General features: G+C 46.6%; 1 protein-coding gene and 1 long non-coding RNA gene across 3 annotated transcripts; one reads left to right on the top strand and one right to left on the bottom strand.

Moving 5' to 3' along the window:
* Positions 1 to 13,451: 13,451 nt before the first annotated feature.
* Positions 13,452 to 63,472, bottom strand: LOC135920054 (uncharacterized). 2 transcript variants are annotated; one of them, XR_011509785.1, is made up of 5 exons: positions 63,050 to 63,472; positions 29,351 to 29,415; positions 26,173 to 26,335; positions 15,578 to 15,660; positions 13,487 to 13,566 (listed from the first exon to the last, which is right to left on the bottom strand). It is a non-coding gene; the product is annotated as an uncharacterized lncRNA (long non-coding RNA). The 2 variants fall into 2 exon arrangements; XR_010570147.2 differs by lacking the exon at positions 15,578 to 15,660 and having other exon boundaries at positions 13,452 to 13,566.
* On the top strand, positions 27,693 to 28,217 carry LOC135920049 (uncharacterized). The gene has a single exon (XM_065454105.2). The coding sequence runs from the start codon at positions 27,693 to 27,695 to the stop codon at positions 28,215 to 28,217; it is 525 nt and encodes a 174-aa protein (XP_065310177.1).
* Positions 63,473 to 72,089: the final 8,617 nt, after the last annotated feature.

The raw sequence follows: 72,089 nt of genomic DNA, 5'->3' as shown, positions 1-72,089 counted from the left end.
ATTGCAGCATTTCTAGACTTCCACCCTGCTTATCAAGAATCTCCTCTATGTCTTTATTATTGATGTCAAGACCTGTATTCCACCCATGGGCGCAATTTCTTCAGATACCTTCTCGTCAGATTCCTCACTGTCACATTTAGTGACACATTCCATCCAAAGAGGTTCTCTGAAATTTCGTAGTACTATTAACGAAATATTTTTTCCTGACTTGATGCATTACATACATAACTTATATGTTCAGCTTAAAAATCAATTTTAAGGTCGTGCTACCTTAAAGCTTGTCTTTATTTAACAATAAAGAAATAATAACCTCCAAGCGTGACAACACCAAGACAAAGTGTATGAGGGAGGGAGAGGGTGCATGTTGTATTTTGGGGTTGTTGCACGCTGACACCATACAGCATCACCATGCAAGCCAGCCCTGTTTTTGTTTTCAAGTCTCTTAGTCCGGGAACCTCACTCGCTCATTCTTGAGTTCTACGAAGCATCATACGGATTGATTCTTAGCCGGGAAAATTCCTGTAAGTGAAAGTAATACAGCACGCCTTTGTTGGGGGAGTATACGTAAAATACCGCATTGCTGGTCACACTTCAAACCTTTCAAATGGCGACAGGATAGTCGCACGCCGTGGTGGCACTGGCTTTGATGAGAACTTCGAAGACGACAATTACTTCCCAGTAACCCGCCGTGATTGCTTAGTGTCTATGCTGTTGGGCTGCTAAGCACGAGGTCGCGGGATCGAATCCCGACCACAGCGGCTCCGCTTTGATGGGAGCGAAAACACCGGCGTACTTAGATTTTAGGTGCATATCAAAGAACCCCAGGTGGTGTAAGTTTCCAGAGTCCCCCACTAAGACGTACCTCATAATCAGATCGTGGTTGTGGCAAGTAAAACCACATAACCTAATTTTTTTTTTAGTTACACGAAAAGGGCCTAATAAAGAAACGACAAAGAATGAAAGTGCCCAACTCAGGAGATAAGATAGAATTCTCGGAACTGTCAAAACTGATCAACAAGGCGAAAATAATTTATATTCGAAATTACAATGTGAGAAAGACTCAAGAAACCGTAAAATATGGACGCAACTTGAAATCAGTGAAAAGGAAATTTGGTATAGGACAAACCAAAATGTATGCACTGAAAGATAAGCAGCGTAATATCGTCAGCAATCTCGAAGGTGTAGTAAAAGCAGTGGAAGAATTCTATAATGACCTGTACAGTACCAAGAGGACTCATGAGAACTCCATTCGAAACAACATTGAACAGGTCACAGAAACTCTCCCTATAACTAGACATGACATCAGAAGGCCCTTGCAAGACATGAAACGGGGATAGGCGGCCGGAGAATATGGAATAACAGTCGATTTAATCAAAGATGGAGGAGGCATAATGCTTGAAAAACTGACGGCTCTCTATACAAAGTATCTATCGACTGCCAGGGTCCCAGGAAACTGGAAGAATGAAAACATTATACTAAGCCACAAAAAGGGAGACGTTAAATATTTCAAAAGTTATAGGCCCATTAGCTTACTTCCAGTACTAGATAAAATATTCACCAAGATATTCTCGGCAACACTGGACGTTAGTGAACCAAGGCAACAGGCAGGTATCAGGAAGGGATACTCCACAGTGGATCACATCCATGTCATCAATCAGGTAATCGAGAAATCCGCAGAGTACAATTAGCCTCTCTTCATAGATTACGAAAAGGCATTCAATTCAGTAGAGATACCAGCAGTCATAGAGGCATTGCGCAATCAAGGGGTACTGACCGCTTACGTAAATACCTTGGAAAATATCTACAGACATTCCACAGCCACCTTCATTCTACACAAGATAGGCAGGAAGATACCTATAAAAAAGGGGGTCAGACAAGGAGGCACACTCTCTCCAATGCTATTCACTGCGTGCTTGGAAGAAGTATTAAAGCTATTAAACTGGGAAGGATTACGAGTAAGGATCATCAAGGGGTGTATCGTAGCGCGATTAAAAAACGGGACAAAAGAAGACACAGAGGGACATACACAGTGTCTACATTTGTCCCGTCTTTTAATGGCGCTACCGTACACCCCTTGAACATTCATTACCAACAAGCCCACATTACAACCCTAGTAAGGATCGACGGCGAATACCTCAGCAACCTTCGGTTTGCCGATCACATTGTTCTATTCAGCAACACTGCCGACGAGTTACAAAAAATTATTGAGGACCTTAACAGGGAGAGTGTAAGAGTGGGGTTGAAGATTAATATGCACAAGGCAAAGATAACGATGAATAACCGTGCAAGGCAACAAGAGTTCAGGATCGCAAGTCAGCCTTTAGAGTCGGTTAAAGAGTTAGTTTACCTAGGACAATTAATCACAGGGAACCCTGATCATGAGAAGAAAATTAACAGAAAAATAAAAATGGCTTGGTTCGCATACGGCAGACATCGTGAACTCCTGCCAAGGTACTTACCGTTATCATTGAAAAGGAAGGTATACAATCAGTGCATTTTACCGGTGCTGACATATGGGGCAGAGACTTGGAGACTGACAAAGAAACTTGAGAACAAATTAAGGACTGGGCAAAGAGTGATGGAACGAAGAATGCTAGGCATAACTTCAACAGACAGAAAGAGAGCGGTTCGGATCAGAGAGCAAACTGGTATAAAAGGTACTCTAACATTAAGAGAAAAAAATGGCGCTGGGCGGGTCATGTAATGCACAGATTAGCTAACCGTTGGACCATTAGGGTGACAGAATGGATACCAAGAGAAGGGGAGCGCAGTAGTGGACGGCATAAGACTAGGTGGTGCGACGAAACTAGGAAATTTGCGGGTGCTAGTTAGAATTGATTGTCGCAAGACAGGGGCAATATGAGATCGGAAGGAGAGGCTTTCGTCCTGCAGTGGACATAAAATATGATGATGATGATGTTGTTGTTAAAGAGTACGCATTTGGGCTGGTTGGTTCATGATTACGAGCAATAAAAACAGCGCTAAACGACGGGACGAGTGAAGGGACACAGACAACTGCGTTGTCTGTGGCGCAGTTGTCTGTGTCCCTTCACTCGTCCCGTCGTTTAGCGCTGTTTTTATTGCTTGATGTTGTTGTTGTTGTTGTTGATGATGATGATGATGATGATTTATTGCCAATGGAGTAGGTGTCTTCCACGCTGCCTCTACCTCCGTTATTTGTGCGTCAGCCCCACAAGACCTTCGGAGCAATGTCTTTTTCTGTTTTAGCAGAGTCTGCGTTGCCAATATTTTGTAACTTTTCCGGCTTCAGTTCCCTGGCCCCTGTACAAATTAGCACCTACGCTCTGATCATGAGTAGGTCAGTCCGTGAAAACCTCAAAAATAATGATACCGCGATGCTTCAAAACCTCTGAACAGCCACTCTCGGCCAAACTTCCCCCATTCGCTCACCACTGCCGTATCATTTTTTTTTGCGTTCAATTCGTGCATATTTATTTTATACAGAAGGAATCCTAATAGCAAACTCATGTTTCTTATGCTGCCAGAAAAATCAGGGCTCTGGCTGTGCCAGTACAACGCGGACTCCGACCTTTATTACAAGTCCAAGTGGACGCCTTGCTGAAGAGCTCGGATTTCACGAACCAACTACAGGCCGTCCAGAGGGCCCGCGACGTCGCAGAGAGTCACCCCCTTCCTGTCCCGTCGTGTGCGGAGCCACCAGCTAGCTAGCAGTGGACGAAACAGTGGACCGTTTAAGAGCATTTTGTTGGCCATTGCGAAGTGGCCGGAACACTTGCAAAATTTGATGATGTAAACGATTCGTATCTTCCGAATCAACTACGAAATAGTCACAACGTTAAGCGAAACAAGCGCTTTACTTTTGTTTCCGACATATACGTACTGCATTCAAGATGCTTCATTTTTTTGCACCCAAGGAATAAGAGCTGAATTCCGTTACTTAGAGAAATGATCTCCTTTAACCAGGTGAAATTTATTTCTCTAGCTGGAGCGGAATTTACAACGCTCCTCCTCTTAGAAGTGCATCGAAATGGGGAGTCACTGTTTCTGCTTCTTCGTTAAATTAAGTCATAGGAAAAGGAAGTGTCAGTAAGGTTTTTTAATAGCCGCCAATGCAGATGACGAACGCATATCAGTTGTACACCCTTTAATTAGTATAGCCGCCGTGTCCATGCTATAGTGAAGAAATAAACATAAAAAAAATCATGTTCCAGGAAAGCGCATTGTCTGTCAGCTCCCGGCTGATTAGATTACTCCCAGATTTGTTGGAGCAGGCGGACACTGAGGCGCTGGCGAGGCAATGCATAATTTAATTTCAAATCCTTTTTGAGACTTTCCTGAAAGCCTCGCTTCCTGCTTGCGAGCGAAATAAGCGGCGCGGTCAAATCAGGACGAAGACAGCAATAAGGACGCAAACACAAACGGCTGGATTGTTCCGTCTCCTCACCTCCCTTCCACCCGCCCTCCTCTTCTCGCGACTCGCGTCCCCTCAATTTTAGTCACTTATTTTTTAGCGCTAAAATGTTAAAGCCTTCCAACTATGTCTTGTATGTGCTGCCAGTTTTGCACTTGCTAGCTGAGCTAAAACAAGTCCGTGCACGCAACGAAGTTCAGCCAGCATGCGCAAAACAGCTATTGGAGGCAAAACGTCTCGGTTCCCGACAGAAGTCGCAGTTTCACCAGAAGGTGTATCATTGATGGCGATAACAAATTATTGGACAGCTATACGAAGTAAACGTAGCAGTTTCATCACGTATGTGAACTGCTACAAGCATTCGCTTACTAACTAAATTAACAATCGCAGTGTCACTAGCGTGCAGGCAAACATGAACACGTTTCACTCGATGAGTGCGGACACTCACTGCCATTACACTGGCGGGATGAAAAACGGCAGCAGCGACGAGCGAATTCCATTCGTGCTGACTCTCACTTCAGTGCTAGCTAGGCGCGCAAGAACGCAACGCATACGAAGCTATCAGCTGTCTCGGGCTGACGAACCTTTGAGCCCATCGCAAATCACCTTCAAGAGAGGGAACGCGCGGCTGCGCCGTGCGCGTCCGCGCCAGCTGCGGCCGTACTAGAAGCGGAGACGCACGGTACCATGCGCCGTCCTGTCTCCCCCCTCCTTCTAATGCGCACATCTCCCCTCTCACGCCCTTGAGCACGCGAAAAGTCGGCGCAACCCCTGCCTGCCTTCCTCCTTTGCGCGCACTAGACGACGCCGCCGCACCAAACAACCATGGTTCTCGGTTCAACCACGAACATACAGCATACGTTGCGTGGCCACGATATTATAGCACTTGTATTTTATACGGAACCTCACAGCGATGCCGACGGCAGCAATCGGCCTCAAGTGTCTGTATAAATACTCTCGGATTAAAAGTATTCCTGAGGAAGACCGAGCTGCACGCAACACGTAACAAGTACCGTTCAGCATCGGCTTAGGAAAGTCGCTGCAGGGTGTAGCATTCAGTTTTTTTTTTTTTTCAATGCGATACCAGTTATACGGAACCTTGAGGCAACTTTCGCTGTCACCGTCAATGTCATGTTGCAAATAAACTCTAAATTCGAGGAGAAAAAGCGACCGGCGTGCAGTATGCATGCTGTGGGTGCGAGGGGAACCATGCGATGGCCAGCCGAGTCCTTATACAACCTTGTGCAAGGCCACGTCGACAGCTGGACAGATCGAACCATTGTAACTTGGCTCGAGGGCGGTACTGTCCACATAGGAAATGTACATATAGCATTGTCGCGCTGGTGCGTAGCATAAAAATCCCAGACAAGATGACGGGCAGTTGGTCTGATGACTTCATAGCACTCGGGACAGCGCGAAGCGAAAAGTAGACTGCTGTGTGTACGTCTTTCTCGAATTTCTGGAGGAGCGACTCAGCAACGGCAGTAATGAAAGCGCGGGGAAACCATGCGGAACACAGTCAAACCGATTGATTCTTAAAGCTTGGCTGCATTGCATAAGGGCCCGACCGTACAAGAGCGGATTCAATGCAATGTTTGGCAATGGCTGTTTTAACTGTCTTTGAATTTGCCAACTGATATGGCAGTACTTCCTTTTGTGTCCGAGACAAATAAAGCCAGCAGGTGTGACCCGTCTACAAGGTGATATCAATATCTAACTATCGCGAAGAATTGCAAGAAGGTACCTCATGAGGCAAGGGAACGGTTTTTACTCGCGAGGTTGGCGCTGGCGTGTCTCTCGCCGGGCTAAAGCGAGTTTCATCCGCCGTTTCTTAGTTGGTTTCTTAGCTTTCTTAGTTGGTGCTACCGCAAGCGAAGCAGTAGGCAGCGTGTAAGCACTGCTGTTGCATGCTGAAGGTGCACTCAGTATAGGCGACGATGCGTCACAGGCTAATCCAACGCGAGAGACCAACAATTTGCGGAAACTGCGCCATCACCTCAACAGAAGGCCTACACCGCTTACACCAGGCTACACCGCATTAAAGCCTCCGCTGCGCTGAGGGAGCGCTCACTATTTGTGCTCGTTAGCGTCATGATACAGTACTTCTCTTTACCGCTCCTAGATAGCGGCGCCGTCCCTCTCAAGACAGGTTATTTTACTGGTTCGCACCGATGTCACATCCTTTACAGGAAGTTCATCGTGGGCCATAGCATAATATACTTTCGTGTTAAGGAGAGTTCCAAAACATGTAATAAGTTTTGAATCTCGTTTCTATCTTGTTTCCTACGAATAATGTGTAAACGTAGGTAAAATATATCGAATGATGATTTCCAACCCCTTCATAACGCCCCCCCCCCCCCCTGCACCGCTTTGGCGTCGGAGGAATCTCGTCACATTATCATGACCACCTGATTGACTGTTTCACTTGTAGTGGCATTGTAATAAGCCAGCGTGCTGTCTCGTCGTTCGAGCAACGGCGATGCGTCTGTATACACGCACCATGCGTACGGATCCCGGAGTCGCAGCAAGTTCGAATGTTGTTGCGCCTTTGCTGACGGGCGGTACAAGTAACGCCCTGCGCAAAATGCATAAATAATTAAAGAACACTTCAAGAAAATACATACCCGGTTTTCATTGGAGATGTAAAATTAAGGAAGAAAGGAATTTGCATCATGCTGGGAAACGCAATATACTCGATTCAAAATCATGCTCCATTTCAAGTCATGAGGAAAGATGTGACGTGTACATTTGTATGACATAATGAGCGTGCTTCGCACCAGCGTCTTGGATGCTTCATTTGCCGAAGGTACAACCTTCTTGTTCCAGGCATCTTTCGGTCCATAAATTTGGCCAAGGAAGTGGTGATGCTATCGACCTTGCTGGTAAGAACTGAAACGGACGTATGCGTGCATCCGTATGTACATATATGTACGTCCTTTCAGACTATGTTTCAGAACACGCGATAAGTACCAAAATGGGAAATTCCCATGAGAGAGCGCCGGCTAGCTGGTCACGGTCGTCCTGCGCTCTGCACGTTCGATCTTAATGCCATTGCGCCTGTTCGGCGTATGACCGGAGAGGGTACAAATTCTCATATTGCGTTCCCCCCGCACACACACACATACATGCGCACATATAGTCACGTGCACACGCACACTACGTACTCGTTCGCGTGAAGAAATACATCTAGCTTCGTATATACAGAGACATACAAATCGTCGTGTCATCGGTACTATTGGTGCGATATATTTATTCAGAATAGTTTTCTGTTATTTTACATGATGTCCCTCAGTAATAAAAAATTCTGTGTGCGTCACTTCTCAACATAACTTCTCAACAACATGAACTTCTCAACAACACGAACATTTGGTTGGCTGCTAACGTTAATTGTTTTACAGTAGTGCACCGCTTGCGGAGAACCAAATCACATCGCAGTTTTTTCATTGTTTGTAACGTAAGGTTTGTCATTGTTGTGTGTTCAAGGAGCAAGACAAATACTGAAAACAAACATGCTTGGAAAGGTAGAGTGCAGTGCAATTGTTTTCTACACCCATAAACAAATAGCTTTCCATACTTATAGTCCATACCTAGAGAGAGAGAGGAGAGAGATGTAAAGGACCTAAAAGAAGGACAACGGTTCTCATTGTTTATTTCTTTAGAGCGCAGCTCTTAGGCGCCCGTTCCTGCGGCTATCGTCAGCGTCGGCGGCATCGGCCGCGTAGCCGAATGAACGAGCACAGCGAAAGATGAAAGATTGAACACGGAGCGGTAGATGAAAGACGCGAGCCGCGAATGGCGCACATCACACAGAGAGCGGCCCTTTCAGTGATGTGCGTGCGGGAAACTGGTATCATGCGGACCTGCCCGACCACTCAGCGTACTTGTATGGGGTCTCAGCCTGACCGCTCATTTCGTACCATCGTCTGCTCGCGTCAGCTCTCGTTCGCGCTTGTTTTGTTAGCTTGGGCTGGTCTCGTTGGCGCTTGTTTCGATTGCCATCGTTTGTGATTGTTTTGTAATCTGATTGTGTGCTCGACGCGAATTGTGTAATACTTTCTGGAAGCCACGCCGCACCAGTGATTACACTGGAGCCTTCACCAAGTCATGCATAAAAGCCGACGAGCTTGACCCGCAGATCAGATTTTCGATGATCGCCGACTCTGCTACTCTCAAATTCTTTGCCTTAATAAATCACGAAAAGAAAACACGTATAGCGCTGCACTAAACTAAAATTTCCGATTAGGGAGCATCGTAATCGTCGGTGAATTTTTTTTTTTACTTTCTCATTGATAAAGCTTTTGACATCACTATTACCCTGTCTATAGGCTAGACTTGCTCTAAAGAATGAGCGTGATATTACAATCGGTACCTTATTTCCATATAATGAGAAAGAGAAGGAGGGTTCCCCTTGTGAACTCTGAAAATTCGATACCCACTAAGAAGCAGGCCTGTTTTCTGGCTAGTATTTAATGTAAGCTTATGGAACACGTGATATAATTTTTCCTGGCATCAATTATAGGCAGCAACTCTTTTGTAGAGTCATACCATAGCTTCCGGAAGAGTCATTTATGAGATTAAAAACTGCTGTCTTTCCATCATTCCACATCATCCGTCATAGACAAGGGTTAAATTCTTGGTCGTAGCTTCCATTAATTCGCAAAAGCGTTTGACAAGGTTATAAATTACTTCTCCACTAGATTAATGTGTTAAAAATTGGCCATAATATTTCAAAATTTATTCAGTGCTTTCCGACTAACACTGTGCAATCTGTAACACTAACGATTATGGCGACTCAGATGTTTTCGCGCAGATTCCCGTGTTCCCAGGGTTCCGTTTGGTCTCTTGTTCTTCCTAATACACAGGATGTCCAAGCTACCGTCACGCAAGCTGGCTAACAAAAACTGGAAATATGTGCGCTTATGCGACCTATAGTCTTCGGACGTCCGTCCTCTTCTGCAACTATATCATTAGTTTTAGACATGAAAATCCGGCAAACTTAAATATATTATGTAAACAAGTTTTTATATTTGAATTCAGTACGTGACCTCCGATGGGAAAACTGTTACTGCGTTCTAAAACAACGAATTCAAACGTTTTCATCACCCTCTGTGTTCTGCGTAATTATTTTCCCATGCTTTACCAGCAGCGCACGGAATGCGAAAAGGGGCGCTTGATAGCCCGCCGACGCGCCGCTATACTAGCGGTGCCAAAAATGGTCTGAAGGAACTAAATCGGCTCTTTGCCTGACCTCCGCAACCCGTCTAGAGGTGGAAGTGTATGTGTGGATGATTGAGTATCTGTGGTGTTCCGCCTGCGTCCGCCAAGCAATGATCAGACAGTTGCCGCGATTAACCAATGAGTGGAGCCTGTCCTAAAAGCAAAGCTTATTTTTCGAACCCTCCCGGAATTCCCTGGCCATCAATTCTGAGTGCTCGTGTTGTCTTGCCGAACAGCTCGCACTTAAAACGAACAGACTTACACGCGCGATGATCTCGGACCCCCAGCAGATCAGTGCGATGCTCTAACCATTTGACCACATTAGCACGTTCACTTGTATTGTGCGAACATGAACTATCTATTTGAGATGATGGCTGTCTGGGCCACGTTACGCAGCACGGGCGCTCGAGAGCACATGCTTACTTCCTTTGCGCCAAAGACCCGGGAATATACAGGGTGCCACTCGTAACTTCAGCCAAGATTCTAAAAATGAAAAGCGTGTCGCAAGTGAATTGAACCGAGTGCATACTATTCGCTCTGGCCCATAGTAACTCTGTTTTTTCTCCGCATAACTCACTGATTAAGTTCAATTGCCCAACTCTTTAATTATTGGCTGTTGACCCCAAGTATGGTACGCAGATTTGTAGAGCACCTTCAGAAAACACGGGTCGATTTTTTCCTGTACGATTTATCTCACGTAGTCCCTTTTTCAGGGTTGCAAAGAAAGCCAGCGAAATACGAAAAAAAAAAACGCGTGATGGAGCTCTTGCGCAGTGGTATCGTGCTGCTCTCAAGCGCACGTTCGGTGAACAAAGAGCGCTATTCTAGACACGCATGACGGCTGCAAGGCCGCCATTATCCGCCATGTTGACTCCCTTATTGGCGGTGGAGAGCTCACGTGCCTTGAAATTTGTGCCGGGAAACGGAAGTTTTGCAAAATGCAAATTTGCGTTTTCATCAAGATGACGAAACGTGACGTGGAGCAACAAATTTTATCGGCTAATGCATCTGTTGGGTCCTTGGCAGCTATATTGCGACGTTCGCGCATCAAAAAGAAAGTGAGTGGTAGCGTATAAGAAGCCAGTGCAAAGCATCTGCAATTTCGCGAATATGTGGTGGGGATTCAAGTTATGCGCCATGCCAGCTTGCTGATTGGCTGAAGGAATATGCTGTGAGGAGCGTTACAGGAAGGACCGTTTCGTAAACGTCCCTTTGACGTTGCGTGACGTTGGGCTGGGCCGCCATTAGAGAGATTTTCCGCCATAATTTGTGGTGCGACGAGCCGTGCGAATTATGCTAATTAGCATTCATATGAATTGGTGGCCGAGAAGAATGCGTATCGCCAGGTTTTCCCCGTCGTTTGGAGCCATGAAAATTTTTTGTTCATAACGCGTGCTCATAGTATTTGCAACGCTCTCGGGTGTTGTTGGCATTTGTGTTTTGGCCCATCATGTATTAAAAGAACGCGTTTATACGATATAATACTGGTGGAACATAGCAAACTTTCTGCAACATTGTCCGCTTTCCACTGCTGCGTTTGTATTGTAATCAAAATTGATGCCTTTTTGCACAATCGAAAATTATGAAAAAGAATGTACGCAAGGCGGCGCCTTGAAGTTTCCTTCGCGGTGCGATTAACCATTGAAATGAACAAGAGATGGCAGCGCCGGCGCTTGCGTCGCACTAGCGAATATCTCTGGCGCGCGCAACGCAACCGGTGATATTCGGCTGTTTCTCAGCCAGCCGAGTCAGGCTAAGGCCCTTGCGCATACCTTGCGTTTCGCGAGATAGCAATAATGCGGCCTAGGATGTGTGCTCATCAGCACTGTTCAGTCGGGTACGTTGGCCTCGAGGTACAAAACAAGCGCGTTGGCACCAACGTACGATGACCCGTTCAGTTTTCCGGGAACGCATCCTAGCTAATGAAGCAGACGACGGAAGCGAGAAGCGTTTTCGACGGAATAATTGTGCGCTTTGAGCTAGCTGCTTTATTTTTACTGGGGAGGAAAACAGCTTTGCGTTATCAAGAACGTTAGATTAGGTGCCTTTATTTCAGTTTCTTAGGCAAAACGTCAAGTTTGTGTCACATTCCGAAAGCAAGACGGGGCTATCAGCGCATTTTGAACGCGTCGCGTCTGCGTCACGCTTCGAAGAAAAGGGCGGAATGTCCAGAATAGTGCCCAAGGTCGGCTGCATGTGACGGGCGACGGAGAAGCGGCAGCTCCTTGGCAGCGCGCTCTTTAGAGAGCTTTAGATTAGTGGACGCAAGCGGCTTGCGTACGCAAGAGCTGGGGCGACGGTACTGCGCATGCACAGATTGCTACGCCTACATGCGTCCTTGGGTTGTTGGGGCGGCCGAAAACATCGCTGCCTCTAAGAGGTAACGTTACCCATGGGACCCTCGTGGTGTACAAGAGCTTACGAGAAGCGAGAACCACCAATAGAAGCCGCCCATCCCGACACAAAGACGGAGAACATGGCTGCGCCAGCGAGGGCGCGTGCACATGTGCATTTCACAGCCGACATAGTGAATAAGCTGGTCGGAGAGCACACCAACACGCTGTCGCCGCAACGGCGGCATGTCAAAATTTGCAGGAGACTTTAAATGTACAAAACAGACCACAATGGAATATGCTGCACGAGACGCCTAATTACAGTTTACCAAACGTATGTTTGGATTGCTTCGGCTCGGCTTCAGTCGTAACGTAGGGGCGTAGATAATCTTATCAATCTTGTGCCTAGTGTCGACAGACAGCGTTTGTATATATATTACCTGTTTTTAATAAAGATAGCCTATTGTACATTACTTCATATGCTTGATTTCATAATTTAAAATATGATACCGCAGCAAAGATCGGACACTCATAGCGCTAGGAGCGCATGCGACCTCAGCGCGGCTTGCGTTTGGGGCCGCTAGCATATAACGTCTCTCTGCTTGCATACACAAACGCCAACGCACCCAAGCGCTTGGGGCCCCAACGCCTTGCGTCCACTGAACTAAAACTCTCTTTTATCTCCTAGGCAGTGCTCTTCACGCGATGGTCATTTGACGGATCGCCAGCCGATTGTGTGCAGGCACGAGTAATAGCGGATGCGAAAGAGAAAACGTAAGGGCTTTTGCTCCTTGAATATAAAACTCTGCCTATAGGCACTATGGAGGGGGTTTCTTAGCGCGTGTTATAGGCGCTTGACCATAGGCGTGCCCCATTCGCCCCCATCATTCATATCATTGGCAATAAATGTTTCTACCGCCACCACCATTGCGGAGCGGGGTCGAGTTTGTTTACGCTCGGACGCTGGCTGCCGGCGCGGTAAAATAGGTGGAGTGGCGGGCAATGACAGTCGTGCCGGATCATAGCTTTCTCGCGCCTCACGACGAAGTACCTCGTAAATAACATCACAAATGTTTCTGCGGGAGCAGTAGCGACAGTAGCAGAGCCCGGGCCACACATATTGAAAATCTAGAAGGCAGCACGGTCTGAGCAACCGCGGTTGAACGCAAATGGCTGAAAGGCCACCGGTGACAACGACTGACTCAGCACCAGCACCGCAGGTGCGAGAAAGATTGTCCGACGTACCTTCAGAGGCAAAGTTCTGACTGGTGTTGCGTAAGTTTGCGTACGTTTACTGTTTGTCTCATTGCCATATCGTACATGGTGGTCACCCGACAGCTTCGCTGTCCAACCCCATTCACTGGATGGAATACATCCTGAATTTCTTTTTTCTACTCTCTTTCGGTCGCGTTGGCGTAGCGCAGTGCGCGGACGCGCAGTCAAGATCTAGCCAGTTTCTTTTTTTTAAAACGTCTTTATTTCTGCATTTAATAGGCAAAATCTTGCATCAGAAAAGGGGTGCTCTGTGGGGGAGCGAGAGAGGGATCGGTGCTCTCTTCTTCCTCGAGGTGGAATGGTCCCGAAGTCGGCTCTGCAATGAGGCAGCCAGGGCCTTCCTTTTCCCTGAAAAAGTCCAGAAAACCACGCCAACACTGGATTACTTTATATTTCGCGCGTTATGAATAAACCACGAGAAAATAATTACACAGGACATAGCGTGATGAACAAGAATAAATGGAATGTTTTCAGGAAGCAGTAACAGTTTCTCACAGGAAGTCACGCCCTCAATCCATAGATTTACACTTGTCTAGTTATGGTTCTTTTATTAGCCTGATAATAAATCGCACAAAAGTATTTTCGTTGCGGAAAAGGTGTGAGCGAGCACCGTGTATCACATAATTGCATGATGTACCAGTTTTTTAACGGCTTGGCAAAAGTTATCAGGGACGTTTTGTATACTAGTGATCTGGACGATACCATGAAATCTAATATAAAATTATTTGCTGACGGAACCAAAACTTCCGGACAATTGTTTTTAATCATGTTTACTTTCTTCTTGCTGACTATAGCGCTGTTTCATTTTATATAATTAACGAGTTGGATAACTTTGGCGTATAGTAAGGCAGGACATAGTGACTGGTGCAATGAGCAAGTAATGACATTAAAGACGAATAAATGTGGGATCACGCAGTTAACCCCACTGTAGTAAATCTTCCACATTATACGATTACAAGATTGCCGGAACAACACTAGAGCATGTCACTTTCTATAGGTACCTAACGTGCACATTATGAACGGTCTGCCTTGTGATACGTACGTTAGCTCCATTCCTCCAAATACTTAGGTCCAAATTTTGATGAAGCACCAACGCATCTCAACCTCCCGCTTTGTCAAACGGGAAGTCGGCTGAACTCGAGTACTTGCCAGCGATTTGGAACTCAGGTTAACGCTATCTAGTCCATGCAATAAAATCAGTCCAAAATTTATCAGTTTCCTTTATATCTTTTGAGAATTTCCGCACTACCAGTGTTTCAACTATGACAAACAACCTTGGGCTTCGGAGCTTACAGTTTCCATTGCTCAGTGGGTCTTGAAGGCTTAACGGTCAGATTATATTTTCAAAGAAAAGCCTCATCTTCTAGAAATTCGAAAAATTTTCTTCCGTAACAAGCTTCTTTCTCAGCTATCATGCCTTTCACCTTGCACTGATTACCTATCGTACAGCACAGCATCCTAGTTTGAGTAGCAGCACTAAAGCTTTATTGTCCAGCTGCGTTAAAAAGCATTTCTCGAAAGCGTCGAGCTAATCCACATTATGAGCTAATGCACTTACAGTACTATTTTCCTTTATTAAGGAACAACTATGAAAAGGTGAGCAAACTAAAGTACTTTTTGTCCCAAAAATCAGCCTTCAGGTATAGAAAAGGCACTTTTTTTTGTTCATGTGTTGTATTTCAGATTGTGGTCCCTTTTTTTACGCTCTCTTTTTCCCTTTTCCATTGTAAGTTGGCAACAGCGGATGTGTAGGCGGCCTCCCCCCTTCCTGCTCACACGTACAGCCATCGCTTATACCGCGCAGTAGAGGGCGTGACCTTTTTTCCACATGCGGAGAAGAGGAGAGATGCATTTTCATCGTGCGAGATTGTTTTCCTCGCTCCACGCGGCACCGTCGGCGCTTTCCATTTACTCATCCAAGCCCATCCACGTCCTCCGTGCTGTACTGGGTGCTTAGTCTCGTGTTCTCGCAAGTGATTTTCTACCATTGCCACATAATACTAGCCACGAATTTTGCGCATAAAGCTGTGCCGTTAAGACCACCGATCATGATGGATTTTGTAGAATGCCAAATGATATTCTATGGTCATTGTGTTCCCTGATGTTTGCTTTCGTTATTTCTCCTGTATGTAGTTATTTCCTTCTGTGGGGCTCATCGCTGGCGTGCGACATGGTATCCAGGATTTTTTTTCGGGGAGGGGGGGGGGGAAGCAACCCCAGCTAACTTTTCTGTGCAAATGAGGGGGGGGGGGGGGGAGGTGCCTTTACTAGCAAAAATCTGAATAATGCCCACCATTCGCCCTAAAGACGCGTAAACCCGCAAAAGAGAATTAAAATCAGGTGTATCTCACAGGCTTACCTGTGAGATGTACCACTCCTTAACTTGGCAAACAAGGCACCACATCAAATGAACTCGCTCATGAAAGAAGCGTAGGTAGAACACTGCCAGGAACAAGTAAACAAGGGAAAGTGTAAAATAAACAATGCTGATAGCATTTTTTGAATTAGCTCTGGAGGAATTATACAGAAATGTATATTTGCGGAACAATCACAGTTCTTTTGGACCCCTCGTTTACTGCTCTACTAATTTAAGTGCCAAAGCCTACTCTTGTTATTTGGGAAGTTGAGTAGCGATGCGTGGCAACCAGTACCGTACAACCACGTAGAGCGCTGGATGCTCCGGTTCTAGACGTACTGCGCCCACTGCAGAAGGTTAGAAAAACGTCCACTGTAGCACAGCAGAGAAGTGGCTACGTCAGGTGGCTCGACTGATAACTGTAGAAGCGCCATTCAAAACACGCGGAATTATTCTTCCCTTCCGGGGGCGTTTTCAATACTTCCGCTTTAGATAAAAAAGATGTTGATCGATAAATAGTTTCACAAACAACGGTTAAATTTGTTAATTTGCGCTTTTCCTTCCTGTTTGACTGTTAACTTTGCTCTCTCCCTTAGTAGATCGCTTAATTTCTCAACTCCTTGCAACTCCTGTTTCCAGTTGCCAATATTGCACGAAAAGTGCGGTACAATTAAGGAAAAGCCAGAGGAACTAGCAGGGGACACTCATATTCCTTATGGGTTTAATGGTTATTGGAGGGCTTGCATTATTTTGCATAATTTTATTTTGCACCTTATCTTATCCATATCTCGGATATATGGTTCCGAGGATCCGCCACCGTCTCGGCGAGCCGTCACTCGGGGAATTAATGAAGCAAAAGGAAAAGTTTAACGCAAATGGCGTTTCCTCCGGCCGCACCTCGTTCCACGAGCACACAGACCAGCTGACTATGAATCGAATCCTTTCCTGGTCACTGGATCAGTCTAAACAACGAAGATTGAACTAACGAAGCAACAGCGATGCGCGTTGGTTACATACAGGTTGTGTTGGGCAATAAAAATTAATAAAAGTAAAATAATTAAAATAGGACACTAAGCCCTGCCTGCTGCACCGAAGTATTGCAGGCTGCCAAATTAGAAAAATAAATGAAAATGACGTGGTCAAATAATTTTCTTTAAAATAATGGGGGGGAGTCTACCACCAGGGAAACCAAAGCCAAGGGAACAAGATGGTTGCGGGATTTATTATTCATAAATACAATACATAGTACCAATAGTGTATGTCTTGACTTACACCGGTCTTCTGTTTCGTAATATTGCATGCGTACTTATACAATGTTTATTTCTGTCTTGTCTTTTCTTGACTTGCAATGTTTTCTTTTTTTTCCGTCTTCACTTGCTGGTGTCCTCTTGTCTTGCCGGTTATCTTCTGTCTGGCTTGTCTTGTCGATGTCGTCTTTCTTCCTGGCGTCTTCTTTCCAGGCTGGAATTCAATTTTTTTCCCTTTTCTCTACCGGTTTCCACAGCCTGCAGAAGCCCAGATTGCTTTATCTGCCTTAGGTAAATGACACCGATTGTAAAGCCTACTAGCAGAACTAATTCCTTCTCCGCCTCTTTTCCTTCATTCGAGTCTCTAAATGTCTGATTTTATGTTAGCTCGTCTTCTTTTCTTTTTTAACAAAGTGTTTAGTTTGTTTCGTTTGTATTTTTTTATTTATTTAAATGATATACTTACGTACATGCATATATACATCCACATACACATACACACGCACATATATATATATATATATGTATATATATATATATATATCTATATATATATATATATATATATATATATATATATATATATACATACATACATAAACACATGCACACACACATACATACACGCGCGTTCGTTACAACTGAACTCATCTCGATTTTATTGTGCGGGCACCGAATCAATCAGAAAACTGGCCTTCACACCCCAGGAGGTGCCGATAACCACCACCAGTTTAGGTTGGAACTCGACATGTCGATGGCGGAGATTGCAACGGTGCGCATCGATGCTCTGCTGTTGCTTTATGTGCACTCGGGCAAGCTGACGGGCTTCTTCCGCTCGTTGCACGAAACGTTTGGCATCTTGGGCGAGGTCGAGATGATCGATGTTGTCGCACGGCAGCTTCACGGCCATAAACGAGGTAAAACGGCGTGAAGCGTGTTGTTTCTTGCGTAGCAGTATTATAGGCAAACGTTACGTAAGGGAGTATCTCGTCCCACGTCTTGTGCTGTACGTCTACGTACATAGACAGCATGTCAGTCATTGTTTTGTTCAGTCGTTTGGTCAAGCCCTTTGTCTGTGGATGATAGGCAGTTGTCCTTCGATGGGTTGTGCAGCTGAGTTTAAAAACGTCTTCAATGCGCTGTGCTGTGAAGGCTTTGCCTCGGTCTGCGATGGCGTGGGATGGGGCGCCATGCCGTAGGACGATGATCTGTATAAAAAACTGGGCAACCTCGGAAGCTGTGCCTCGAGGCAGCGCCTTTGTCTCAGCATATCGCGGTAAATATTCCGTGGTGACGATTATCCACCTGTTGCCAGAACATGACAATGGAAAAGGGCCCAGAAGATCCATGCCGACCTGGTCGAATGGTTTGCCGGGTGGGTCAATCGGATTCAGCAATCCCGCAGGCTTCACAGCTGGCGACTTTCGGCGCTGGCATTCACGGCAGGCTTGGACGTACCGCTTAACACACTCGGCAAGTCGCGGCCAGTAGTAGGATTTGCGCACTCTATCAAGCTTTCGCGTAAAACCCAAATGGCCAGACGGAGGCTCGTCATGACAGGCGAACAAAACTTCGGCACGGAGGTCTGCTGGAACGACTAAAAGGTAGGTCTTGTTGGTGGAAGCGGAGTTCTTCTTGTATAAGACGCCATGTCGTAAGCAAAAAGGCGACAATCCTCGAGCGATATGCCGGGGTATTGTTGGGTTTCGTCCTTCCATATGTTCGAATATAGGCTGTAGTGCGTCGTCTGCGCGCTGCTGTGTGGACAAATCAGTAACGCTTACGGCCCCAAGGAAAGCGCCATCGTCCTCAATGTCGTGGTCGGTAGTGTCGATAGGGGCGCGCGAGAGTGCGTCAGCGTCTTCGTGTATGCGGCCCGACTTCTACACGATGGTCACGTCATACTCCTGCAAACGTAGACTCCACCGTGCCAATAGTCCAGAAGGGTCCCGGAGATTTGCAAGCCAGCATAACGAATGGTGATCAGTTGCAACTTTGAATGGGCGGCCGTAAAGGTAAGGTCGACATTTGGCCAGCGCCCATACGACGGCAAGACACTCTTTCTCTGTGGTGGTGTAGTTGGTCTCTGCACGCGATAGTGTTCGACTTGCATAGGCGATTACTCTTTCAATGCCTTCCTGCCGTTGTACAAGGACCGCACCAAGACCAACGTTACTGGCGTCTGTATGAACTTCCGTGTCCGCCTCCTCGTCAAAGTGGGCCAAAACTGGTGCTGGCACCAGACGCTGTCGAAGCTCGGTGAAAGCAGCCTCTTGCTCTGAGGACCAGACGAACGATGCATCGTCCCTCGTGAGGCGAGTCAGTGGCTCCGCCATCTTCGCAAATTTTCGATGAAACGCCGGTAGTATGCGCAAAGGCCCAGGAGGCGTCGGACACCTTTCTTGTCGGTCGGTGTTGGAAACGAGGCTACAGCGGCAGTTTTCGCGGGATCGGGCTAACGCCTTCCGCACTGACGACGTGTCCGAGAAACGTCAGCTTTTTGTAGCCGAAATGACACTACTGAGGCTTAAGGGTGAGGTTAGCCGATCGGATTGCTTCGAGAACTTGCCACAGTCCTTTCAGGTGGTCGTCAAATGTCGCCGAAAAAACAACCGCGTCGTCAAGGTAGACGAGGCAGCTTTGCCACTTCAGACCAGCGAGAACGGCGTCCATCATTCGCTGGAAAGTCTGGTGCCGAACAGAGACCGAAAGGAAGCACTCTGAATTCGCAAAGACCATCTGGAGGGACGAAAGCAGTTTTTTCGCGGTCTCGTTCATCGACCTCAATTTGCCAGTAACCGTTCTTTAGATCGAGAGACGAAAAATACTTAGCTCGCCGCAACCTGTCTAAAGAGTCATCGATACGTGGTAGTGGGTGCACGTCGTTCTTGGTAACATCGTTGAGGCGTCGATAATCAACACAGAAACGAAGCGTTCCATCTTTTTTCTTGACTAGAACGACCGGGGAGGACCACGGACTGTGCGAAGGCTGAATGACACCATCATCTAGCGTCTCCTTGACTTGGGCTTGAATTGCCTCACGTTCTTTCGGCGAGACACGATAAGGCTGTTGTTTGGTGGGACGTGCGTCGGCGGATGTCGTTATTCGGTGCATCGTGATTGGCATTTGGCCTACCTTAGTAGCCCGAGCGAAGCACGCGCTGAATTCGTTCAAGAGTTCCTACAGTGCGCTCTTTTGGTCGTCCGTAAGCTCGGAGTTTACATCGATGTCTCGGAGCGAACCGTCGTCTGTGTCCACCTCAGAAGCGAAGCACTCGACGATGTCCGTTGATGGTTCGGCGTAGGAGATGGCAGTGCCACGAAAAATGTGCCGATGCTCAAAGGTAAAGTTGGTAAGGAGGACCGTTGTCTGGCTTTCACGAAGTTACACAAGGCTTCGCGCTACACAAATACCTTGTGCCAGCAACATAGAAATGTTGCCTTCGACAATGGCTTCGACACCATGTGGCAATATCATCAGGAGGAGAGTGTACAGAATTTTCCTACTGTTGTAACAGTCCCGGTTTGGAAAAAGCCCTCTACAATCGGTTACGTTACACGTATGTGCTGCAGCTCCAATTCCACAAATAAAGATAACTGGAAACATGTCCGTTTTCATGAAAAAGCGCTAAAGACGCAGACGAACTCGAAGGAACACATACGACAGGACTGGCACTACTTCCAGTTGGCCTTTATAACAAACGGAAATCTATTTATGCTCTGCGCATCACCTACATCATGCACTCATTATCATACACACAAAGATTGAAATGAATCGTATCATACATACGATCGTATGGTCAATCATTTCAAGTGTCTAGATATCTCGACAGAAACGTCACTTCTTTTTCTTGCAAAATCAAAGATGTACAGCTGACGCACTTGTCGCCTGCTTTACTTATTTCAATATTCTATAATGTAATTGCATACCTCAGTAAAGTTTCACATAATTTGAAAATAGGTGGCAAACTGACACAATGTCAATCTAGTTTTTCAGCCCCTTGCAAATAGTCAGAAGCATGTAACCTCCAATACAACAAGCTCCAGAAACGCACGCAATGTCACCCTGATTACCGGACTAATTACACCGAATGCACTTCAGATGTTCCGTATCAAATACCCTTAGATTGTGGGCGCGTGTATATCGGACAAACCGGCCAGTGCTTCAATAACAGGGCTAGAGAGCACAACAATGATACCAGATAAGGATATGGTAGTCACTTGGCTGAGCACTGCAAAAAGTGCGCATCCACACCCATGTTGGTGACACAGCCTTCCTGAGGAAAGGAAACACAAAAACAGAAAGAGAAATAGTTGAGGCATATTTTATAAGGAAAGCAGGCGACAAGTGCGTCAGCTGTACATCTTTGATTCTGCAAGAAAAAGAAGTGACGTTCTTGTCCATATATCTAGACACTTGAACTGATTGACCATACAATCACAGGTATGATACTCTTCATTTCAATCTTTGAGTGTATGCTAAGGAGTGGGGTGAAGTGTATGATGTACGTGATGCGCAGAGCATAAATGGATGATCGTTTGCAATAAACGCCAGTTGGAAGTAGCGCCAGTCCTGTCGTATGTGTTCCTTCGACTTCGTCTTCGTCTTTAGCACTTTTTTTTATGAAAATTGTCAAGATGAACGAACTCACCCAAAGCAGGGTATTGTTGCAACAAATTTCTTCTACAATGGGCTCTATCCTCTCTTCGGCGGCTACAATCGACCCTGCCATCACATGCATCAACCTTATTGCCATATGCACCTGTCAGTAAAAAATGTTCTCGTACTACCTCAGTAAAAAACTCATGCATCCAAAAGTTCAGGCCATTTTCGGGCTTGTCAAGCCATTCTGAGCTCACGTCCGCAGAATGTGCAAGATCTTAAAATCGGAAAAGTGGCGCCAAATCCAAATCTACAATGACTGGCTGAAGGTGTTAGTTTATGAGGGTAATGACCCGACCTGAAAAAGCTGAGATACTACAAAAATCTAGCAGGGCAGACTACGGAATTCATTTGGGAACGTACAAGGCTCACGTTACCTAAACAGCCGGCAAGAAGTTCGAAAGCAAACACGGTCATCATCATTGGAGACGCTAGTCTACTTGGCACCATAAGCAAGATCCTCGAGAAAGGCCCGAAATACAGTTTCGAGCCGCACCTCAGCGGGCAGCAGCTCTTGGCTATAGCAAGAAACGTAGGCGTTAGAGGAGAAGAAAGTGAACGTGATCGAGTCATCAGCGAAGCCGTGGATGGCGTCCTGAAGAAAGCTGATTGTGGAACGGCGTCCAGACCACCGCTCAAGCGGATAGTGACTTGCCTGAAGGACAAAAAATTGACCATTCTCCAGGCAGATAAAGAAGGAGGATTCGTGGACTTGCCAGAAAACCTGATGAAAGAGAAGGCTAACGAAGCTATAAACAACAACATCAAGGTGACCGACTTTAACCAGGAGAAACAAAAGAAAGCAGCACTAAAGCTGTTGAAAGATATGCAATTGGACTTTGTAAAAAAGTGCGCGAAATCTGCGGGAAATAATTACCTGGAAGCCTTCTTGGCATGCAAGACCCATAAGGCCGGATATCCTTTGCGCGTAATCGTCTCAGAGAAGGCGTCGTGGCAGCCCCAAATAGGACGGTTCCTTCAAGCGCACCTGAAACGACTACTAATCGAAGCCCTTCATGCTGAGGTGTTCCGATGACGTTATCTTAGAACTGCAAGATGGTCTGGGATCTGTGGCCACAGCTTTCTCACTAGACGTTGAAGACTTATAATATTCTGTGACGCGAGAAGGCATTCTGTGTGCTGTTCGCGAAAAAATTGATGAAATGGGTGAACTGAAATTCCAGAACTTAGTATGCATGAACTGCGACAATTCTTAAACCTTGTTAGAATTTTACTTGGATTCGACTGCCATTAGTCACAATGGCTGTTATTACATTCCACGCACAGGAATCTGTATTGGCTCATTAATAGCCCCATTATTATGTGATGTTTTAGCGTCCTTTGACAACCGCGTTAATGCGGAGCGAACTCGAAAATCAGTCATTCGTGTATTTAGCTATGTCGACGACTATCTAATAGTCCTTAACAATTCACCAGTCCGGTGTTTTGATGGTGCTGTAGCAGATTGTTCAAAATTTTCGACAAATTTTCCCAGGGGCTCAAGTTTACTTTTGAGCTGCCCAATGACAACTGTATTCAGTTTCTATATCTTCAAATTTTATTTTCCTCAGACGGCCACGTAAGCTGGAGATACAATCCAAGATCAAAAATAAGTGTCTTGCCTTTCTAAAGCCCACATTCGAAATTGATAAAAAAGGGCATAGCCACCACGTGCATTCAGTCTGCTTTGCAAAAGTCATGTGTTCACCAAATTGAGCATAGTATGTCTAGCCAAGTAGACAGATTGAAACTTGCTGGATTTCCAGTGTCTGTCATTTCATCTGTCTGCGAAACATCGCTTCAAAAACTCAAACGGGGAAGGAAGTGCCCAGCTAAAGATCGCGACAACAGACCTGTACATCTAATTCCATACCTCCATAAAGTCCATGATATAATTGATGCGCAGAGCATAAATAGATCACCGTTTGTAATAAACCCCAGTTGGAAGAAGCGCCCATACTTGTCTTGTCTTGTATCCTAAACAATGGCGCGTACCCACTATGGAGGATTGGCCAAGAAGCAGGCGGTTTTCCGTATGCTTAGACGTTAAACGCAACTAGATTTGAAGAATGGTCTGGGGTGCGTTTGGCAGGCATTCTCAGATCATGAAAAGCAGGTTGCCATTATCCCTCAAGAGAAAAGTATATAACAGCTGTGTCTTACCAGTACTCACTTACGGGGCAGAAACCTGGAGGCTTACGAAAAGGGTTCTACTGAAATTGAGAACGACGCAACGAGCTATGCAAAGAAGAATGATAGGTGTAACGTTAAGGGATAAAAAAAAAGAGCAGATTGGGTGAGGGAACAAACTCGAGTTAGATATCTTAGTTGACATCAAGAAAAAGAAATGGGCATAGGCCGGACATGCAATGAGGAGGGAAGATAACCGATGGTCATTAAGGGTTACGGCCTGGATTCCAAGGGAAGGGAAGCGTAGCAGAGGGCGGCAGAAAGTTAGGTGGGCGGATGAGATTAAGAAGTTTGCAAGGACAACATGGCCACAATTAGTACATGACAGGGGCAGTTGGAGAAGTATGGGAGAGGCCTTTGCCCTGTAGTGGGCGTAACCAGGCTGATGATGATGATGAGAGTTGAATAGTGGAGCGTAGACGATAGAACTGTAATTTAGAAGTGTAATGAAAATATTGTTAAGAATTTTGATAAAATAAGTTAATGTAAAGAAATCAAATAATAGATATTATGGATAATTTTAGAAATTCAGCAAAGTACTCTTACGGTCTCTCTAATAAAATTGTAAACTGCAAGAAAAGCATCCCTGTGGCTGGATCCCAGTGAAGTCGCCCCAAAAGAAAGAATGGTTGCCAAAGTTAGTGATAGCCCAAGTTTGGTAAATGGGTATTCTAAAAGCTTTCTTTATCTTATAAAGCGCCGGCACGAGATAAAATTATGTTTGATAGTTTCAGGTGCACTGCAAAAAGAACATTGAGGGGACATAGCGAGACTAGACCAGTGTAACTAAAAATTTAGAGGAGGCATACGACATCTCTATTTTGTTAAAGAAACTTCTAATTCCCTTGAAGGATACCCCTTACTATTCCATGGGAAGCAGAGGTGGCGGAATTCAGAAGACGTTGTTAGCATGGATATTGCAGAGTTTTCAGATATATCGAAACTTCTGTACCTAGCCGCGATGACATCTGTTGATGTCCGCAAAACAGATTGGATAGGGCCATTGAGGGATGCTCGTGCGTGTGAATCAGCCATTTGATTCAAGAGCAACCCATCATGTCCCGGTACCCAAAGCAGTCCTGTCGTATGTGTTCCTTCGACTCCGTCTTCGTCTTTAGCGCTTTTTTATGAAAACTTTCAAGATTAACCAACTCGCCCAAATCAAGGTATTGTTGGAAACTTGTCTTTCATTTTCTCTCGACAGCAATGAGCATTTTTACCACGAATGTATTAAAATAGAGATAAGAAAGGATATTTCAAAATATAAATTGTTGGAGTTCAGTCATGAAAGACAATTGAAAGCTTGACCATTTTCTTTCTACACTAAACAGCCACTTTGGGCCAAATGACTGAAAATAGAGAAAGAAGAGATATAACAGCATATCTTGCCATTCTCAAAAGCTTTTTTTCCGAAGGAAGCAATAAACGTACGCTTGAGCGCACCACAGGGAGTGAAACTATGAGCTGCAATGAGAACTGTTGGAATTTGCTGTCTTCACACACCTTTTGTAGCCCTTTGAAACAAATTTTTTGGGTAACATGTTCATCATCATTCCATGCGACTTTATGACTGATTGGACGTTACGTCTACTTCTTTCTACTACTACTTTCACATCATCATCACAAATCTACTTTCAATCTACTTTCACAAATCATCATCATAATCATCATCATCAACGTCAGCCTGGCTACGCCCACTGCAGGGCACAGGCATCTCCCATGCTTCTCAAACTACCCCAGTCCTGTACTAATTGCGTCCATGTTGTCCCTGCAAACGTCTTAATGTCATCCACGTACCTAACTTTCTGCCACCCCCTGCTACGCTTCCCTTCTCTTGGAATCCAGTCCGTAACCGTTAATAACCATCCGTTATCTTCATTCCTCATTACATGCCGTGCCCATGCCCATTTCTTTTTCTTTATTTCAACTAAGATGTCATTAACTTGCGTTTATTCCCTCACCTAATCTGCTCTCCTCTTATACCCCTCAACGTTACACCCATCATTCTTTCCATAGCTCGTTGGTTCGTCCTCAATTTAAGTAGACCCCATTTCGTAAGCCTCCAGGTTTACTCGCAAGCCTCCAGACCTTTAGTCTAGGCGATGCCTCGTTTTGAAGTATCTATACCCTTATAGTGAACTCAAATTCGTTTAGAAACTAGACGCGTTATTCTTAGTGGCACAACGCCTCCACATGCCGTCATGTGGAGGCGTACTCTAATGCCGTCATGGTGGAAAGTGTGGACTACTTTATCAGTTCCATAACTGCCCAAATATACAGGAAGAACTCCATAATGTGTGACATTGCACTGATTTATTACTCCCGGAGCTCAGCCATGAAAGATGATTGAAACCCTGCCGGTCATTCTCTGTCGACAGTAAACTGCATAATTCATGCCGGATGAATTTGAAATTGAAATAGAGCTCCTTTTTCTAAGTATAAGTTTCCCTCCTCTATCGAGTATACTTAGAAAGAAAGAAAATTCCGTTTAAACTTACCACAGGGCTAGACACCGTGAACTCCAAGGACAGCTTCTGTACCTCATCGCAGAATTTTATGACGTTTTCAGTCAGTCTCTGTCTTTGGCCCCCTCATGTAACTTTGACACATAGCCTCTCAAAATTCATGTCTGCAGGGATAATGCAGGACGTAGGCTGTTAACTGCAAAATAATCAAGCCGGTTCATGCGCTGTATTTTCCGCTGCCATAGATATTATATGACAGAAAATCTGTCTTGAAACTAGGTGCTCTCAACAACAACCAACTCCGTAGAAGCCGAACGCTATCGTCATTACATGGACGGCTTTTGCTTTTTCCAACATTTCAGGTGGTAAAGTGGTAGTTTCCGTTAAATCTATCATCCATTTCCATACATCTCATTTGCCATCAACAGATGAATAGCCTAAATTTATTTATTTATCACATACTGCTTACCGAATACAGTCCAAGCAGGAGAGGCAGAATACAAAAAGGACAAAAATATTCGACCTTGACAAAAAGCCCGCGTATTGCCCGATAGACATTAAACATGGTCTATGCGTGCTCATAGAAAATTGAACGAGATATTACGCGTATAAAAAAAGCCATGAAAGAAAAGAAGCAACGAGCAACGTTAACAACAGATCACAGACAGTGCATTCTGACGGTCCAAATCACTCATTAGGGGAAAGGAGGACATAATCACGCGGTAATACATTCCTATTTGTGAATGTATTGGGAAAAAATGAATACTTTTAAACGTTCGTACGCGCAAAAATAGCTTGAATAAGTGTTTCACGTTGAACTCTTCATTTCTCAGGAGTCATCGCAGTCATTTTGTATTTTTTGTTTTACTCGAAGTCTGCCCATCAGTGTCATCTGTCACCGTCTCATTGCGGACCTAAGAAACAGCTAATTGCAGATATCCGACTGTGAATGAAATTAACTTTGAATCAAAGCAATTTCATTCAGAAACTAGGCTCTCTTATCTACAAGCAAATGCTTAGCGACCTAATGACTTCACGTATGTGCTATACTATCATCAGATGGAAATTGTTGACTATTTTGTTTGCGCCTAACAGCCCATATTTATAGAAAGCACTGCAAAATCTATGACGCTACGCATATATATTGTTATTCTTTGAGTTATGGCATCAGATATAATTGAAAACTTCCCCTTTATTTTCTCTCGACAGTAATCAGCATTCTTATGGCAACATAATGCATATACAGTCCAGCCCACTTATAACAGCCGCAGATATAACGAACGCTCGCTTAGTACGAACGAGGGCGGTGCTACCGTCAAAATATATATTGGGGCAATGGCACAGTGTCTCACATAGAACGAACTGTTGTGGCCTCAACACTCGGTTAGAGCGAACGCGAAGCTGTCAGGCCCCTGTAGTTGACCGAGCCGGCGGTCAACTACAGGGGCCCATATCCAGCGACCGAGCCGCTGGATATGGGCATAATTCATGCGTTCAAGGTGTGCTACCGGCGGCGCGTCATCCAACGCTTGTTGATCGCGATTGATGCTGCCATGCCAGTTCGCATCAGCTTGCTTGCCGCCGTGGACACGTTGAAAGCGGCGTGGATGGAACTCACCGCGGAGTGCATAGAAAATTGCTTCCGCAAGGCGGGTTTTATGGGCCCAGGCACCGAGGACGCCATAGATCACCCACCGGAAGGCCGGTCGTACCAGGACTTGTGGCAACGCGTCGTTGACACGCAGCTGGCCGGACCTGACGTTGCCTGGGACGATTTCGTTTCTGCTCATGACGACGCCGACATTGCGGAGCCATGCACTGACGAAGCTATTGTGCGTGAAATGCGAGCCCTTCCTGACTGCCCAGAGATCGACGAGGACGGTGACGAGGATGCTGCTCTACCACCGCTTGCTGTGAACGCTTCAAGCGCGATCGGTTACATCGCGTCGCTTAAGGAACTCGTGTGCTGCAGAGGCCTTGGCGATGAACATATCACCGCGCTGGAAAAATTAGAAATGGCAGTGATGCGATCAGCTTTGAAGAAGCAGACGTGCATCACGGGCTTTTTTCAAAAATAAATTGAACTTTCGTCTCGCTTGCTCTTTTTTCCCGTATTATAGGTGGTCCACTTAGTACGAACTTTGGATACAACGAACAAATGCCACGTGACGATCAAGTTCGTTATATGTGGGCTGGACTGTAGAGGTGTGAAGTAACAGATGCAAGTCTAAATGGTCGGAGTTTCTGAATCAAATATAACTGATAGCTTACACTTCATTTTCTCTCCACGGTGTTCAGCCTGTTATAAATCAAATGAATTAGAACAAACAAAGGAGTGTATATATCACCATATACTGCCATTCTCGATGATGCTTTACAAGGAAAGCGAGCTTATCACGAGCTTGCAAACGAAGAGCTCTAATGAGAGCTCTAGCAGTTGAGTGCCTTGATAACATTGTTTTAAAGCCCACTGCGGTAAAATTTTTTAAGTGACACATTGATCATCAGACTTCACGGCAGCTTGAATGCTACAGGATGCACTATCACTAACTAAAAGAATTTTCAGCGGGCTTCTTGCATCATTTCGAAGTCTCCTTGTGCTAAATGTGAAAGCCAATTTGTTGAAAAAGTAGGCACTGTTTTCAGCCAGGAAATAATTTGGCATAGCGCCTTCACATTGGGCACATAACGCCGTCACGATGCAAATTGAGGACTACCCTATCTGTGCCATAAAAGCGCATGTTTAGTGAAAGCCCTCCAATATCTGTGACGTTGCGCTTACGTAATATTTGCGGAGTTCAGGCATGAAAGATGATCGAAAGCTTGCCTACATTCTCTGTCGACAATATTCTCCATTTCTGTAGCCGAATGAATGAAAATGGAAATAGCAAAGGTTTTTCGGAAATATAAATTCCCCTCCTCTATTGTGTGTGTTTGGAAAGCACGAAAATTCTGTTTAAACTTATCACAAGGCTGGGAAACGGGAACTCCAACGGCAGCTGCTGTACTTCACCGCATGAATTTGAAGGGTTTTCGGTAAGTCGCTTCACTGTCGCTAAAAATTAAGTGCCGTAGGTTGTATATGGTTATCCTACATGCATAAAATGCCATGTCATGAAATCAAAACGGCCCCTTTACAAAAAGAGCAAAACTCACACTCCATGGGAAACCTCTTAAGAAGCCACGGTAGTGGGAAATGCTCAACACTCACCTCTTGGTCAGCTTCATCCTCGGAGTCGTCCTGTGCGTGGATGACTTGTGTCACCTCTAGGTCACCTGCGCATAATATGAGAAGGCGCATATATAAAGAACATCGAATGTATATATAACAAATCTTTTGATGTGAACATTGGATAGAACATTGATCTTACTATGATCTTACTATTTCTCAAGCTGGTTCTTACTACAAACTGCTACTTTCCCACTTTTAAAACAACGCTTTTATTTAGCCTTGACAGTTAGTAGCTTACTGGTATCCTGTCTAACGGAGTTACCACCGAATTCTATTGCACACTCCTTAATGATGCCCGCAAGATTGTCGTTCATTGCTTCAACACTAAGGTCATCTTCCTGAGTTAAAGCCGAATACCTGTTCTGCAGCTTGATCTGGAATTCCTCAATTTTCCCTCTTCCTGCTAACTCAGTGATCGGCTTCTTATGTACCAGTTTCGTCCGTTCCCTCCTCAGGTCTAGGCTAATTCGAGTTCTTACCATCCTATGGTCACTGCAGCGTACCTTGCCGAGCACGTCTACATCTTGTATGATACCCGGGTTAGCGCAGAGTATGAAGTCTATTTCATTTCTAGTCTCGCCGTTCGGGCTCCTCCATGTCCACTTTCAGTTATCCCGTTTGCAGGAGGAGGTATTCATTATCCGCATATTATTCTGTTCTGCAAAGTCTACTAATAACTCCCCCTGCTATTCCTAGTGCCTATGCCATATTCCCCCACTGCATTGTCTCCAGCCTGCTTCTTGCCCACCTTGGCATTGAAGTCGCCCATCAGTATAGCCTATTTTGTTTTCACTCTACCCATCGCCGATTCCACGTCTTCATAGAAGCTTTCGACTTCCTGGTCATCATGACTGGATGTAGGGGCGTAAACCTGTACAACCTTAATTTTGTACCTCTTATTAAGTTTCACAACACGACCTGCCACCCTCTCGTTAATGCTGTAGAATTCCTGTATGTTACCAGCTATATTCTTATTAATCAGGTATCCGACTCCTAGTTCTCGTCTCTCCGCTAAGCACCGGTGGCACAGGACGTGCCCGCGTTTTAGCACTCTATATGCTTCTTTTGGCCTCCTAACTTCACAGAGCCCTATTATATCCCATTTACTGCCCTCTAATTCCTCCAATAGCACTGCTAGACTCGCCTCACTAGATAACGTTCTAGCGTTAAACATGGCCAGGTTCATATTCCAATGGTGGCCTGTCCGGAGACGAAATATCTGATCAAGAAACGCCAATGCATGAAAGCCTCTAACCCTACAGCTAGAATAGAACCGGCAGAACTTTCGAAGTTAATCAACAAGCGTAAGACAGCTGACCTAAGGAAGTATAATACAGATAGAATTGAACATGCCCTCAGGAACGGAAGAAGCCTAAAAGCAGTTAAGAAGAAACTAGGAATTGGCAAGAATCAGATGCATGTCTTAAGAGACAAAGCCGGCACTATCATTACTAATATGGATGAGATAGTTCAAGTGGCTGAGGAGTTCTATAGAGATTTATACAGTACCAGTGGCACCCACGACGATAATGGAAGAAAGAATAGTCTAGAGGAATTCGAAATCCACAGGTAACGCCAAAAGAAGTAAAGAAAGCCTTGGGAGCTATGCAAAGGGGGAAGTCAGCTGGGGAGGATCAGGTAATAGCAGATTTGTTAAAGGATAATGGACAGATTGTTCTAGGGCAACTGGCCACCCTGTATACGCAATGCCTCATGACCTCGAGTGTACCGGAATCTTGGAAGAACGCTAGCATAATCCTAATCCATAAGAAAGGGGACGCCAAAGACTTGAAAAATTATAGACCAATCAGATTACTGTCAGTTCCCTACAAGCTATTTACTAAGGTAATCGCAAATAGAATCAGGAACACCTTAGATTTCTCTCAAGCAAAAGACCAGGCAGGATTCCGTAAAGGCTACTCAACAATAGACCATATTCACACTATCAAACAGGGGATAGAGAAATGTGCGGAATATAACCAACCGTTATATATAGCTTTCATTGATGACGAGAAAGTGTTTGATTCAGTCGGAACCTCAGCAGTCATGGAGGCATTACAGAATCAGGCGTAAACGAGCCATATGTAAAAATAGTGAAAGATATCTATAGCGGCTCCACAGCCACCGTAGTCCTCCATAAAGAAAGCAACATAATCTCAATAAAGAAAGGCGTCTGGCAGGGAGATACGATCTCTCCAATGCTATTCACAGCGTGTTTACAGGAGTTATCCAGAGACTTGGATTGGGAAGAATTGGAGATAAGTGTTAATGGAGAATACCTAAGCAACTTGCGATTCGCTGATGATATTGCCTTGCTTCGTAACTTTGGGGACCACTTGCAATGCATGCCCACTGATCTGGAGAGGCAAAGCAGAAGGGTCGGCCTCCAAATTATTCTGCAGAAAACTAAAGTAATGTTTAACAGTCTCTAGAACAGCAGTTTACGATAGGTATGCGAAGCACTGGAAGTGGTAAGGGAATACATATTGTCACGAGGTCGTGACATCAAAGAACACAGTAGCAATACTGTGAAACACAAAACTAACTTTTATTGAGCGAACCTGTGCCCACAAAAGAGGCTACACTTATACCACAACGATAGCGACGAACACGGTCGGCGATCGTCGAAAATCTGATCAGTGGTTCAAGCGCGTCGGCTTTTATACAGCAGTCATCGAATGTTCCAGGTTAATCGTTGGGACCAGCATGCCTTCTACAAAGTTCTATACCATTCGTGTCAAGCGATGAAGTCAGATAACACAAGGTTCGGCGACGACACACAGCGAATAAAAGCATCGATAACTTTCCAGAAACTTTGGATACATGCAGGCGCGTCCCGCGCTGTGCGATAACATTTGTTAGGCGGCAAAACGTGTCGCCCGATAAAGACAAGTACACGTGTCAATACCCCCCTCTTAAAAAGCATCGACCCGATGCTGCAAACAACGAAAGTAATAAATAAGCACTTGTAGCAAAGCAAAAAAAAAACAAAATAAGGAATGTTCGTTAGCGTGCGTAAAACGGTTTACGACGCACCACGTGGACCACTTCAGGTCGTGCGCGACGTCGCTGTGAATGCGAAATGCCGTCTGGCACGACCTCATACTCCAGTGCGCCAATACGTTGGATGACCTTGTAGGGTCCGAAATAGCGTCGCAATAGTTTCTCACTCAGTCCTCGTCGGCGTATCGGGGTCCATACCCAACCACGGTCGCCGGGCTGGTACTCGACGAAGCGTCGTCGGAGGTTGTAGTGCCGGCTGTCGGTCCTCTGCTGCTTCTTGATTCGCAGGCGGGCGAGCTGTAGGGCTTCTTCGGCGCGCTCGAGATAGGTAGCGACGTCAAGACTCTCTTCGTCAGTTACGTGCGGCAGCATGGTGTCGAGCGTTGTCGACGGGTTCCTACTGTAAACCAACTTGAACGGGGTGATCTGTGTTGTTTCTTGCACCGCCATGTTGTAAGCGAATGTTACGTACGGCATGACGGCATCCCAGGTCTTGTGTTCGACGTCGACGTACATTGCTAGCATGTCGGCGAGAGTCTTATTCAGCCGCTCCGTAAGACCATTCGTCTGTGGGTGGTAGGCAGTTGTCTTCCTGTGCCTTGTCTGACTGTATTGCAGAATGGCCTGGGTGAGCTCCGCTGTAAAGGCCGTTCCTCTGTCGGTGATGAGGATTTCTGGGGCACCATGTCGCAGCAGGACGTTTCCGACAAAGAATCTCGCTACTTCGGCGGCGCTACCTTTCGGCAGTGCTTTAGTTTCAGCGAAGCGGGTGAGGTAGTCCGTCGCCATGACGATCCACTTATTTCCGATTGTTGACGTCGGAAAGGGTCCCAACAAGTCCATCCCGATCTGCTGGAATGGTCGGCAAGGAAGCTCGATTGGCTGTAGTAATCGGGCTGGTCTTGTCGGTGGTGTCTTGGGTCGCTGACAGTCTCGCTATGTTCTGACATAACGGGTGACGTCGGCGGTCAGGCGCGGCCAATAATACCTTTCCTGTATCCTCGACAGCGTCCGGGAGAATCCAAGGTGCGAAGCGGTTGGATCGTCGTGTAGGGCGTGCAATACTTCTGGACGCAGTCCTGACGGGACAACAAGAAGATAGTTGGCGCGCACTGGTGAGAAGTTCTTCTTTACGAGTAGGTTGTTTTCAAGCGAGAACGAAGATAATCCTCGCTTAAGTGCCCTAGGGTCAACGTCGGTGTGCCCTTCCAAATACTCGATGAGGTTTTTCAACTCTGGGTCTGCTCGCTGCTGTTCAGCGAAGTCTTCCGCGCTTTATATGCCAAGGAAGGCGTCTTCATCCTCGTCATCTTGCGGCGGCGAGTTAATGGGGGCGCGTGAAAGGCAAGCGGCATCAGAGTGTTTTCGTCTGGACTTATACGTTACAGTGATATCATATTCTTGCAGTCTTAGGCTCCACCGCGCCAGCCATCCTGAAGGATCCTTTACATTCGCTAGCCAACACAAAGTGTGATGGTCACTGACGACTTTGAATGGCCTGCCATATACGTACGGGCAAAATTTCGCTGTAGCCCAAACGATGGCGAGGCATTCCTTTTCGGTTGTAGAATAATTGCCTTCCGCTTTTGACAACGACCGGCTAGCGTAAGCTATCACGTGTTCATGACGATCTTTTCTCTGGGCTAGCACGGCACCGAGGCCTAGACTACTGGCGTCAGTATGAACTTCTGTATCGGCGTACTCGCCGAAGTGCGCAAGTACCGGCGGTGACTGCATGCGACGTTTTTCTTGAAATGTGTCGGCCTGCGGCGTTTCCCACTTGAACTCGACGTCACATTTAGTTAGCTGTGTCAGCGGCTCAGCGATACGTGAAAAATGCTTGACAAATCGCCTGTAGTAGGCACACATGCCAAGAAATTTACGCACTGCCTTCTTGTCGGTGGGCTGCGGGAACTTTGCAATGGCAGCTGTCTTCTGCAGGTCGGGGCGAACTCCAGACTTGCTGATGACGTGGCCTAGGAACAGAAGCTCATCGTAAGCGAAGCGGTACTTTTCTGGCTTCAGAGTGAGCCCTGATGACTTGATGGCCTCTAGTACTGTCGCAAGCCGCCTAAGGTGATCGTCGAAATTTTCGGCGAAGACGACGACGTCATCCAACTAACCAAGGCAGGTCCGCCACTTCAATCCTGCTAACACCATGTCCATGACGCGCTGGAAAGTTGCAGGCGCCGAGCAGAGTCCGAATGGCATGACCTTGAACTCATAGAGGCCGTCTGGCATGATAAAGGCGGTCTTTTCGCGATCTCTCTCGTCGGCTTCTATTTGCCAGTAGCCAGACTTGAGATCCATCGACGAGAAGTATTTTGCGTTGCAGAGCCGATCTAATGCGTCGTCTATCCGTGGTAGGGGGTATACATCCTTTTTGTGATTTTGTTCAGTCGACGATAATCGACGCAGAAACGTAAGGTGCCGTCCTTTTTCTTCACCATGACAACAGGGGATGCCCACGGGCTTTTCGACGGCTGGATGATGTCGTCGCGCAGCATTTGCTCGACTTGTTGTCTTACAGCTTCACGTTCTCGCGGCGAAACTCGGTAAGGGCTCTGCCGGAGTGGTCGAGTGCTCTCCTCGGTTATTATGCGATGCTTGGCGACTGGTGTTTGTCGAATCCTCGATGACGTCGAAAAGCAGCCTTTGTATCGTTGGAGCAGACTTCTGAGCTGCTGTTGCTTAATCACGGGAAGACTTGGATTATTGTCGTAGTCTGGTTCGGGAACCATGGTCGTCGGGCTAGATGCGGCGGAATCCAAGAGCACAAATGCATTACTGGTTTGGTTTCCATAATTTCCTTGATGTACGCGATCGTCGTGCCCTTGTTGATGTGCTTGAACTCCTGGCTGAAGTTTGTCAGCAACACTTCAGTTTTCCCTCCATGCAGTCGAGCGATCCCTCTTGCGACGCACATTTCAAAGTCTAGCAGTAGACATTGGTCACCCTCGATGACGCCTTCTACGTGGGCAGGCATTTTGGTGCCTACGGATATGACAATGCTGGAGTGAGGCGGGGTGCTGATTTGACTTTCGAGCACACTTAAGGCATGGTGACTACTAGAGCTCTCCGGTGGTGTCACTCGATCATCCGACAGCGTTATGGACTTCGACTTCAGGTCAATGATTGCGCCGTGTTGGTTCAGGAAGTCCATGCCGAGAATGACGTCTCCCGAACACTGTTGGAGGATAACGAAGGTGGCAGGGTAAGTCCGGTCACGAACGGTAATTCTTGCCGTGCAGATTCCAGTTGGCGTAATGAGGTGTCCTCCAGCGGTCCGAATTTGGGGACGCTCCCATGCAGTCTTAACCTTCTTCAACTGGGCGGCGATATGTCCACTCATTACAGAGTAATCGGCCCCTGTGTCGACTAAGGCAGTGACTGCGTGGCCGTCGAGAAGCACGTCGATGTCGGTGGTTCTTTGTCTGGCGTTGCAGTTGGGTCTTGGCGTCGGATCACGGCTGCGTCGTGTTGAACTGAAGCTGGAACGTTGCGTCATCAAGTCGTTTTTCGTCGGTGTAAGTTTATTTTCGACCATCACGTTATACATGATGATGCAGGGGGACCGAAGTAAAAGCTGTCTTTCAACAGCTTGACAGAGCAACGGCCCCCCTTATTTGGCAGTAGCATACAAAGTCATAAAAAAGAAGATACACAAAAACAAACACTGCCCACGGCGGTCACATTACACCACATAGCGATATATAAACATATTACATAAAGGCTGCATCTGGTACATAACTTTAAAAAAAGAATTAAGTCATGCTCACATGGCAAATAAAGAAATGAAGGCTTTTAATGGTTTACACAATGCAATGACATGGCAAAGGCACTTTAACAGGAAAAAAAAACAGGAATAACACCGATTAACACCATACCTCTGTAAAGCGATTTGGCTTTAGTTGCATAAAGAAATAACAAGAAAAAGTTTAGGAAAGAAAGTAAGCCAAGAGTGTCGGAAATGTGGCATTTTGAAGTATTATATCCTGTCTCAATAGGTCATTAAGAAGTTGTGGAAGCCGGTGTTCTAACGTTTGTAGCCCATATGTTGTTCGAAATGTTTTAATTTCCCACATATCCTCATTTCTTGTGTTGTAGCTTTGTTCACGCCTTCTCAGGCCTGAAAGAGCTTGAATAAAAGATGTTTTGCTTAAATGTTCTTGTTTAAGTGTTCGGCTGAGGTGATAGTCGTAGATTTTTGTTACTGGAACTATTTTGTGTTCTAAAAATATTTCTCTTGTATGATGCAACGTCGGTAATTTCTTAACAATCCGCATTGCTTTTTTTTGTAATACAAGTAATTTGTTCAGGTTTGCCTGTGTTGTAGTTGCCCAGATAAGGCTACAATAGTTAAGGTGAGAATTAAATAAAGAGTAATAAACTAACATCATAACACAAGAGGGTAATATTTCGCGGTTGCGATAGAGCAGAGCAATTATTTGTGATAATTTGGAAGTAATGTGGGCCACATGATCGTCCCAGGACATCTGCTGGTCAAACACAACGCCCAGAGTTTTAAACTGGGGTACTATTTCTAGCGGACAAGATCTGAAGTATATTTCTTTTGTCAGAGTAACTTGTTTATTCTTGGCCCTAAAAACAACTGCTTTTGTTTTGCTCACATTAATTTGCAATGCATTATTTTGTGTCCATTTGTCTAGGTGTTTGAGCATGCAGTTTGCTGAATCTATTAGATTATTGACATTTTTGCCGGATAAGAATATGCTCGTATCATCTGCGTATATGATAAATTTTGCGAGGGGAAATACGTTGACGATGTCATTGATATAAAGATTGAAGAGAAATGGACCGAGTATACTTCCTTGCGGAACACCGCAGCGGACAGGGAGAGTTTGTGAGATGAAGCCATTGACAGTTACAGCTTGTCGGCGATATTCCAGATACAATTTGACTATGGATGCTGCGTGCCCGCGATAACCGTATCGTTCAAGCTTCCGGAGAATTAATTCATGATTTGTAAGGTCAAACGCTTTTGTAAAATCAATGAAAATACCCAAGACTATACTGTTATGTTCAAATTGTTTTAGTATATATTCCTTCTGTTCTAAGAGTGCGAATTCTGTTGAAAGGTGCTTTCTAAACCCATATTGTGATTTGGTGAGTATATGATGGTTGGATTCAAATTCTGTAAACTGTTTGTGAAGAGCTTTTTCTAATACCTTTGAGAATATTGGAAGTATGGATATTGGGCGGTAATTGCCTAACTGGTTCCTATCTCCCTTCTGGAAAAGTACAGAACAGCGCGCAACTTGCATTCCATGAGGAAATACAGCATTTGCAATACAGAGATTGATGATGTCAGTGATGTAGGGCAAAGTAATATCCAGAATTGATTTTATGGGCCGTTTTTGTAGTCCATCTATATCACGTGAGGTACTATTTTTGAGCTCTGTGAAAGTTGTCATTACTTCAACTTCAGTCAAAGGTTTAAGATATATCGTTTTGTCCAACAGTGGGATGTCATTTAAGTCGTTATCCACGTCTCTGTCACAAGAAAGACCAAGGAAATATATATTAAACAGTCTTGGCTTCCCGACTTCTTCGGGACGGCGGCGTGTCGTCATTAGGTCGTCGAGATGGTTTCTTCATCGTCTTCGTCAGCGGCGGAGGATCTTCGTCAGTTCGACGAACAGCAACCGCACCTCCATCGGTTGCTGCTTTTAGTTTTCCGGATATGGGCTCGCAGAGCGGCCCCGGGCTGGGCCGGTGTATGGTCGGCGCTGCGGCGACAGGTAGCGGCCTGGTGACGGCGAACGGGACGGTCGTCGAGGGCTCCCTGAGTAGCGCCGAGGTGGTCGGCGATATCACGAGGGCGCTCTCCAAGCTGTGGACGCGGCGCGTTGACGGCGAACCCTCTCAGTCCCATGTCGCGGTATGGGCATCGGCGATACACATGGCCGGCTTCTCCGCAGTGATAGCAGAGCGGGCGGTGGTCGGGGGCTCGCCAAATGTCTGTCTTTCTCGGGTAGCTACGCTGGGCGATGGGTGGGTGTGATGGCGGCGGCGGCGGTGGTCGACGGAATTGCGGCGTTGGAGGGCCTGGTGCGGTCGTGGAGGGGAACCTTGACGGCGGGCGACAGCGGCGTAGGTCATCGCTTCTGGCTGGGGCTGCGATGATTGTGGTTCTAACTCGGGAACTCCGAGCGATCGCTGAACTTCTTTGACAATTTCGGCGACTGTGGCCACTTGAGGTTGCGATGAAGGGAAGATCCTTTGAAGCTCCTCTCATACGACTGCCCTGATGGTCTCGCGCAGGTCGTCGGTGGCCAGTGCCGGAACTCTGGCGTAGTTTGTCGACCTCGTGCGGCGGTTGAATTCCCGGTTCTGCATTTCGAGTGTCTTCCCAATGTTCGTGGCCTCGCGAAGGAAATCTTCTACGGTCGTCGTTGGGCTTCGTATCATTGCGCCGAAAAGTTCCTCCTTTACACCACGCATCAGCAGGCGGACTTTCTTCTCCTCGGACATTTCCGGGTCGGCGTGGCGGAACAGACGGCTCATTTCCTCAGTGAAGATCGCAATCGTCTCATCCGGCAGCTGCGCTCTGGTCTCCAGTAGAGCTTGGGCTCGCTCTTTTCGCACGACGCTTGTAAATATTTGCAGGAAGCCGCTACGGAAAAGTTCCCAGGTCGTTAAGGTGGCTTCTCGGTTCTCGAACCACGTCCTGGCCGCGTCTTCCAATGCGAAGAAGACATATCGCAGTTTCTCGTCGCTGTTCCAGTTGTTAAACGTAGCGACCCTGCCGTACGTCTCAAGCCAGCTTTTTGGGTCCTCGAAAGTTGAACGGCGGAACGTCGGAGGCTCCCTGGGCTGCTGCAGCACGACGGGGGACGTCGGGGCTGCCATTGGGGTGGATTTGGTGGCAATCTTCCGGCTCGTCTCAGGTAGAAGGCCGTGCTCTGGGGGCAGTCCTTGCAGTCGGCTGCTAGCACGCTGGTCTTGGGCGACGTTGGTTTTGTCGTCGGGCTTCGGGCTTGGATCGCGGCTTTGCGGGGGCGTTCGGTACATGAACGCACAAGCACCTCCACCAGATGTCACGAGATCGTGACGTCAAAGAACACAGTAGCAATACTGTGAAACACAAAACTAACTTTTATTGGGTGAACCTGTGCACACAAATGAGGCTATACTTATAGCACAACGATAGCGGCGAACGCGGTCGTCGATCGTCGAAAATCTGATCAGCTGGTCAAACGCGTCGGCTTTTATACAGCAGTCATCGAATGTTCCAGATTACTCGTTGGGACCCGCACGCCTTCCACAAAGTTCTACACCATTCGTGTCAAGCGTTGAAGTCAGATAACACAAAGTTCGGCGACAACAGACAGCGGCTAGAAGCATCGATAACTTTCCAGAAACTTCAGATACATGCAGGCGCGTCCCGCGCTGTGCGATAACAATTGTTAGGCGGCAAAACGTGTCGCCCGATAAAGACAAGTCATCATGATCATCATCATCAGCCTGGTTACGCCCACTACAGGGCAAAGGCCTCTCCCATACTTCTCCAACTGCCCCTGTCATGTACTAATTGTGGCCATGTTGTCCTTGCAAACTTCTTAATCTCATCCGCCCACCTAACTTTCTGCCGCCCCCTGCTACGCTTCCCTACCCTTGGGATCCAGTCCGTAACAATTAATGACCATCGGTTATCTTCCCTCCTCATTACATGTCCTGCCCATGCCCATTTCTTTTTCTTGATTTCAACTAAGATGTCATTAACTCGCGTTTGTTCCCTGACCCAATCTGCTCTTTTCTTATCCCTTAACGTTACACCTATCATTCTTCTTTCCATAGCTCGTTGCGTGGTCCTCAATTTGAGTAGAACTCTTTTCGTAAGCCTCCAGGTTTCTGCCCCATAGGCGAGTACTGGTAAGACACAGCTATTATATACTTTTCTCTTGAGGGATAATGGCAACCTGCTGTTCATGATCTGAGAATGCCTGCCAAACGCACCCCAGCCCATTCTTATTCTCCTGATTATTTCCGTCTCATGATCCGGATCCGCCATCACTACCTGCCCCAAGTAGGTGTATTCCCTTACGACTTCCAGTGCCTCGCTGCCTATTGTAAATTGCTGTTCTCTTCCGAGACTGTTAAACATTACTTTAGTTTTCTGCAGATTCATTTTTAGACCCACTTCTGCTTTGCCTCTCCAGGTCAGTGAGCATGCATTGCAATTGGTCCCCTGAGTTACTAAGCAAGGCAATATCATCAGCGAATCGCAAGTTACTAAGGTACTCTCCATTCACTTTTATCCCCAATTCTTCCCAATCCAGGTCTCTGAATACCTCCTGTAAACATGGTGTGAATAACATTGGAGAGATCGTATCTCCCTGCCTGACGCCTTTCTTTATTGGGATTTTGTTGCTTGCTTTATGGAGGACTACGGTGGCTGTGGAGCCGCTGTAGATATGTTTCAGTGTTTTTACATACGGCTCGTCTACACCCTGATTCCGTAATGCCTCCATGACTGCTGAGGTTTCGACAGAATCAAACGCTTTCTCGTAATCAATGAAAGCTATATATAAGGGTTGGTTATATTCCGCACATTTCTCTATCACCTGATTGATAGTGTGAATATGATCTATTGTTGAGCAGCCTTTACGGAATCCTGCCTGGTCCTTTGCTTGACAGAAGTCTAAGGTGTTCCTGATTCTATTTGCGATTACCTTAGTAAATAGTTTGTAGGCAACGGACAGTAAGCTGGTCGGTCTATAATTTTTCAAGTCTTTGGCGTCTCCTTTCTTATGAATTAGGATTATGTTAGCGTTCTTCCAAGATTCCGGTACGCTCGAGGTCATGAGCCATTGCGTATACAGGGTGGCCAGTTTCTCTAGAACAATCTGTCCACCATCCTTCAACAAATCTGCTGTTACCTGATCCTCCCCAGCTGCCTTCCCCCTTTGCATATCTCCCAAGGCTTTCTTTACTTCTTCCGGCGTTACCTTTGGGATTTCGAATTCCTCTAGACTATTTTGCCTTCAATTATCGTCGTGGGTGCCACTGGTACTGTATAAATCTCTATAGAACTCCTCAGCCACTTGAACTATCCCATCCATATTAGTAATGATATTGCCGGCTTTGTCTCTTAACGCATACATCTGATTCTTGCCGATTCCTAGTTTCTTCTTCACTGTTTTTAGGCTTCCTCCGTTCCTGAGAGCATGTTCAATTCTATCCATATTATAATTCCTTATGTCAGCTGTCTTACGCTTGTTGATTAACTTCGAAAGTTCTGCCAGTTCTATTTTGGCTGTAGGGTTAGAGGCTTTCATACATTGGCGTTTCTTGATCAGATCTTTCGTCTCCTGCGATAGTTTGCTGGTATCCTGCCTAATGGAGTTACCACCGACTTCCATTGCACACTCCTTAATGATGCCCACAAGATTGTCGTTCATTGTTTCAACACTAAGGTCCTCTTCCTGAGTTAAAGCTGAATACCTGTTCTGTAGCTTGATCTGGAATTCTTCTATTTTCCCTCTTAGCGCTAACTCATTAATCGGCTTCTTATGTACTAGTTTCTTCCGTTCCCTCCTCAGGTCTAGGCTAATTCGAGTTCTTACCATCCTGTGGTCACTGCAGCGCACTTTGCCGAGCACGTCCACATCTTGTATGATGCCAGGGTTAGCTCAGAGTATGAGGTCTATTTCATTTCTAGTCTCACCGTTCGGGCTCCTCCACGTCCACTTTCGGCTATCCCGCTTGCGGAAGAAGGTATTCAGTATCCTCATATTATTCTGTTCCGCAAACTCTACTAATAACTCTCCCCTGCCATTCCTAGCGCCTATGCCATATTCCCCCACTGCCTTGTCTCCAGCCTGCTTCTTGCCTACCTTGGCATTAAAGTCGCCCATTAGTATAGTGTATTTAGTTTTCACTCTACCCATCGCCGCTTCCACGTCTTCATAGAAACTTTCGACTTCCTGGTCATCATGACTGGATGTAGGGGCGTAGACTTGTACAATCTTCATTTTGTACCTCTTATTAAGTTTCACCACAAGACCTGCCACCCTCTCGTTAATGCTATAGAATTCCTGTATGTTACCAGCTATATTCTTATTAATCAGGAATCCGACTCCTAGTTCTCTTCTCTCCGCTAAGCCCCTGTAGCACAGGACGTGCCCGCTTTTTCGCACTGTATATGCTTCTTTTGGCCTCCTAACTTCACTGAGCCCTATTATATCCCATTTAGTGCCCTCTAATTCCTCCAATAGCACTGCTAGACTCGCCTCACTAGATAACGTTCTAGCGTTAAACGTTGCCAGGTTCATATTCCATTGGCGGCCTGTCCGTAGCCAGTGATTCTTGGCACCCTCTGCTGCGTTGCAGGTCTGACCGCCGCCGTGGTCAGTTGCTTCGCAGCTGCTGGGGACTGAGGGGCCGGGGTTTGATTGTTGTGTTCATATAGGAGGTTGTGGCCAAGTACTGCACCAGGGTGGCCAATCCTGCTCTGGTGAGGGAGTGCGTTACCGGTTCTGGTCACCGGGATCAGGCCACACTCCAGGCCTGTTTGTGCAATTTTATCAACACGCGGATTTTTTTTTTATTCCGGTGGAAAATTGCCGGCACCGGGATTCGAACCACGGACCTCTTGCACGCGAGGCGGGTGTTCTACCTCTACGCCACCGCTGCACCCACAGACAAGTACACGTGTCAATATACTCAGGGCACGTAGTGACCGCGGATCCGGATCATGACGCTGAAGTAATCAGAAGAATGAGGATGGGCTGGAGTGCGTTTGGCAGGCAATCTCAGATCATGAACAGCAGTCTGCCATTATCCCTCAAGAGACAAGTGTATAACAGGTGTGTCTTACCAGTACTCACCTACGGGGTAGAAACCTGGAGGCTTACGAAATGGGGTCTACTTAAATTGAGGACGACGCAACGAGCTATGGAAAGAATGGTGGGTGTAACGTTAAGGGGGATAAGAAGAGAGCAGATTAGGTAAGGGAATAAACGCAAGTTAATGACATCTTAGCTGAAATCAAGAAAAAGAAATGGGCTTGGGCAGGACATGTAATGAGGAGGGAAGATAACCGATGGTCATTAAGGGGTACGGACTGGATTCCAAGGGAAGGGAAGCGTAGCAGGGGGCGGCAGAAAGTTAGGTGGGCGGATGAGATTAAGAAGTTTGCAGGGACGACATGGCCACAATTAGTACAAGACCTGGGTTGTTGGAGAAGTATGGGAGAGGCCTTTGCCCTGCAGTGGGTGTAACCAAGCTGATGATGATGATCATGATCATGATCATGATGATTATGCTGATGACGGTTAGTAGATAAAGACAGCATCTCCAGGTACGTCGACAAACGAACCATCTCCTCATGCTTCTTATGGCAGAAACCTATTGTCTTTGCCAAAGTGCAAAGTTCAAGAGGAAACATTGTGTAGTTGGTTGCCATATTGACGCGGCCTTCTCAATTTTCAGAATAATTCCCGATATTCAGAAATGGCTTCGGTCATGCTTTTAGCTACCTATGATACTCTTCCGCAGGCATATGACTGCAGATGTTGGTACGCCACTCAATTTTGACCAAGCACCAATATTAGGAATGTGATCAATGATGGTCTAAGGAGGAGTTATATCTTCAAGGCGATCTTAAGCAAAAACAAAGCAACAAATAGCGCAAATATTTTTTAACGTTATAAGGCAACAAAACACACAGGACAGCGTGTGAAGTTTATCACATATTTAAGCCGCTTTAGTTGGACAGTTTAGCTTAGGAGCTATTATTTTCCCTGTAGATTATATTGCTTTACTTCCTCCTAAATTCAGAGAAAAAGAGAAAAGTGTATAACAGTGTTTTCAGAGAAAATTGTATAACAGCTGTGTCTTACCAGTACTCACATACGGGGCAGGAACCTGGAGGCTTACGAAAAGGGTTCTACTTAAATTGAGGACGACGCAACGAGCTATGGAAAGAAGAATGATAGGTGTAACGTTAAGGGATAAGAAAAGAGCAGACTGGGTGAGGGAACAAACGCGAGGTAATGACATCTTAGTTGAAATCAAGAAAAAGAAATGGGCATGGGCAGGGCATGTAATGAGGAGGGAAGATAACCGATGGTGAATAAAGGGAAAATCAGACATCCACCCACTCGTAGCAATTGCTACAAAGGAAACCCATACACGGATGCCTCGAAAGAAAAGCCTCATAGTTGAAGAAAAATTCGTCCTGGTCCGGGACTCGAACCCGGGAACACCGCCTTTCCGGTGCAGCCGCTCTACCATCTGAGCAGGCAGGACCTTGCGCAGTTCTTCACGCACAATGGCCCTGATGGTCTCTTGCAGGTCGTCGGAGCCCAGTCCTTGGATGGCGTACAGCGGTGTGAGCCCCTCGCGGTTATATTGCCGGGTGCGCATCTCCAGAGTTTTCTCGATCGTCGATGCCTCTGCAGAAAACTCAGCTACGGTCTTTGGCGGGTTGCGAATAAGTCCGGCGAAAAGTTCTTGCTTGACGCCCCGCATTAGGAAGCGGACTTTTTCTCCTCCGACATTTCCGTGTCGGCGTGCCGGAAAAGACGGGCCATCTCCTCCGTGAAGATCGCGATCGTCTCGTTTGGCAGCTGCACTCTGGTTTCTAGTAGTGCTTGGGCTCGCTCTTTTCGCACGACGCTTGTAAACGTTTGCAAGATGCCGCTTCGGAACAGATCCCACGCCGTTAAGGTGACTTCTCGATTTTTGAACCAGGTCCTGGCGGCGTCTTCCAATGTGAAATAGACTTGCCGCAGCTTGTCGTCGCTGTCCCAACTGTTAAACCTAGCGACCCTCTCGTACGTCTCCCGCCAGCTTTCCGGGTCCTCAAATGTGGAACCGCGGAACGTCGGTGGCTCCCTGGGCTACTGCAGAGCTATTGGGGCTGCTCCGGCTGCCATTGGGGCTGTCTTCTTGGTCGTCTCTGGACGAACTTCTCTGACGATCTTCTTGGTCGTCTCTGGTAGAATTCCGTGTTCCGGGGGCAGCTGCTGTAGCCGGTGGCTTGCTCGATGTTCCGGGACGGCGCTGGTGTTGTCTTTGCGGTCCGGGCTTGAATTACGGCTTGTCGGGGGCGTCCGGTACATGATCGTAAAGCGCCTCCACCAGACATCACGTGGTGGTGACGTTGAATAACACAGGGGCAATACTGTAAACGACAAAACTAACTTTTATTGGGCGAACCTGTGCCCACAAAACAGGCTACACTTATAGCACAACGATAGCGGCGAACACGGTCGGCGATCGTCGAAAGTCTGATCAGTGGGTCAAGTGCGTCGGTTTTTATAGATCAGTCGTCGAATGTTCCAGATGAACCGCTGGGACCCACGTGTCTTCCACAAAGGTCTACACTATTCGCGTCGCGCATATATGCAATAAGATTACACAAGTTGCAGTGAAAGACAGTGGACGGAACCATCAATAACATTCCAGAAACTTCTTTGACACGCAGACGCGCCCGCCGTGGTTGCTTAGTGGCTATGGTGTTAGGCTGCTGAGCACGAGGTCGCGGGATCGAATCCCGGCCACGGCGGCCGCATTTCGATGGGGGCGAAATGCGAAAACACCCGTGTACTTAGACTTAGGTGCACGTTAAAGTACCCCAGGTGGTCTAAATTTCCGGAGTCCTCCACTAAGGCGTGCCTCATAATCAGAAAGTGGTTTTGGCAAGTAAAACCCCATAATTTAATTATTTTTTTTACATGCAGGCACGTCCTGCGCTGTGCGATAACATTTGTTAGGCGGCGAAACGTGGTCGCCCGATAAAGATAAGTACACGTGTCAATATACTATTGTACTGTTTCAACGGCTGCAAGGTAATGCAGGGCTGACAAACGACCTTTTAGTGGAACCCGCATTTGGTAAAATTTTGTACTCTGCCTGTACGTCATTCCCTTAATCATTCCTAACCTCGACGTGGGAAAGAAAAACGATACCAGGCACATCGAAGAAATTGATATCAACGTACATCCACTTCTATTGGCTGCACTTCTAGAGCCGCACATTGACATCTGTCTTGGCAGCTGCTCTTCTCGCTTTGTGTGCAGAGAAGCATGGAGTGCCGGTGTGCGGCCGCGGTCGTAGTCTGGAAGCTCACAAATACTGGCAGTTGTGGTATCATGTGCGCCAGGTTTGCCGATCTGTGTTGCCCAGTCCTCCTCTTCGGTCCACACACACATATATATATATATATATATATATATATATATATATATATATATATATATATATATATATATATATATATATATATATGAATGCAGGAGAACACAGTCAACGCCTTTTCAGCTGTTGCGCAAGAGTGCAGACATGTCCAGGTGACACATACGGTCTCAGGTGAATCCATCTGGTTCGGAGGACGTTGTTGGCCAGGTCTATCGGGTCTCGGTGTTAGACGACTGCGCCATAGCAACAAAGGTAAGCGGAGCGTTGAGTTTACTTCCTCTTCACACTCCCACTGTATTTCTACCCAGTCCGCTCAATCAGTGTCTTTATTTACAACATCACAATGAACATATAATCGTAATTGCGTAAAATGTAATCCATATCGTAATGAAGTTAATAATGAAAAATTAAATTATGGGGTTTTACGTGCCAAAACCACTTTATGAGGCACGCCGTAGTGGGGGACTCCAGAAATTTCAACCACCTGGGGTTCTTTAGCGTGCACCTAAATCTAAGTACATGGGTGTTTTCGCATTTCGCCCCCGTCGAAATGTGGCCGCCGTGGCCGGGATTCGATCCCGCGACCTCGTGCTCAGCAGCCTAACACCATAGTCACTGAGCAACAATGGCGGGTAAGTTAATAATGATTGTCGCTGGAAAACATTACATCTATTTACATGATGTGACAGATCGAGAGTTTCCTTTCATAAAGTAAGCTTTGACGACCATGTCTGTTATGCAAATACAAAACACCATTAGCTTTTTGACAGCTGTGGTTTCCGTATTTTGATGTATAAATATACTTTCAAATCCTTCAACACCTTGTAAATCCTTCAGTACCTTCCTACAAATCTCCACGGTCTTTTTCGTTTCCAATTCGTTGTCTGTTGCTCCCACTTTCTTTTTGATGACTCTTGGTCGTATATTTCCACTTTCAATTGCCCTGTACTTGAAAGACAAAGACTAGAAAGTGCAAGCGCTTGTAAGCTTGTCCATCAGCTTGACAAGCGCTTGTCCTGTCTAGTCTTTCTCGTTCGTCCTTTTCGCGCTATGCTTGTAGTGTAACTATGTGTTGCCAACCAGCCCAAGCCTATTCCCTTCTGAATACCAAAACGAACCAGGACTCAGTTTAGACTCTCTATACAGCATATACCATAGCTTGCACGTCTTCGTAGAACATTTTTTTTTTCTGTCACATTGCATTGCTTTTTTCTGTCACATTGTCACATGCTTTTTTTTCGCTCAGAGCCCCCAATAACGCCTCAGTAAACACAGTTTTCTGCATAATATCGGCGTACTACGAGATAAAGCTGAGGAATACAAAGACAATATCAAGTAATATCGCGGTGATTTCGGGGAGGACTGATACAACTTATTGACCATTCAGGGTGTAGCCCACAGGGTTGTGTGCTTTGGATTGTGTGCTTTGTATCAATGGTGGCCGCACAGTTCGGAAGGCTCTTGGAGCATGTTCATGCCTTGAGTTAGGCGGGAGGTCGGATATTCTACCATGATTAAGAGGAAGCTTTAGCTCGAGTGCTCCTATCTAAATACATGTAAAAGGAGAATTCGTTTTTCTCGGCAACCAGGGCACCACATTTGACGAGGTTTGTTGCATTTAAAGGACAAACTTAAAATCTAGTGACTGATGGTTTCGAATTTTTTAGTTATGTTGTCAATTTTTTAATAAAAATTGGCAAAAATCCAAAATTTTCAAAAAACGAAACTATCAAGTTTACAACTCTGTAACTCAACCACTAAATAGGATAATACAATTCTGTGAATCGCATCTGATAGTACATCTAAAGCGGACAAAATTGATATGTTACACATGAATATAAAAAAAATTCATCATAGGGAAATACAACTTTTGCAAAACCGTTGTAACCAACGTAACCAATTCAGGTAATATGTAAAATGACATTGAATTTGTCCGCTTTGAATGATCTAATGGATGCCGTTTACAGAACCGCGATATCGGTTCTTGATGGAGAGCTATGAATTTGTAAACTTCGTGCTTCTATTTTTTTCAAACGGTCAAATATTTAAAATCGTTTTAGGAACATTCATGCCCTAAATCGAAATTCCGCTTCCAACAGTCACTAGAATTTAACTTTCTCTTTCAAATGCAACAAATTTCATCAAAAGCTGTCCAGGAGTTATCTCATAAAAACGTTTTTGCGTTTTACATGTATTTGAATAGGCCGCGTCGGAGTTAGGCCCGAGCTAAAGCTTCCTCTTAAGAAAGCTCTGGCTCGTGTTTCGAAGATCGCTAAACTTGAGGCTTTCTTGTGCGCCGGGCGATTCCTTCAGGCAGATCGATAGTGGTTCGGACAAAACATGGTTTGGGCAATTATGTCATATATATCCAACTCTGACACCACAAGAACAGAAGTGCGACTTTATGTGAAGAGACGCGTCAGGGAAATATTGTTCGACAGTTTCCTGATGAGAGGACATTTCAGGTCACATACACGCATAAAAAATTAATAACAGAAATATTACCTACAGCCTCTTCATTATACAACATATCTACGTGTCTAAAGAAATCGCAGTTTTCGTCCGAAAGGCGAAGCATTGATTTCGATACCAAATTAATGAACAGCTATACTAAAGAGGGACGGTAGTCTTATCGGCCTTAATAAGTTGTAAACGTAGGCATACTAACTAAATTAACATCACGCGTGAACAAGCAAACATGAATCCATCTCACTTGGTGACCGCGGAAACTCGCTGTGAAAATGCTGGAGTGAGTAAGCGCGGTGGCAGTAGCGAGCGAATTGACTTTCGTGCTGCCGCTCGCATCAACGCTAACTAACCGAAAACAAAGCGCTCGGCGGATTCTTCACAAGTCGCAGGTACCTTTCAAACACAGCGGCCGGGGAGCGCGCGGCTGACCACGCCACCCTGAGTAAAACAACCTCTACCCTCCTCCTGTTGCCTACCAATGGCGGATTTTGCTCCCGTCGCAGATGGCTTTCAAGATACCGCGGTCCGGGTGGCCACGCGCCGACGTTCGGGCTGCCCAGAAAATAACACCATCCCTCCCTCCCCTCCCCCCTCAGCATTGCGCGTCATGGAAGACGGCGCGCATGCTTCCTTCCGTGCGCAAGACTGAGCCGCGATCACCGGCTCACCCTCGCAAGCTCTCACTCACACATATAGCATACGCCGTGCAGCGACGGTTTTATCGTCCTTGGACTTCATGCGGAACCTCACAGCGACGGCTACGCCGATGGCAGAAATGTGCTTTGAGTGTCCATATAATTGCTATCGCAATAAAAGGAGAATATGCAGAGATCTCGAAGCCACAAGCGCTGATGTTTTGATAACCAGTAAGATTACAAAGAAGGCGCCAAATAAAGCAACAGACGAAGGAAGGCGACACGAGACAACCACGTAGGCTCCTTCCTTTGGCCGTTGTTTTATTTGATGCCTTCGTTGTAATCATGCATAACCAACTCGCCCACCAGCACGTGCTCAGGTAACCAGTAAGAGCTTTTCACGCCTTTTTATTGCGGCCTTTCTACGATCAAGTTCATCTTGATCGTCAAAAAAATACAAAAAAACGGAAAAGAATATATTGTGCTTCGACGCAAAAAAATAATAGTACGGCATGAAAAAAACTGAAATGTTTGCATCCGGGCACTTCGAGCACTAGGAAGCAATTTGGTGCCCAAAAGACAGGAACTTGCGACTGCATTAACGTAAAAGGAGCAAACAAAAAAAAGTTATAGAATTTTTCGTGCAGCTACATGTCAACGTTGGAGCTGCGCGGCACGGTGGCAACAAAAACCGCCTTGGTTCCGGCATTTCTTTATTTTTTCCTTATCATTGGGCAACAGTCCGTAAGCTCCTCTGGATGTGTATACAGTAGATCGAATGAAATGAGAGGTGATCGAGGAGAAGGCACTGCGGGAGAGTGATTGGAGTCGCATTGCGAGGAAAGCGACGACGAGTGAGTGGACTGAAAAGAGACGGTTACAAAGCAATCTGCGGAGCCTCTTATTGCGAAACGGTTCTCCAAGCAGTCGTTTCCTCCTTTTACTTTCTTCAAGTTTACGTCCTTTCCATGCTCCTTTGTGGCGAGCGTGGGCCCGCGCGCTTACACGAGAAAGAGGGCCCATAATTCAGCATTGACATCGCGTGGTAAGCTCTGTCGAAGCAATTCGAATGCCTCAGCATTTCGCTGTAAAGCGTGCACGCACAAACATGCACACACTGGTTCGCGAAAGCGCACAACTTTTTCCTTCTGGGTATAGCGCAGCGGTTCGGTTTGCTTTGAGGACTGCTTTAAGAACAAATAATGAGTAATATACACAAATAAATAAACGTAAGAGTTACAGGAGGCCCCAGGAAATTGCTCCATTCAGTACAAGCAGAGGAAGTTCATTTGAAAGTTGGGTTTTCGCTGTAGCCTCCTTTCCGTTTCGCCACAACGCATTCTATTGTTGTTGTTTTTTCGTTTGTTTTTTGCACTTGTCTAGATAGGTCTCCGTGTAAACACCGGAAGACCCTTTGTATCGGGAATGCCATTGGTCACTTTTTGTGCGCTTACTGCATCCTGCGATTCTTGTTCGTTTTCGAGCACACTGTTGCTTTCACTTAGGTTGCCCCTTTTGAGCGCCAGCTTTTATTTCGTCGACGAAGGCACCCTTGGAACTGAACAAAAGAAGATATACGACGAACAGTTGCCCTAACTCGAAAAGAAAACGGGCGCTTGCAGCACACTTTGGTCCGCGCTTGCGCCACGCATTTCCAAACCAATATATACAAGTTCCAAGAGGCTGGCCGTTATTTTACTTCATCCCTACTCATTTCATTCTTTTTTTTGCTTGCCTGTTTCCTTCTTTCTCTGGGAAAGTGATTCGCAACACTTGAACTGAGCGAGTCCGTGCGATACATGAGGACGTGAGCGAACACTGTTAAAAGCGTCCCACCTTCAACGCCACCGACGTGATTTATTTCAGCATCAGACGGTGTTGAGGCAAGTTTACAGCAGAGGAAACAAACATCACTAGAGTTTTCATTTCAATTGAGAAGCTCTCGTGCGTCATTCTACATTTGCCACTTTAATATGTATGCGTGCTTGCGCCATCTGTTCAACTTTTTTTTCACAATACGTTGCCAGCTGTTCAAGCAACGCCAGGTATCAAAGCTCTCCGCCCGTCAACATTGCATAACCGCGTGCTTGCAACAACAAAGGATAATGTTATTCATCGTGACGACGAAGAAGTCGCTATTGCCACATTTCGCGTCGAAGCTGTCCATGCATTTATGGCGTTCATAATAAGAAATTGTCATTATCCCCTCGACATTAGAAAACATCCGTTCTTTAAAACAGACACTCCAGATGACCGTGCAGGAGGCTATGAAGACACGCAGAGCCGGCAAGTCAGTGGCACATAGCCACTCGGGGGTATTGGCGGCTATGAGCCCACATGTCCCACGCGGATCTTTTTCACAATCTATTTTTATGTTGACTATAAAAATACGTTTAAAGGGACACTAAAGGCTAATATTAAGTCAACGTGGACTGTTGCAAATACCGTCCCAGAAACCTCGAAACGCTTGTTTCGTGCCAAGAAGATACTTATTTTAAGAGAATATGCGTTCTAAAGCGTCCGCGTGCCTCTATAGCGCAGTTCAAATTGCCCGCCCTCAGATCGAGGAGTGCTGACGTCATGGTCTCATAGTGACGTTGCGCCATCGGTGAGTAGAACGGCGTCCGCAGACGGCGCTACGGCTTTTCTGCGCAAAACACAAACGTGCGGCCAGAAACAGAGCCAAGACAGAGCCGACAGCAGTGCAAAAGCGGAAGTGTGGTGGCTAGCGGAAGGAGAAGCGCGCGACGATAAGCTGGTTCATCATTCTATGACGCAAACTTCGACGTTCGTCGCAATGGACTCTGACAACACATTGGCTCGCGATGTTGGGCTCGACTTCAGCGATTTAAGCACTGATGAGCACGACCTGCTGCTGAGGGCTCGCGCTGCAGGCATCGTTGCGTACTACTACGACGGCGGCCTCGACACCGGCTCTCCGGAGCGCGAAAGCAACGAGGAACTCCAGCGATGCGACTTCGGGCGACGAAAACCATCTGGACATGCCGTCGCGACTCTCAAGCACGGACTGGTACGTACAGATGCTTCTTATTACGTGCTGCATCGGGCGCTTAGAAACTTTACCTGGCATTCGCAATGCGTAGTTGAATCTAATCGAAACCTGCTCGCTTCCACTTTCCCGGCCAGCTATGACGCGGCATATCATTTTGTGTTTTAACGATCGAAAGCAGTTCAGGGCCAAGCCCTAAATAAGCAGGGTGCTTGTGAGTCCTATGACCTATGAGTCGAGCTGTCAACAGTGCGAGAAGCAACATTGCGAATTACGTGTGTAATCTGTACCGGCTTCTTAGACTGAACAACTTTATCGTTATCTTATGGTGCGTGCATTTCTGTTACTTTCACATTACACATTACAGATGTGAATGTGGGCACTGGCAGGTGCTCGCAAACTTCCTTGAGTGGGAGTGTCTGTGCTGTCACGAGATGGGTGCACCCGTAACTGTTGCCCAACCGCAGGGTTGCATCACGGAGCATCCGGACTTCAACGTTCTCTGTCTGAACATTGCCGCACTCCGTGTGGCGTACCTGGAACTTCGTTTATAGGGGCACACCATGGATGATGAAATGCACAAGTAAGTTCTTCGTTTGCACAACTTTCTTTGGACCAATGAAATAAACGTGCGTCCCTAGAACACATAGCTTATTCAACAAGCAAACACGTCAAATTTTTAAATGCTGTTCGCCTATTCTGGTTGTTTTGGAAGGGACAAACCGAGAACATGAAGAAAGATTTCTTTCAATATATTAACAGAATTAGCTTGAAAACACAGCAAGGTGAAGACTTCCAGTCGACAATTCTTTGCATCAGAAATGAAAATTTTGTGCATATCAACTCTCTAGCTGTGTATAGGGCAGGAGAGCATACATCAGGCACGTACCCAGGGAGGGGCTCGGGAGGGGGGCGGGTGCCCACCCCCCGGAATGAAGCGGCTTACTCCCCCCCTCCCCCCCCCCCTGCGCCTCCCGGCCACGCCACCACTCCTAAAGCGCCGCCAAATCAATCTCTAGACGTAACAGCTATTCGGTGATCAACACTGCGCTGCTGTTACACTATTATTATGGCCGAGGCATAGAAGCGATCGCTGATCGGGTCAAGGTAAAGGACACTAACTAAGAGTGTGAAACAGATTGATATTCTCCCAGCTAAAGAATGGCGGAATGTTTTCGCCGTTCTCATTATTTCGATGTTTGTTTCGAAATCTGAAAGTGCTGCCGCTAGAAAGGCCTCAATGATATATTTTCAAAGATCTACGTTTCCTAGTAATCCCTAAAAATTTCAAAATTGTAATCAAACCCTGCAATAACTGCTGAACCTAAAAGCAATATAAATGTCACCCATTACCTCGTCTGGTTTTTCACCGAAATGTAGAGTATTTTTCGTGGAAAAGTGGCAAGGGGAAACAAAAGTTGCAGAAATTGAGAAATTAAGCCGTTGTTTATGAAAATATTTATCGATGACAATCTTTTTTTATTTAAAAAGAAAGTAGAGAAAACGCCGCCGGAAGTGGAGAATGATTCCGTGTGTTTTGAATGGCACTTCTACAGTTACCAGTCGAGCCGCCCGACGTAGGCACTTATTTGCTGTGCCTATGTGGGCGCTTTTCTAACCTTCCACGGTGGGCGCAGTACGTCTAGAACCGCAGCGTCCTGTGCTCTACACGGTTGTACGGGACTAGCGGCCACGCATCATTACACAACTTCCCAAATAACAATACGGTCGGTATTGGCATAGAGTTTCCAACAATGCACTAAAGGGAACTCTGGCACTTCAATTGTTGAGCCACCATGGGAATGATGGGAAGTACATGGATTTGTCTTATCTTTGTGCTTGTGGATTTATTTATTACGCTTTGCGTGTATTCATTGTCATACATTTCAGCGCAATCTGTACTTTTTCAAGTGCAGGAGACGCTACGAATACAAACAATTGCTACTAATTACAACGGTTCAGCTTGTCGAGGTGGCCAAATTGAAACGCGCCTAGCGTCTCAAGGTACTGGCGTGCTCGAAATAAATTCATAAGGGCGTTGTCACGTGTCGGTGCATGCGACCACGGCATAATGGTTTCAATATCGGTTGTCTGTTCTTAGAGGTCCTGTGTTCGAATAGTACGGTCAGACAATTTTAATAATCTTCGTTTAATTACTAATTGTGCAGTAAATTGTTGAAAATGACGAGTTTGCAAAGCTGTATGAAGCCGCAGGAACGAAGTTTACTCAAATCTATGTACTTCCCATAATTCCCATGCCAGCTCAACCGCTCCATTCCGTCTCCCTTAGACACTACCGCCAGAGTTCCCTCTAGTAATTATTGCATGAAACTCTAGGGGCCTTAGTACTTCACTTGGTAGAACAGTAAACGAGGGACCCGGAAGAACTGTGATCGTTCTGCAAACATATCTTTCACTATAATTCACCCAGCGCTCCATAGAAAAACACTACAAGAAATCTTCATTTTAGATGTTCTTGGCTGTGTCCCTTTTGTGCCTCTTTCCTGCGCGAGTCAATGTGATGTGGTTCCTTGTTTGCCAATTAAATCAGAGGTGTATACCACAGGCGTACTTGTCAGATACACTTTGTTTCATTTTCGTTTTGTGGGTTGCGACGCCCCTTTATAGCAGGCGATGGGGAATTTTAGTGCTTGTACCAGTAAAAATAGGCCCGCCCCTGATTTTGCATAGAAAAGGTATCTCGCGGGTTGCCCCCCTCCCGAAAAAAAATTCTGGGTACGTGCCTGGCATAAATATAGTTTGATTAAGCTGATGCTCATCCAGGAGGCCGCAGGTACCATCGGGGACACAAGTTTATAATTTCTTGTTGTAAAGTTGATCTTCCAAGTGAATCCAGATGTTTCTTATGCTTTTAGTGCAATTCATATTGCATACAATTGTTACACCCAGGTAGTTACTTCTCTGGTGCACCTAATTTCAGCATTGGTTAACAAACAGCTGTGCATCAAAGCTATTGTCTCATTTATAATGGTCATGCACACTGTTTTATTAAAATTGGCATAGCGGCCTATCACACCCTTTCGAATTTTCAGGGTTTCGCTCAGCCATACTTAGTCGGTTTGTTTGTAGGCATCATTTTTCTATTCTTATGAGCCAGCGTTCCCATTGCAACATTCTGCCGCTAAACGTCTTGATGTGCACATACTGCATGACATATCCCAATAATAGCAAAGCTAATAGATGTTGAAACAGCTGTTTGCCAAACGATTTTATTCATTCATGCAGTGATAGAAGCAGTTCAGGATGGTTGAGAACTAAGAAGGAATCCCATACAGCAGATAAGTCTCTATGTATCTACAAGGACTATTGATCTAGAATGACTGCTACTTCTTAAAAATGGCAATTAGAAGGAATGCTAGATATACAAAACAAAAATAAAAATAAACAGTTGAGTATGCTCATTCATAAAGTAACGTAGCAAAACAGGTCAAGGTTCTTGCCTAAAAAATATCTTTGGGTTGAAAGTGTGGCAAAATAAGTGGCAACAAGATGTAGCGGATGGGTAGAAGAATAGGCAGCTCATGTTTTTTAAAAAAAATATTTATACACATCGTTAACATGGTGGATTCACTGACACCAATAGGAACCTCCTAATAGACCTGTGAGCAGAACAGTCATGTTATAGTAAACATACAAGCAATGAAAAACTGATATCACATTGGATTTGTACACTGGCTGTCGACTGCTACCTAATGTTAAAGTTGTGGCACATTATGTAAAGTAATATATGAGCAAGGAACTAGCCGCTTAAAAAGACATTTTAAATGTATTGCATTGAACATGGGACAGTTTGATGAAAAAAAATTGTAGCGAGAGAGCACCCCCTTCTAAGCTTGTGAAGTAAAGCCACCAAAGTCCTGCTGGCTGACGAATAGATTTACAACACTTAATTGTGCTTGTTTACTTTCTGTGCCTGGTAGGCAGTTATTTAACATGAGATGCAAGTTTAACTGAGGCCACAAAAAATTGTTTTTATAATATCAATAAAAAATGCTTGGGGACCATAGCCTGCAGCCTCTTGCACAGAGGCTACTCGCAGCATCAATCCATCCAACCAAGTGAAATGCCTTCAATTTACTGAATCTTTCCGTGCAAGTGTTGTAATATTCGCGGTGCTGATCGCATTCTCCAGATAAGATTGCCCCACTTGCCACGATATCGTCTTTTCTTTTCCCACTGCCTGATTGGCTGCTTAGCGCTCAAAAAGCGCGTCGCCGAACGAATAAACAGTCATTGTCTTCCTGGCGCTGCGTTGGTCGTTTGTTCCCTGGGCCGGTCGTCCTGCCGCCCTCGGCGTCTAGCCGTCGAATACGTAACAGTGTGTAATAATAGTTTTGTGTTTTTTTTCTTTACAGAAGGTACCGGCACACAGTGTACAGGCAATTTGTACGGTGGCTGTGGGGGCGGCTACGAACAGGCGAACGCTTTGTGTTGCCATCATGTGCTGCCGCAAAAATTGGGCGACATTCCTCACAGAAACACCTACAGGGTTCGAGCACCCACAGTCTTAGATGAAAAAAAAAATGGGGGAAGTGGTGCAGTGTCATCTATAAATCACAGTGCACATTTTTGCTCCTCATCAGATATCTAAAAACGTTATTCTTACCTGTCAGCAGGTATCACTAGTCATAAGGTTTTCAGTTTTTTAAAGCTAAAGTGCTGAGCAGTAAACATTCTGTATCCTTGTTGATGATGTGTTCCGTCACTTGAGACATAATGGAAATGTTAGTGGTGACTAGAATGCCAGCGATACGGCAGAGTAAGAAAAATCATGTGTGCATGCCTAACTCTTTCCTTATTATTATTTCTTTTTATAACATATACACAATTAATAGGAAAGGGAAAGCGAGGAGCAGGCTGGCAACTGCCACGGGAAGGGGTACAACGCCTGCCTACTCTTCAGAAGGAAGGTGACAGCAACACAGAAATGGAAGATAGGGAGGGGACAGGACATAGAAAATCAAGCAATTTGGCACATTGTTTACATGTTTCATCAGAACAGGAAATACTATTCTCTGCTGTTTGGCGGTTTGCTTTGTTTTGGCATCGTTTTCTAAAGCGACAGAACAAAGTAATTCTTTACAACCGCACTAACGGTGCACTCGCTCAAAGTGAAGCTGAATTTGTCTGTCTAACTAGCACATAAGGTAACATTTTTGTATCGTATGGGTAGCGGCTAGTACTTTTTGAAATCAAATGATCAATTTGAATATGAGCCCATTGTTAAGGGTCAGGAAAGAGTCAAGAAAATGCGTGATGGCGATCTGTGCACCACATCAGAACTTGAGGAACCATGCTTTGTGTGCAGCTACATTGTCTTCTCTTGGGCACTCACTGAAACTAAACTTGCCCGTCATCGATAAGAGCTACACTCCAAGCTTTAGTCATAGAAAAAGGGACTGAACAAGAGCGGACACTCAGCGAAAATTGGAAACAGGAAACACGTCACGCTATAGTATTAACATCGACGAATTGGGGTCGCGAGCATCGAAAAAAAAGAAGAATGTGAAATGAGATTAACAGAAATTGTCTTATTCTTTTTTATTCTTTCCCGGAAAAATTAAAAATATCTGCGTATAAGTTAAATTAAACTACGCGGCTTACTTCCGTTGCCTAGCGACAGGCGAACCGGCGAATGACGAGCCAGATGTTTGCGTCATTCGTCAGACACACCGCCGAAGCGCGTGAGACCGGCTGCGCATCTGAGCGTTGGACTGTTCGGGCACCCGTCTGCCTGTTTTTCTATTTTGGGATTTAGCCTGGTTTGGTGGCCTCCCGGCGAATTATTGCGTTCATTCGGAGCTTCGACATGGCAGCACTGCACTATTGGACTACGGCAAGGTGAGAAACTTTGTTCGACAGTTTGCGACGCACTTCAAGCAATTAGGCTTACTGCCCGGCAACTAGGCTAGACTTGTGACGCAGTTAACGAAAAACAGCGTGGCCGTCGTGGAGCAGATAATTTGAATTAAAGAATCGTACTGGGAGATGTTTGCGACGCTTCCTATAAGCCCAAATATTGTTTTAACTAATTTCGGTAGTTTTTGGGCACGCTAGTCGCACAGGGTGCTGTGACGCAGTTTTGCGTGTACAGAATTTTTCTGCGACAAGTTTTGCCGCTTTCTCTGACTGCCAACATTATTGAAACTAATTTCGTTACTTTTTCGGCTACCTATCGAGCGCAGTGGGTGCGCCTGGCGCTGTGACTCGGTTAGCGAAAATCAGCTGGGCCGTGGTGCGCGGTTTCGCGCTTTAATGCACTGGTAAGTTCATGGCGCTTTTCTTTCTCTGACGCCCAACATCGTTGAAAATTATATTCGATACTTTTATGTTATGAGGCCCGCTCGCCGCGCCTGTTGTGAGGCAGCGAAAAGCATGCTCGGCCGTGGTGACAGTCAGTTTGGCGCGTACTGAATCTTACTGCGACAAATTTGTCGCAATTTTTATATCCCCGCAACAATTTAAGCCTTCTTTCGGTACCCACGCTTGTCGAAAACGCGACGAGCAATCGTCAAGAGTGATAACACAGGAGTGCGTTGCTTGCGCCTGCAGAACGCACAAGTGATAAGCCAAGGAGCTCAAACGCCAGGAACTAGTAACTCGAAAATTCTGTCTTCTGAATGGCACCCCCGCATTTTTTCTTGAGTGCGAGTCGAAGGAATTCTGCGAGCGTCCAGCATGCTCTGGTTGAGAGCCTGTGTTGTGGCCACCTCTGTGTATTGGTAGCGTACTATCGCGTCGGTTGTAGCCAAGTTCGCAAAACGCGCCGTTGCCCGCGCATTCGTACTATTAAAGTGCAGGAAATAAGTATTGGGAAGAGGGGAATTCTTGGAATTAGAATGTGTTTGTGGTATGTACGGTATTGCTTGGGATGAGTCGGGTATTTTCTACGCCGTGTGTGTAAATACGAACTGCTTTTGTTTGTAATGCCACCCACTCACCACTTTCGCACGCTTCGCCTCTACAGGCATTATTCTTAGATGTTAATACCAAAATAACGGTTGTAATTTTTTCAGCTCACGTCGTCTGGTGAAGCTTCCTGCGGAAACTACTGCTGCTTACCTGGTGCCACAACGCTGGATGAATGCACAAAAAGCCCGCGACGACCATTTACAAAGAATAAAATAAACTTTAATTTTTCCACATTTCACAAGGTGTCTTGCGTCTTTATGAAATTGCGCGTAGCACATATTCTATGGAGGCTTGTGAAGATCGTTCGCAATCAATTTTACTTAATAAAATAATTTGCAAATAAATATTATATAAAAAATAAATATTTAAATAAATATTTGATGCAAAAGCAAAAAAAAAAACGGAGCTGGCGTGACGCGCACCAGCTAGAATTCAAAACGCGCGCGCACAAAACCGAAACCGGAAGTGTGCTTCAGGTTTAACATCCACTGCTTGGTGCGCTGCGGTCAATTCGGCCGCTGGGCTCTATGGGAGTGTCCGCTCTTGTTGTAGTCCTTTCTCTATGGTTTAGTACGCTCGTGGTCGTTCGCTTCTTCACAACAAATCACTGTGAAGTCGCGAACAGCTCGCCTAAACTGCACCTTCCGCTTTTAGCGCGCGCTGTGCGCAGTCACTCTTAACAAGATTAGCCTTGTTCTACGCAACACAGGCTGTGCGCGCTTACGAAGAAATGCTTCTGCGATAAGCGCGGCGAACAGACGCATCGTTGGAGCTACTGTTATTTCGGTCCGCATAAAGCAAACATACCGCAATAAGGTAGATAGACGTAGCCCCAAACACGGAACTAATCGGTACACAGGATGCGGATCGAGCATAAGCAGGACTAATGCAAGTCTGCCCTGAGAGAGTACGCGCAGTAGGTGCGCAAAAGTGCTCGCGTACGGTTATCGGCGCCTGGTCGTCGTACCCAGTTACGACCAACAAGGAAAACGCATTTGCGGCGCCACTCACGCCCTTCCTCGAAGGCTCTCGATACGTTCCACGCTTTACGGTATTGGAAGAGGCTGTATAGGAAACAAAAACACCCCGGGCTTCCTAACAAGCACCCTTTAAGATTATTGAAGAGGAAAAATGTTTCTTTGCACGCGTCCATCTTTATTTTAGGTTTATAAAGTGAAAGTTCGACCGAGTTCCGCTTAGACGCATGTTTTTCCTTATAAAAAATGGCAAATATTACACTCTGTGAAGGTGCAATGGCAGCGAAAGCTGACGACAGTCAAAGCTCTCAAACAAAAAGCAAAATGCTTTCGCTGCCATTCCATCTTCACAGAACGTCCTTGTGTAGATACAGTAAATAAACCGATATTCATCGTTCTCGATGAGAAGCAGTCCTTCCCTTCAACAACATCCTGAGCGTGGATAAGTTGGACGACGTCATGGGACAGCTACCATCCAATTCATGTCTGACTCCGATCTTAACAACTGGTTACGTACGGTGGGATTGACCTCCGAATCCTTACGAGGCTTAGTTACAGCTAAAGAAATGTGAACAAATTTCGGACCCTTTCATCTCCCAAGGGGCACACGTCTGAGGCTTACAGTTTCGTCTAAGCATATCGGTGCGAATGTTCACGCAACAAGTCGAGCACACAGCACTGCCTCATCTCGAAGCTGTGGAAGAGTTAAAGGATAGGCGTATAAGCCATCTAGCAGGCAGCAGATCGCGCCGACCTTTTGCGGTGGCTTAGTGGCTCTTGCATACTGATGCTTAGCGCGGGTCACCGGTTCGGTTCAAGATTACGGGTATCCCTTTTAGGCGAGCAAGAGATGCAATATAGTTCATATAATGACCTTGGGGAGTACGTGAAAGAGTACCTGGTGGTCAAAATTATTCCCGATCCATCCACTGCGGAGCCTTTCAAATCCCTTGTGTCTATTTAAGACGTTAAACATTTCAATCAATCTGGCTGGCGCATCAAGTATCTGCTTATAGAATCGTTAATTTCACTTCGCTCACTACCCGAACATATGTGCATTTTCACGAACGTAGAAAAAAATGGCGTTAGTTGCCTTTCTCTCACTGCCTCTTCCCGTTTTATTACATGCTTACGGGGAAATTTTACTTTTGAGAGTGCAACGAACGCACAGGGTCTACCCAATATTAAGGAACATAGAACCTATGCCGCGCAGGAAATGGCGCATCGAGAACCTGTCATTTACATCGACGAAAAATTCTGGCGCACTCACGCATTAGTATATTGTGCAGCTATCGGAAAAGCAGGACGAAGTTACATATATTCTACAAGCGGAACAGAAAGTGTGGATGATCCGGTACTGCACTTCAACTGCACTGACAAGTGACCTTCAGTTAAAATTGAAAAAACCCGCTGTAGTTGCTTATGGCCTTAGCGTTGCGCTGCCATGCACAAGGTCGAAATGCCCCCATCGAAATTTGGCCTCGGCGCCCGCATTTCGTTTGGAGAGAAGTGCGAAAACGCCCATGTACAGTGAATTGGGTGCTCGTCTAAGAATCACATGTGGTCGAAATTATTCGTGCGTCCTGCACTACGGCGTGCTTCATAATCATATCGTGATTCCGGCACATAAAACTACAGATATTAATTTTCATTTTTAAAATCGAAAACTGTCATTTACCTGTGTGCCAACAAGCATTGTTCGTACAACTTGGCGTCACCGCAGAACGCCTCCTCCATTCTGCGTGATGCCGCGTTAGCACTTTTGTACGCCGGTGCAGTGTTTCGCTCGCTTTTGACTGAAACTTCTTTGATGGACTGCATGCTTGGCGCTTAGGCTTGGGCGTGCCACATGATACATGTTCGACATAATAGACTTTAAGAACACCGCCTGCTACCACTGTGTAGTATGGGTGGTTTACTTAGTTTTTTGCTTCTCTCTCTCTTTTTTTTTATCTTCCCTGACGCTCTCTATATATTTCATCCTCGTATCCTATGCTAAGACACATCGCTTTCTGGGTGTAAACATTGATCGCAACCTCTCGTGAAGCCCTCACTGCGTCTACCTAAAGAAGAAATTAGTTACCATTGCTCAGGTGTTTAAATTTCTCTGCCGGTGAAACTGGGGTACACCATTCCTTTCTGTGGTGCAGCGCTACAGGGTACTGTTTCTCGGACTCCTACGTTACAGTCTACCAGTGTTGTCAAATGCATGCAAGACGAACTTTCGCGCTTTGGAGAGTGTCAGGCATAAGTTAACGCCTGGTACGCTTGCTTCAGCGGGCGGAAGGAACACACGAACGCATGGCGCAGCACACACAACATTCATTCAATATGGACTTTTAAGAACAGGAAAACACGGTAACATTCTACTTATTGCACACGGCATGCGTCCTCCCTTACTAAGCTTTCCGCTCACACTACCGCGTTTACAAACGTCTGTGCGGCGATAGTCTATTCGCTGTAGTAGTAGTGCTCACAGTACCGGTTCTGTTCGACGCGGGTATCGGCGTCCCCCGGTCTGTGGTCCGTCGATGCGATCTGGTCGTCGTCAGTCGTTGTTAGTGTCCGGCGTCACCGATGCCCCGGCCGACGTGACGAAGGCACGGTCGCAGAGCGGGGCTCGTGCCGGCTGGCGCTCCCGGTGCGCGCCGGCCCAGCGTAGTTCTCTGGATGGGACGGTGACTGGCTGTAGCCAGCCTCCGCGCGTCTACGTTCAGCGGCACAAACGCTGACGTGTCCTGGCAGGTAGGTCCGGGCCAGCGGTAGTTCCGGGGACGCCGGACATCTGCTCGCCGAGCCTGGTACTCGGGCGGGACGTCGATGCGTCGCCTAGAAACTGGGGCAGGACCCAGAGAGGCGATCTCCGGCCGTCTTCTCCTGTAACGCTGCGCCCTGGCCGCCACGTCCTTCCGTGCGCGCGCCCCTTCTCCAAGTTGGCGGCTCCACGCGCTCGCTTCACTCCTTCTTCCTCGTCTTCTTTCTTTCTTTACGCTTGTCACTCCTGACAGAGAGCATACAAGGTCAAGCCCTACGCACGTGCTTAGGGCTGCCTCGGTGCACGTCAACAGCAGCAACAATTGCTATCCCTGGGGACCATATGATCCAGACACACGTAGCTGTCGACTCTCTCAAAGCGTACATTCGCCATCTGTCAAGGATCCCTGACCATCATTTGGCCTGCCTACCAGCTGAGAGACCTAAGCGACCTTTTCAAGAGTGATTAATGCTCATCAAGAGTGCGTACCGTCATATTTTACACCGGTGACGAAGCCTTCATCTCCCCTGTGATGTATACGACAGCCTCAAGTGAATTTTGCTATTCCTGGAATTGCAAAAAAGTCAAATCATCCATCGCTGACTCTGAAGCAACTTACGCTCCTAATACTGCACCAGACGTATCATGACCGCATACATATATATACCGATGGTTCGACCTCACGTACCAGCTCAACTGCCGCGTTCGTCGTTCATGCCAAGATTACAGTTAAATTCAAATTGTCGCACACGACTACATCTATATCGGTAGAACTTGCAGCTCTCCATGCCGCTATGACGTACGTCACCGAAGAGTCAACAGAGAAATGGGTCGTATTTTGTGACTCTAAGGCAGCCCTGCACAGCATCAAGTCTGCATTACGTCACATAACTTACGAGCAGATGACATCTGACAACAGGGAAGTGCACCACCATGCTCTGGAAAGAGGGCACAATATCATATTTCAATAGATTCCTGCTCACTGTCTCATCGTCGGCAACAACCTAGCTGACAAGGCTGCCCGGTGTGCCCACGAAGATACCAAGACGCGTCCAACACCTATGGCGAGGTCGGACGCTGCCAGAGGACTTCGCCAACTGGCGCGCACGAAGTCCGAAGATCTCTGGATTTCAAGTGGCTTCAATTGCAGATTACGTAAACTGGACCCCACGCTACGGCTACAACTGCCATCTAGCCTTTCCCGCGGCGAAGCAACCTTGCTGTACCGCTTGTGGCTGGGAGTGACGTTCACGAACGCATACTCCTATCGTTTGGGAATGGCTGAGAGCCCGATGTGCGATTCCTGTGGGTGCGAGGAGACCATCGAACACCTATTGTGTACCTGCCCCCGCTACGATGTACAACGCCTCTCTCTGCGGGAAACATTACACCGACTGGACTTAAGACCGTTCACCGAGTCAAAGATACTCGGACCGTGGACACACCCGTCACTGGCACGAAAAGCGAATCGCGCATTAGTGCAATACTTGAAGTGCACCGGTTTAAGAGGCCGTTTATAGTGTCCCGGTGCATAGTGTCCCGCCCACATGCACTCAGTGCTCACTCTCTCTCTGTTTTTCCTCTTTCTATTCCCCCTTCCCCCACCCCCAGTGTAGGGTAGCAAACCGGATGCTCCTCTGGGTGACCTCCCTGCCTTTCCTGTCCTTGCTTTCTCTCTCTCTATCTCTTTCTCTCATCCTCGTATAAAGGGGGTACGAGGATGAGTTTTGGTTCCCTATTGTGCGCAAGGAAAATAGGCCCTTGCGCACAGTAGGCAACCAAAACTACTACTTGTTAACGTCCCTACCTTTCTATACACCCTTTCTCTCTCTCTATCATTCTATCTCCCTGTCATGCCACTAGCCCTTTTTTTTCGACGTAGTATGATTAGTTCCGCTCTCTCCGTGTCTAAAACACTGCGTTGGACCCACACAAGAGAGGCCTTCCCTAAGGAAACCAACGAGGCATGAATTCGCTTGCCACACGACACAACGAGCGATTGGCCGGCGTGCAGAAGCACCTCTGTCTGCCAACTTGGGACCGGTCATCAAAGCAAGCGCACTGACGAGCCTCGCACGCTGTCCTCTGTTTTCCAGCGTGGTGTGTCAGCAGCAGAAAGAGCGGGAAGGTGCGTGAGATGCTAGCGCACGCTCAAGGGGCTCTGTGTGCGGCATCCGCTAAGCTAGCGTCGCAATTAGTGCCCCACGCCCTTCGGCCGCAGCTGATGAGCTGCCTCCCCCGAACACCCGGAGGCGCAGGCAGAAGGTGATGGAGTTGGGAACGCGCTCGATCGCGCCGACTTCAAAGTGCGTCGCTCTGTTCAAACTTGATGGTAACGAGCCTGGCGGAAGTGAAAACCGGCGGACCCTGGTAACAAGGTGAACTTGCGAGCACAGGAGTTGATTGGCTATACACGCGTGGCACCTAGTATATTGCCTGATACAGCATTCCGGAATAATAAATGGAAATAAGACCACCTATAACTATGGCCCACGAGATATGGTGTAAATGAATAGTGCTATTTTCTTCTCCTTTATTTTATTCCCCGAGCCATATGGAGGGTTAACTTTCGAAGTCACGTATGTGTCATTCAATTGCGGTGCATTGATGTTTGTAATCAATGAACCGCAGTTCATTCTAAACAAGGCATTTCAAACAAGGTTTCAAATGTGTCAGCACTCGTAGTCGCAGAGGTACTAACACTCTTTAGAGGCAGAGATATGTAAAAGAGACATGTGTCACAGCCTGTATATAGAGCCATAACACTTGAAGAAAATGTCCCTATGAAGCCAACATTTAACGAAGCCAAGAGAAGCATAAAAGAAGTTATTTGTTGTTTTAATTCAAGTGCAGAAATGGAATGACAAATTGACGATGAAAATGTCCATAAAGAAGACAACCTACCGCCGATGAAAGCCAAACCCACAACCTCCGCATTACGCGTGCGTTGCCCTATCAATTATGCTACTGCGACGGCTATTCCCTCGTCTATTTTGTTGGGTATCTATGCATGTCTATAAGATCTAATCCAGGGAGTATTAGGGGCCTACTATGTAGGAGCATAGGAGCGGATGTGGGACATCCTTTTCACCAATGGTGTTACATAGCGCAAGGTGACGCCATCGGTCAAATCAGGCGCAATGCGGAAATTGTCCTACCAGTGGTAAGTTGTGTTTTCATCCACTTTGATTTCCCTTCAGCTCATCGTTTCTACACTTCAATTAAAAAGTACCTATAAGTTCCCTATGTTGTAGCTTGGCTTCAATATCTGTTGGCTTCATGTGATTGTGACAAACACAAATCCAGCTGCTCGGTTTGCTTTCATCTCGTTCATTAGAGAAAACCAGGAATGTCAAGCCCATCTGCGATCCACTACGTTATTTGATCACTCGTGCCGTTATTCTTCTACTTGTTCTACCATTCAGCTGCTTCCGCGCTCGTGGGAGTTGAAATGACTGTCCGTGGTTCTTCGCGCACTCTTTTATCCTGTTTTGGATGCACATGTGCGAAGCGTCTCAAGGGGAGCTCCGACTAGAGCGTAGCAGTGGTAGCAAACAGCAGTTGCAACATAACGCTCACATGAGATCTGCGCATTTTGGCATTGCCTAATGCGTCTTCACTTTTTACCACCTTATAATCCCTTTCTCGCACTAAGCCTTTGAAGCGCGAAACTGAGCTTGGATGGACCACACCAAACATGGCGGGGAGCGGTTGGGATGCAGGAACACGAAATGCAGTCGTGGAAAGTGAAGCTTTCCGTTGTAGATCGACGGAATACTTGAACAAAGCTAGCCTTTTTTACTCTGTGACCACCTAATATTCCAGTGTAAGCTCCACCAACAAAATTCACCTGTTTTGTGCTCCTCCATGCTACAAAACGCAGTTGCCGAGAGTCACCTGAAATGAAATAATTTCTACCTTGCCGTGACGTGGTTGTAGTGAGCTAGTGTAATTGGCTGACACATCTAACAATTCTCTCTAAGTTGGAAAGCGTTGAATTTTCAGCTTCATTTTCAGGTTGTCACAAGCAATAGATCAGCTTCGGCGATAAAACTACTTATGGCGTTCCCGCTAACATTAGCCAGGCTCTTCAGTGAAAAAAAATATATTATTTGAAGAACACAGTGCAAAGTCCAATTATAAGACCTACGGTGTTCCGTTGTCAGACGTCTGACGACCAAGCACCGTAGGTCATATATGCAGACTTTGCATCGTGTTTTGGTAACATATTTTTTTTTCGTTGAACAGCTTGACTAACGTTAGCTGGGATACACGGTAAAATGTTCGCTGCAGTACTCAGAGGCTTCTCTAGAAGGAATTATACCAGACTTCGTCGAGGTTAGCCTCGTTATCATTAAGTTACTCCAACCTTCATTCCTTTGTAGGGCTGGCTAAATTGAAATGTCTACTCTTAAATTATTCCAGTATTACGCGGACTCGCGAAACTACCAGAAAAAGAAAGGTTCTCTAGACACGATGGAGTTCACAGCTCGCACGTTGAAGTATTGTCTAGGACGTAGACGAGATGAGCAAGCAGCAATCGCGTAAGCTAAAGCGCTGCAAGTTTGGCACCGAGGCTGGAATTAGGGGACTAGATGGACTTCCAGAGAAGAACCAAAAGACGCACATATGCGGATATGCCGAATTCTCAGTAATGATGGTATTAGTGTGCTGCGATATTGTAGTGGTGCTTTTTCTGATGCTACTCCTTGTCAACGGACAAGCGCCTTGTCCTTCGTACACGTTCCTCTTTTAGTCCGCGTCTTCGTAGCGCTCTTTCCTTCAAGTATGCAAAACCAACTCACCCACATCAAGCATCTGCTACTCCTCGCGTTTTTCGCGCTTCGTTAGCAATCAGAGAAACGCTCCACCGACGTTATAAATAAGATCAGCCTACCATGCTGCGAGCGGTGGGAGATAAAAGGGGCATAGAATTGAGCAGAAGACATCGCTGCCAAATCGCAGCCCTGCTGTCCTTGTGAAATAGATGCGCAATCTGGACTGCAACGACGACATTGAAACCTCGCGCCCCCGAAACGCCGCCTCCACCGGAGCACCCCGAATTTAAAACTACAACCGCCATCTGTCGCGAAATCTGTGAGGTGCTACAGCCAGCAGCCCTTGAGTTAAATTCGAACACTTCTGCGGTCTAATTGCTGTGGCAGGCAGATGGTATTCCCTTTTCTTGCATAAATGGTTAAATAACGCAGGAAAAGCATTTGCTGAAACACTGCAATCATTTACTAGGCAATCGAGCTAGCTGCATGAGCAATACTGGCATGTGCCGTCTTCACCTTTCTGTAGCTGCATTCGCTCTCCTTTTCGAACCATTCAGACGAAATTTGAGAACAATTCATGCGTAGTGAATAATAGCGATTGCGTTTTTTTTTTGGCGTAGTTTCGGTACAAAAGAACAAACAGCTTTGTTAGTTGAGAAATTAACAATGTCGTCCTCAACTGAATGCTGCTAGAGATAACAAAGAAAATGAGTCTCTCTGAACCTACCGGATGCACGCGTTTGTGCACACCCTAAATTGCAATAATTGTGAGCACTTCGCGCAATATAATGGTTACAAATGAAAGCCAGTGCTTTCTTGAAACTTCTCTTCTTGGAGAGAGAAAGACCGCGACAAAGGAAGAGGTGGAAATGCAGAAAGGTCAGTGATACGAATTTCATTGATCTCATGCTGCTCTCCAAATTACAATTCGACCTTCTGCGGTATACATTTCATAGTTCTTGCACATATTCACGTCATTGGTTTATACAAAAAGATTGCAAGGGGAAAGAGATATACACTTAAAACACATCGCGCACCTAGGCTATCAGATAAATCGAGTTTCAAATTCATAAGCGTTCATGTTTTCGAAACAGCGCGAAACACACAAATGCACGCCTTTAAGCAAGCACTATAGCATCTACCAATGTCTAGCGTGAAGTATATGTAAGTGTACGTCGATAGTCTTTGAAAATCAAGGTCCCGACTACCCGACGTACGGTGCGAATCTTATGCACCCACGGCTATTCCCGAGAATTATGTGTCCCTATGTGTTTCTTTACACGCCTGCGCTTGGCGCTCTTAGGCCATACTTGGCTCTTTTCACTATAAAACGCCATACATCATCATAGACCTGTGCTAACACACTTAACCAAATTACCTGGCCGTTCGCACAGTCATTCGACTTCGACATCATGTCGAGAAAGGGACAATTCGAAGACGTTACCCCATCTGGTTTGAGTGTGATGATGTATTATAAGTTCTGACCTACAACTTTTTTTTTTCTCTCGATCATGCCCCTTTTTGTTGGTATAATAAAAAAAAACATTGTGTATGGGATATGCGCTTTTTTCTGCGTTTGTTGAGCCTTCCAGAGCTCGCAAGCGATAGAATGTAAGTTCATCCATACATAGGTGCCAAACTTAGAAAACGCCATTTCTCTTTGCCCCTGGTTTTCCTGGCCTTGAATGGGATAATGACGCCGAGGCTCGGTGTCCATATCGCCGCATGTGTGCCTCTTGCATGTTTGTTGCAATAGCTGGTAGACCAGCTTTGCTCAAACCACTAAGATCGCCAAAGTGGTTCATCCGATGACCGACACAAACGTATCCTTTTGGTTTGATTTATTTATTTATCTTGTTTTTATGAGCTTCTCCGAAGAACCACGATATGCACTCCTGAGAGTCCCCGCGCAAGCATCTCGAGTCACTTTCTGCCCATTCCTGCGATGACCCGTCATTTCCTCGCCTTATAGTTTCAGGGAAGAAAACCAACGCTGTTCTTGGTGATGGCCGGCGCAACCTCAATGCTTTTCTATTCGGCCGGTGATTGCCCGAGACTCACGTACTGCAACGCTGCGTCCTGACCAGTGGGTAATGGCTACTCCGGGCTTTCCTCTGCAGAGATGTACACGTGACAGAAGAGTGCGATTGTCGCGATGAAGCTTGAAGCAAGCCGAAGGAGGACCGGAGAACAGAAAGGGTATTTTTGCTTTAACCGCCACAAAACAACATATCTGTCAGTTTAGCTTGCAGCGCACATGCATTTGGATATGGCAAGCGGGCTTCTCGCCGTTTCCCACCGACCGCCTTTTTGAAGCGAACTCTCCCTACGCGGGAGCTGCGTTCCGCGCAACGCCTGTTGTCGACGCCGCCCGATTTCGCCGCCTACGTCGATACAGCTCACACGCCGACATGGAATATCAAGTCGCAGACACCTCCATCAACCCTGCCGAGCTTGAAGCTGACTCACGCTGGGTCCGTGCCATGAAAGCACACCGTGCAGCCGCTGCTCAACAGCCCGTCGTCTCGCCACCGCCTGCCTCGCCACCATTCAAGACTGCCTGCGCTACCACTCTCCGTCGTCACGCTCCCCTACCTCGCCTCCCAGCGGAGGACTTCAAGATCGTCTACAGACCGGGAGGAGGGCTTGACCTCCGCACAACCACTAACGGAGCCCTGCTCCAAATCCTTTGCACTCGTGCGACCATCGACTACGCCAGCGCACGCACCGCCGACCGTGTACGGATAAATCCGTACGAAAACTCCCTTACTGTCAGCACCCCATCCGAGCCGCGCGCTCGCCTCTACCTCCGAGTCTCGGAACTCCGCCTGGGTGCCATATCTTACCCCCTGCGTGCCTACACGGCCGCACCCGACAACGCCCTCCGCGGCATCATACACAACGCAGTGGACTCCCAAACCCAGGACGAGATCGTCCAAGACCTCCAGTCAATGAACGTTAACACCCGCTACGCCATCGCTGACGCATGCCAGATGGGGCGCTCCCAATCCATCCTCATCACCTTCGTCGGCACTTCTACTCTTCCCTCCACCGTCGTCTTCAACTGCGGGGTCTACCGCTGCCACCCGTTCCGCCCGAGAGCCGAGGCCTGCACGAACTGCTGGGCTCCTGGCCACCGAGTGGATGTATGCACCAAGCCCAAGTCCGCCCTCTGTCACCGCTGCGGCCAGACCCACAAGCCAGTCGAGCCCCCGGCCTGCGTCCCCTGCTGCATCCTGTGCAAGGGAGCCCACGTCACGGGCTCGCGCTCGTGCGGGCTCCGGTTCGAGCGGAACGGCCCGTCATCGCCCCCGGCCACATCCAAGCACCAGCCTCCTACACCAGCGCCACCCACCGCGCCCATCCTCAACACCTCCCGGCCTTCCCATCCCCGCCGCCACTCTGTCTCCCGTGGTGCCACGTCTGCCAGCCGCCGCCGCTCCGTCTCCTTCCCGCCTCTGCCTAGGTCCGAGGCGTCCACCGCCCTCGCCACCACCACCACATCACCGGTAAGCTGGAAACCGCAGCCTCGCACGTCGGACCCCCAAACCGCGGCCCTCGAGGCCACTATCGCTGCCCAGCAGCTCCAAATTCAGGAGCTGTCCCGCCAGCTGCAGGCCGCGCTAGTGCGTCTGTCCTCCCCCGCTCCTCCTCCTACCTCCCCAGCTCCCGCACCTCCACAGCCGCCGTCGCTAGCTGAGCAGCCGATGAATACGGCATCCTCTGCTGCATCATCGCGCGCCGCCTCTCCCAACCGCAGTCCCCCGCTCAAACACCGATCACCTTCCTCCGACCCCGTCACGCCCGAGCGTGACGTGATTCGCCAGACAACCTCCTTCTTGGAGGCGTTTGAGAAGCGCGTCATGGCCCGCTTTGCGCGACTTGAGGAGCGCGTCGCCAGTATCGACACCCGTGTGGCCGCCATCGAAACCCACCTTACCGCCCTAGACACCAGGGTCGCGGCCTTAGAGACCCGCCAAAGCGCGACT

This window comes from Dermacentor albipictus, unplaced genomic scaffold (assembly GCF_038994185.2).
Source record: "Dermacentor albipictus isolate Rhodes 1998 colony unplaced genomic scaffold, USDA_Dalb.pri_finalv2 scaffold_20, whole genome shotgun sequence".
Taxonomy (NCBI): Eukaryota; Metazoa; Arthropoda; class Arachnida; order Ixodida; family Ixodidae; genus Dermacentor; species Dermacentor albipictus.
Note: the sequence above shows the minus strand (reverse complement) of the source record. Positions and strands in the feature narration are given on the sequence as shown.

Coding starts and splice junctions, on each gene's coding strand:
- LOC135920049 (XM_065454105.2), top strand. CDS start 27,693: ATGCCAGTTCGCATCAGCTTGCTTGCCGCCGTGGACACGTTGAAAGCG.